Genomic DNA, 72,089 nt, shown 5'->3' with positions numbered 1-72,089 from the left:
AATTTGATCCTATTCTCTGCATTATTTGGTCACAGATTTCTCCTGTAAAAAGTTAGAAGTCACTAGTTTCGTATTATAATCCTCATATGTCTTAATTGTATATGTATTGATCGGTATCCACAATTAAATAATTTTTATAATTTTATCTCCCTACATGAACTTCACAATACAGCAACAGACAGTAAGTATTCTACACCAATTAAATTTGTATCTATATTTTTCCACATCTATTCAAATATAATCCTTTAATTTTCAAATAATGTAAAAAGTAACATATAGTAACATATAGTCAGAGTTTCTTACAGGCATCTTTTCAGGGAACATAGCCCCCCCCCCCCCCCCCCCCCAAAAAAAAAAAACTTCTACAGTACCACTAAACAAAAAAGAATTTATATAGAAAATATATACTTTTCAATTTAGCTTCCCCCCCCCCCTGAAAATTTTGGGACCCCCCCCCCCAAAGAAATAATTCTGTAAGAAACTGCATATATATATATATATATATATATATATATATATATATATATATATATATATATATATATATATATATATATATATATATATATATATATATATATATATATATATATGTATAAATTAATATATATTTGTATACATATATATGTATGTATTCGTATATATTCAACAAAATAACAAAATTAAACTAAAAACCACAGTAATTGAATAGCTTATTTATATGTAAATATACACAAATAGCTGTTTACAGAACACTAATTTAGATTATAATTTGTGCCTACCTAGCATGCAAAACAGGAAAGAACAATTGCCTGTTTGCCTATGTGGACAAGTTGTTTGAAAGAAACAGGACATCAACCAATGCTACAGACCTACCTTCAGCCCTTTGTCAGTAAGTTAAACACCCAGTGTTTAATGCCATATTGAACTATGCTAACATCAGCCAAATTCTGTATTAACAGTATGCTGATATACGTTAACACAAGTCTTGTTTTGTATTAAAAATATTTATATATATGCTAACGCAAGTCATATTTTATATTAAAAGTATAATGATATATGCTAAAAAGATTCATATTCTACATATATAATATGTGTCAAAGGGATAGTAGCTTTTTAGTACATATTATTTCTGGTTGGTGTCTATTTAATTTTTTAAACAGGTGTTTTGTTACCATAGAAACACACAAATATCTCTTTACCTGGTGTGTTTAACAAAAAGCCTACCTAATTAATATGTTACTTTAGTCATCTGCTGAGACTGTATCTTGTTACATTAATTATTTTAATTTGATGTATTCACTTCACTGTGAAACATACTCAAAATACCAGTATAGGGTTACAAGGGTCAAGGAATTGTTACATTTAACTTTTTATTCAAATTATTCACTTAACTCTGATGAGGTCCAAAAGCCTATACCTAGAGTTCAAGGAATGATACCTCACCAAGGACATTCACTTACACTCAAACTTTCACTAATATGTATATGTAGGTAAAGAAGTAAATTTCCCTGTAACCTTAATGTGCCCAGGGTATGTGAAGTAGAGTTTGCCTGATTCTTTGCCCAGCCTCCTTTCCTTTCCTTATTGTGAGTCAGGTTCCCAGCATAGTCCCATGGAGTCAGGGTCATTTTATTGACTAAAACCTGGGATTTGAACTCGAGACTTTCAGGTTAGCAGCCCAATTGCATTACCATTTGAACATACCTTCCCATACTTAAGCCAATATATATTTTGTATTCCTGATTAGGGATCTATCTGACTACATCCAGTGTCGAGCTATAATAGCAAACTGTACCAACGTCGCTGATGTAAGTTGCTTTTAATTTTCTGTAAACATTAAAACACTAAATCTAGGGCTCTTAAAATCATTGTTTTCTCTTGACTAAAAATTTTAAACTCATAATAAATTATTTGTACTTTAAATTTATTTCTCAGTACCAAAAAGTATGTTAGAATATTATAAATTCATACTTTAATGGGGTTAAAATTTTCTACTTTATTAACTGTAGAAATCCTACAAATAAATTAATTTTTCAAGATGTTAGTTGTCATAGTTACCAAGTTTACCCACCAAAACATTTTAATGGAACACATTATGCTGATGTATCTTAAAACACTGTAGATAAATTATTGTCTCTTGTCAAAAATGTTTCCTGGCGTATGCCTATATTCTACTTAAAATTGAGTGGACATAGTGTCCATGTTTTCTATATCTTGTAGGATCATGATTTTGAAATCTTAGTGTGATAGTCCTAATAGATTTTAATCAATTTTTTATTTAATTCGAATATCAATGTATATATGGTTACTTTTTTTTTACAGGAATTTAACTATTAACTAAATTTTTTTCTTCATTAAATTTATTATATAATATGACTTCACACTACTAATATTCTGAGTAATAATATTTTCAATATAAAATTTGTTTAAATAAAATAAAATTTGAATGTCTTTTTACCATAGTCTTTGTATACAAAAGTGTCTTTTGAATCTGGTTTTATAACTTGTGTTTTAAATTAATTGTATTTTCATTTGTAAGCTTACAGCTATAAAATTAGCTGAAGAAGCACGAAGTACAAAGCGCACATGTAGTAAGTGCTAATTAAATTGAATCTTTAAAAATACATAGAGACAATTAAAACATTTTGACATCAGCTTTACATATATTGGTGCACTTTAAAATTTAATAACATTTTAACCTGCATGAAATGTGCATGCTTATTTCTAGGAAGTAAATAATTATAGGCCTGATAATTTCGCTTGTAAAATTTGTTTTTAATATACAGTTTTTACACATTTAAAGAATATAAGATAAATTATTGTCTGACATATTTTTTTCTCTCATACATTTAGCTGTACACGCCTTACAAGCAAATCTTCAATTGGAAGGTAAGTCGAGCATGTAATGTTTTTTCTTTTCTTTCCTCACATGCCCTCTGTCTAAGCTTTCCCACTCCCCACAGTCTCATGCCACTCTGGTCAGCTGTTCCCAATTCCTTCATATCCTTTCAGTCTCCTTCTGAAGGCTATGTTGCCTTGCTGCCTGGGTTGACCCCTGTGTCACCATGTCTGCCTGGGTTGACCCCTGTGTCACCATGTCTGCCTGGGTTGACCCCTGTGTCACCATGTCTGCCTGGGTTGACCCCTGTGTCACCATGTCTGCCTGGGTTGACCCCTGTGTCACCATGTCTGCCTGGGTTGACCCCTGTGTCACCATGTCTTCCTGGGTGGACCCCTGTGTCACCATGTCTTCCTGTGTTGACCCCTGTGTCACCATGTCTTCCTGGGTCGACCCCTGTGTCACCATGTCTTCCTGGGTCGACCCCTGTGTCACCATGTCTTCCTGTGTTGACCCCTGTGTCACCATGTCTTCCTGGGTCGACCCCTGTGTCACCATGTCTTCCTGTGTTGACCCCTGTGTCACCATGTCTTCCTGTGTTGACCCCTGTGTCACCATGTCTTCCTGTGTTGACCCCTGTGTCACCGTTTCTTCCTGCGTCGACCCCTGCATCACTTGCCCTAGGGGGGGTTCCACTCCAAAGCCTGTCTGGCTCTATTTCCAATTTCCATTAGCAGTGTGCCCAATTCATCACCATTTCCTCTCAACAATTAGCTTTTCTATTCTATGAAAAGTAGAAAAGTTGAGCATATATATATATATATATATATATATATATATATATATATATATATATATATATATATATATATTGCACACTGACATGTATAATTGCATGGTCTAATAAACAGACAGATAAAGACATATCACTGTGTACAATATAAAAATTATTTTAAAAAAAATTGTTTTTGAATTTAAAAATTGCAGTTCGGAAATTAAAGTTTAACTCATTAATCCAACAGACTGTTCAAGAGGCGTCAGCCAATGTGAGACCATAGATGACGGTGTGAGCGCCACTGATCTCTGCCCGTTAGTAACAGATTTCTATTCATTTTCTATTGTACTTTAAACACAACTTGTTTTCACCTGAAGAAATCAACTGAATTCTTGCATTGCTGTTCAGAAAAAGTATTCATGATTTGTTGTGTATCTTCTGACCCAGTAAAACCCAGACAGCTGTTAAGTGCATCCATGACCTCCACTGTGTCTCAGATGTGATCCTGCGCTTAACCCAGCTGCAGAAGTTGAAGCTTCTGGCAGGCAAAACTTGTGGTATGTGCTCTGTTGGCTAGGCTGTATTCTCTTGTCTATATTATCTGTAAATAACAAGCTGTTTCTATTTTATTAGACGTTTTGTATTAGATCTATGTATAAGTAGACATCTTAATTTTTTTGTTTTTTTTTTAATGAGAAGAATTTGTTTCTATATTAGACAGTTTGTTTAAAATTTCTTTTATTTTATCTAAGATTTACAAAATATTTTAATTAAATACAGAAGACAGTAGTGTCTGTCTAGAAGGTTTGTCAGCTGTAAATTATTATGTTTATTAAATATAAAATACTGAGTAATTTACCTACTTTTAATATTTGTTTAAACCTATTAATATCTGCCAATTATAAAGTTGCTTTAGTTAAAAATGTCAACATTTACTTCCCCTATTTACCAAATACCCACATTTACTTCCCTAGTTACCTAATGTCCCATTTACTTCCCCTGATTTTCTAATTTCATCTTGTAGCCTACTTCTTAGTATCCAAAATTGCAAAGGGGAAGTAAATAATTGTTGAACAGCGTGAAAACAATGAATTCACTTCACCTTACCTGAAAACTAATTTAACATATTTCTTTTATTATTACCATATCCTTTTTTTTCTAGTTAAAGCAAAATTTATATTGAAATAATTGTGAACTAATTGTTTCATTTCCTTGTGCAGATATAAACAGTTCATTCCCCTTGGGTATGTTTTAACTTATCTTATAGAAATACAACTGAGTATAAATACAAATATTATTTTATAGTGTTGTGTATTTGTAATTATAATTTTAAATCATGTGTATGTTAAATAACAAATTGTAACAATGAGAAAAATATTGTTCAGTGTAACATCAGTGGTATATCAACCTGTGATTCAAAGTATAAGAAAAATATTGAACATACAAAATTTGCTTTGTTTAATATTACACCTCAGTTTTGTCCTAAAAAATTGTTTCCATTAATTTTATAACTCAGTTCTATTCTAAAATACTAATCAATTAACTGAATTTTATCATTTAATTCTCAAAACAATGTTACATATTTATTATAATTTTAAATTTAATTTTCTTTTTTTTCAATGCTGTAGAAAAAAGTACAAGTGGTAAGTTCATTTATCTAAATTTATTATTTTTTATCTCTGGATATATGTTTGCATATTTAAAATCATACACATGTTTCAATTAATTAAATACAAATTTAGGTACTTTCTTTAGATTTAAAATCAAGCATTGTAATGCTCTATAAAATTCTAATCTGTAACTCTTTAAAATAAATCTGTATATATATACAAAAGTTAAGTAAAGAATCCTCTTCAGACCTAGCAATCCATTGGACAGATGAAGTAGAGTTTCATATATTTCTTGACCTTTAGGAAGGGAAGGTGTGGTCGGCACTTTCCCCAGCCACCTATACTCTCCCTAACGAATTAGATACCCATCAGGGACATTTTTCTGATTGGGAACTGGATTCAAACTCAAGGCTTTTTGGTTAGCAGGCTAGCGCGTCTACTGCAAGGCTATGCCATCCATATATATATATCTATATATATATATCTATATATATATATTTATATATCTATATATCTATATATCTATATATATATATATATATATATATATATATATATATATATATATATATATATATATATATATATATATATATATATATATATATATATATGTATATATATATATATATATATATATATATATATATATATATATATATATATATGTATATGTATATATATATATATATATATATATATAAATGTTTTGTGTTGTTTCATCAGCTTGTGATGTAGGAGTCAAGGGATGCTTGTATCCCTATGTGACCAATATTGTTAGCACTAATGTAAGCTCAACGCTCTGCAGGTAATTAAGTAATTAAATGGTTGTATTCTACTGTGAGTTTTATTTAACACTTGCTTTTTTAATGTGACATTTTAAAAAATAAATCAAAATGCAATTTTAAATAAGAAATAAAAATTGTTTGTTTCTATATTTCTATCTTTCACAAGTAAGTTAAGTTTTTTTTAATTTAATTTTTTCTGTAGTTGAAAAATCTGAATAAAATCTTTTTTTTTAGGAAGGTAAGAAAGAATAAAATTGTGTCTGTGAGAAAGTTTTGAAGGTCTAATATATTATTATTGTTGAAGGAGATTTCAATGTTTTTTACAGTGAGTTGAACAAGTTTGTTGGCTGTAAGCGAGCCATCAGCGACACTTGCAAGTATACTTCTAGCCAGGTGAGAGATAATTATCAACAAGTATTTTAGATTCACTCTCTACAAAATATTTTTTTAAATTTTGTTTTAGTCAATTACATTATATTTTGGAATATCTTCTTTTAATATACATGATATTTATAAAAGTACTCACCAACATTTGAGGTTATTTTTTTCTTTAATTGATGAGTTTTTAATTATTCAGATAATTATTTTGAGATAATTTGACAATTACAAAAAATTAGCAATTCTAATAAAATATATTGTAGCTTGTTAAAATATAGCCTACTTATTATAACAAGGTAGTATATTGTAAAACGTTTTTAATTATATAAAGAAACCTCTTTAGATCTGTATGTTAGGGATAGTTTTTATTATTTTATTATACACAGTTTCATTTCATGTAACCGTATAATATTTTATGTTCTCACCAATATCTATTGATAAATTCAAGCTGACCACCATGGGGGATAATGAGAAAACAAGGATGAGACTTGGAACAACATGTTGTAAGTTGGCTTAAATATTTTATTTGTATTAAATTTGTGTTTTATATTTGATTTACAATTTTAAATTTGTGTTTTAAATTTTTTTTACAATTTATTAAATTTGTGTTTTGTATTTATCTTTTTATAATTTAATAAATTTGTGTTTTATATATTTTTTTTAATTTATTAAATGTGTGTTTTCTATTTGTTTTACAATTATTTTATTAATTTTTTTTTAAAATAGGTTTTAAATTTTATTAAGTTTGTATCTTATATTTATCTAACAATTTATTAAATTTTTGTTTTATATTTGTTTTAAAACTGTTAAATTAATATCTTTGTACCATTTGTTAAAGCTCTCAACAAAGGAAGTTTTATGTCTGGAATGAGTGCCACCCTCTTGATCACAACACTCCTTACCACCATTACCATGTTCATCAAGATTTAAGTGTAGCCACTGCTACTTAGGTGTAGCCACTGCTGCTAAAGTGTAGCCACTGCTACTGGACTCTCATTTCATCCGCTCTATGGATAACTTTGGTGAATGAACCATGTAGAATAATGATAAATGTTTTTAGCTGCTTTTCTTATACTTTGATATCTATATGTATTTTCTAATTGTCATAACCCTATATTTTATTTCAATTGGAGCGAAATGTGTTCGAAAAATGCAAAATATTTTATTTGGTAATATGAAACTTTGTTTGGAAAATACTGCCTTGTGCAGTTTTTTCCAAACATGAAGTAAAAGCAAAAATAGACTACAATTTTATATTTTTAATGCTTTTTATTTTTGAAAGCTCTATAGGATTAGAATTTAGTATAAATGTGATATTTGTTTTAAAAATACAATTCTATTATTGTATATTAAACAGAATTGCACTTTTAAAAAAAATTAACTATATGTTTTGAAAGTGGCATAATCGTTAGAGATACAGTTACAAATCATTTAATCATAATTCCTCTTTCTTTTTAATAATTACTTTTGGTGCATAACTTCCATTTCTAAAGTCTTTAACTTTGTTTACCTTTAACTCTAATGGGTAATTGACTCACTTTAGGGAAACAAATTGGCTAGGCATAATGCTGACCACACTATCTTCTCTAAGCCGAGGTCATTGAAACAAATGAACTCTACTTCATCTGCCTTATGTATCTTGGGTACAAACGAGAAAAGATGATGAATAAAGGGACTAGTCTATTTTGCAACACCCCTTTTGTCTTTAATTGCCAGCTCAAGATGTGCTCAGTGGCTAAGAATAGGAGCTTTATATTCACTCAAATCCACAGCTAGACCTGTGTGTTTTTATATTGCCTCTGTCCAACTGCCCCCCTCCACCATCCCAGTGCGTCCCTACGCCTAGTTTCAACATGAGGGACAGTACAGTCATTGGATAACCTATTGTCTTGAGCCATGATATCGAACTCTTGCCTTGTGTGGTAGAAGCGAGAGTTCTATCACTAGACCATACCGACACCTTATAATCCTTAAAGAACTAGTCTTCAACTTGTTATACCAAAACTAGACTTGTATCGTCTTTATCTTTATCATCTTAAATAGTCTAGTCTTAACTTTTTATACTCAGACTTGAATAATCGATAACTGACTATAACCTCATCTTAATTAATGGACTAGTCTTAAATTGTTATACACCATATACTATATAGACTTGTATCGTCTTTACTTTTATCATCTTAAATAGTCTAGACATAACTTTTTAGACTTGAATCATCTTTAACTTTATCTTAATGGACTAGTCTTTAACTGTTTATATTAGTTTATAACGAAACCAGACTTGAACTGACTTTACATTTAGCATAGAGTAAGCATAGACTATTCTTACCTTTTTATTGTCTTTAGACCCTTTTAGTAAAAAGTGCACTCTTGTCTTTAAACACCCAAGTGATCTAGAATACACCTGTTCCTCCTTCTTTTATCTCCATTACCTCTTTATTTTCCTCCAGAAATACACAACTTCTTTCATAGTATCACAATGTATTTCCCAGTTTAATAAACAATTTTTTGTTACCTCGCAATTGACACCCTAACAGAGTTTCTTCCAGTTCGCCCCCCCCCCCCCCCGACAAATTTTTACCGCCCCCCCCCCCCCGAACGAAATGAAATTTATATAATTTATATAGAAAATATATACTTTTAACAGTGTCCGCCCCCCCCCCCCCCCGAAGAAAGTTTACCGCCCCCCCCCCCCCCCCCCGAAGATTTCAAGTGCCCCCCCCCCCGGAGAAAAAAGTCTGGAAGAAACACTGCACCCTAATGACCGGACTCCAGACAGCTAAAAACCGATGTCATTATTGGGTAATTAAAGCCCCAAATGTGCTAAAACTCTTGTAAAAAGAATAGAGGGTAAGAGAAATAGAAGTTTTGTACATACTAGCAAAACTAATATTGTTTATTTTTTATCTGTTAATTTTTATTTGTTGTGAATCTGCAAAATTATATGCTTGTATTTAGTTATGTGTAGCGTCTAGATCACGGGTTCTCAATTATTTTCGATTTTTTTTAATTTGAAAAAAAGACATGTAATACTATTTTTAAAAAACATTTCATTATTATGCGTTTTTTTTTTTAAATTTCTTTTTCTGTACATGGAAACCGTGATCTATAAACTGTTAATATTTGTTAATTTTAAACGTTTTATGATTTTTGTAGCGCAAATTTAATGTTAGTAAAGAGGGCTTTAAAATAAATATTGGCTTTAAAAGTTGGTGTATTGTATTTTAGAAAACAATTTTTGTTATTTTCATTGTTTTACTTTCCATGGCCATTCCGTTAGACTTCAAGGAAGGATTGAGTGCTGTTTTATTTTAAAATATTTAAATTGATGAAATTGAAACGGCTTTTCAACTACTTTTATAAAATACAAAAATATGACAATAAATGTAGTCGATGGTTCCAAAACAACTTTAGTTTTTACAAATGTAACTATAATTTTATCATTTGCCGTATTTCTGTTTAAAGATTTAAAAAAAAAAAAAACTAGTTTGATTGCATAGAATTTTCAAGTCTATTGGTGTAAACATGTACAGTGTATTGTACAAATGCAATAAAATAAAAAGACTATCAAATGTGTTTTGTTTTACTGATATCCTCCAACAAGCACACATCCCACCACATCTTAACTCCAACGTGACATAATGTCTCCACTAAAATTCACATAAATTGTAAACGCTCATTTGACCTCTGGAAACAATTCACAAGACTCTGGGGTCAAACAATACAATACACTACCACTCAGCTCTATCGAACATTTAAAAATTAACAGCCAACAATGGTAAACAGTTCACTATCGACGGTTGGCTATAGGGCTGGTACGTAGGTCACCAACCAGTTCTACGGCTCAATAAAACCTGCATGAGCCATAGAACTGGTTGATGACCTACTTACCAGCCCTTTTAAGTGGTTGCTTGTATTTATTATTGTTATCTCCCCTTAGATTCTAAACCGTTTTTAAATATATTTTTTTAAATAGATATTAATTTTTTATGGCATTATCATCGAGGAAGAAGGAATATTTTAAGTTAGAAAAAAAATCGCTGCATTAGAAGTGGGTCAAAACAGAGTTACAAAACTTGCAACAAAACCTTAAACAAAGACACAATCACTTTGCGAACTAAGTAAATGCTTGTAACAAGAAGAAAGTATGAGGCTATATCGAGCAGGAATCTGACAAGGATTACGGAAAAATTTGTAATAAAAACGCCTATAGGTTGTAATGTATCAGATAGTTTTAACAACCATTAACGTCAGGACTAGGCTTAGGATTACGGTCGAAATCAAGAAAGCTCCTAGGGCTAGTCTTACTTTGTTGTGAAGCTAGGATTGGCTTAGATTACAATGATAATAAAATGGTATTTTGTAACGACAAAAAAAAGTACACAAGAAGACATTTTTTAGCGTTGCGCTAAAAAAAAGTTTCTTTATGCTAAGTTGTTTTTTACTTTCTCGTATAAGAATTATAGAGGAAGTAAAAAAAAAATCTAGATTTTCACAAATCCCACAAATCCCAAAACCCCAGTATTATCTTGATTCCCATTCTTACAGCGACAAGTGGATCGTGGTGACCAGTGTGTCCCAGCCAACAGATGAGCTCACGTTTGTAATAGATTGGAAACACTGACGACGGAAACCATGCTGTTTGTATATAGAACGTTTATTGGGCCTCAGCTAACATGATGGAAACCGGAACAGGAAGTAACGATAGATAAATACAAGGGACATCACTCAATAACAACATTATAAATATAATTAATACAAGAAGAGTGAGTTCCCTTGACTTCACAAATCTCAATATATTACATCCCTTTACCCTTAGTAAACAACAACACATCTCTCAATAGAACAATTGATAGTATCATAAAATCACCAAATATATTGTAACATGAACATTATGGTAGATTACACCCTTACAAACAATGCACAATATGCTACAACATAATTAAGATACAAAACAATGATGTCAAAGTCCTTTTGACCTTTAAAATCATAGGTCTAACTTATCTGGGACTTTGATTGTCCTGTTTGACCTTCTCAGTGGCTTTTGATTTGGTGACTCAAGATTCTGACCATCTGGATTCTCTATCTCAGGAAGTCTTGGATTTAAATCATTAATTCCAGAATTTACATTTTCTGAATCTAGACTACTTGGTTCACTCATATCAACAGAACTTGGTTGTGGAACAAACTGAGTTGGCGTGAACTGTTCAGATTTGGTGGGATTGACAGATTCACACTTATTATATGCACAAGTTATTTTTAACTGGTCTGCGTGTCTACGGACAATAAGTCCATCATTTGTTTTTACTTTATACGACACAGGTCCTGTACATTGAACAATTTGACCTGGTATCCATGTTTCCTCTCTCCCATAAGTTCTCAGATACACATTATCATTAACTGCAAATTCTCTTTCAATGGATGTTTTGTCATGATTTACTTTTTGTGTATGTTGATGTTGGGAAACAGACCTTTGAACAGTTGGATGTAGTAGGTCAAGATGAGTTTTAATTTTCCTACCACATAGCAATTCGCATGGTGCAACACCTGTTGTTATATGAGGAGTTGTGCGGTATTTGGCTAAGAACCTGTTTACTCTTTCTCTGAGAGAAAATTTGTTACCGGTAGTCATTTTTACCATAGCGGTTTTGAATATGCCTACCCCTCTTTCAGCCAAACTATTCCCAGCAGGGTGATAGGGTGATGTGGTTATATGCTCAATACCATTTGCTACACAAAACAGTTTAAACTCATGAGCAGTGAAACTAGACCCATTATCTGAAACAATTTGATCAGGTAATCCATGAGTTGAAAATATTTCCTTAAGTTCAATAATGGTATCACTTGCAGTGATTGTGTTCATGATTTTAACTTCTAACCACTTAGAATGTGAATCAATAACAATTAAGAACATTTTGTTCATGAAGGGTCCTGCGAAATCTATATGTATACGTTTCCATGGTTCGATTGGCCAGTCCCAGTTTTGCAAAGGTGCTGTAGCTGGTTGATTTGAATGTTGTGCACAGCTTGAACAAAGCTTTACATATTTTTCAATATCAGCATCCATATGTGGCCACCAGAACCACGATCGTGCAAGACTTTTCATTTTGGAAGAACCAAGATGAGTATCATGTAAAGTTCTTAAAACTTCTTTTTGTAACATTTTGGGGATAATAACTCTTGACCCCTATAGTATACATCCATCTTCTAGACTTAACTCTGCTTTTCTTACTTTATATGGCTTTAAGTCATCATTCACTGACTCTTCAGGCCAACCATTGTTACAGTACTCATATACTTGTATTAAGCACTCATCTTTTTGTGTTTCTCTCTTAACATCATTCACATTTATATTGGAGTTATCCATGATAGTGAAAGGAACAAATACATCTTCTGGTACATAACTAAGGCTTTGGTTTTTTAAAGGTAATCGACTAAGACCATCTGCACTATTCTCAGATCCAGGTTTGTATTTAAATTCATAATTGTATGCAGTTAGTGTGATAGCCCATCTTTGAATCCTTGGTGAGGCATGCTCAGGTAGGGGTTTGTTTTCTTTAATGGCTTTTGTTTTCTCTGGTTGAGGTCTGAGACCTTGCTTGCTTAAAATATAGCCAAGAAAACTAATTTCTGTCAGCATGAATTGACATTTATCTTTGTTTATCTTTAACCCTTTTTCACCAACTATTTTCAAGATTTTATCAAGTGTTTTAAGATGTTCAGTGTCATTCTTACCAGTTATGTACACATTGTCAAAGTAAACACAAACATTTGGAATATCCTTAAAAATACTGTCCATGACAGTTTGGAAAATTCCAGGGCTAGATAATATACCAAAACATAGTCGTTCATATTGGTAGAGTCCTTTATGTGTGTTTATTGTCGTATAGACTTTTGAATCTGGATGCAGTTCTAGTTGAGTGTAAGCATGACTAAAGTCTAATTCAGTGAATTTGTCTCCTCCTGCCAAATTCAAAGAAATGCCCTCAATGTTAGGAATAGGGTACCTATTTAGCTCTATTTGCTTATTCAGTGTGGCTTTATAGTCTCCACAAATTCTTACAGAACCATCCTTCTTTAACACTGGCACAATGGGCGTTGCCCAATCGGAATAGTTTACCTTCTTTATGATGCCATTAGATTCCAATCTACTTAGCTCATTTTCAGTTTTATCCCTCATTGCATAAGGTGGAACTCTAGCTTTGCAGTATCTTGGATTTGTGTCTTTAATGCTTAACTTCACTGTTCTATCATTTAGTAATCCTGAATTACCAAAAACACCTTTATTTTCAGATATAACTTTATCTATTGAAGTAAGACTAGATTCTCTTGCTTTGTTCACTGAAAATATACTCTCCCAATTTAACTTAAGATCAACTAACCAGTTCCTACCTAGTAATGGTGGTCCATTTCCTTCAACCACAAGAAGAGGAAGTTTAACACTTTGACCATTATAGCTGACATGAACCATACACTCTCCTATTACCGGAACATTGTCACCAGTGTATGTTGTTAGACACTTGTGACATGGTTGTAGAGGCACTGATCCTCCTGTGACAGCGTCAAAGTCCTTCTTTGTGATGACTGTTAGAGATGCTCCAGTGTCAAGTTGGAAGCTGATGCTCTTACCGTTGATATTAACTAGTACATTGATGGGAGCATGACTTATTGATTTCACAGAGAACAGGTTGAAATCCGGCTGCGAATCAGTTTGAGCATTTTCACAGGTAGAGTGGTTCATTGGTTGGGCTAGGTAGTCTTGGTGAGAGTTAACATATTGCTGCCTTTGGTTGCTGTACTGTCTTGACTGGCTAGATTTAGCAACAGAAGAAGACTTTGCAAAGCAGGCCTTGGCAATGTGACCTTGCTTACTGCACTTATAACAAGTTGCTGACTTGAACTTGCATCGATGAGATGCATGGGGACCTTTGCATCGATGACATTTTTGATCATTATTACTAGATTTAGATCTAGGATTTGAACGTGCAGGCTGTTTAGCATAAGTTGAAATGCTCTGATGGGGTTGGTGTTTGTTGACTAACCTGCTGTTTACTGCATGGATCCCTGAGAGTGCTAGAGATCTCGCCGCATCGGATGACTGCTGGAATGAAGTTGCAAGTTGTATTGCTTTTTCCAATGTTAGATCTGACTCGAGCAGCAACTTTCTTTGAACATCAGGGCTATTTACACCTGTCACAAACTTTTCACATAGTCTGTCAGACAGCGTGTCCCCGAATTCACAAAATTCACTTAAATGACGTAAAGCAGTGACATATTTTGATATTGACTCGTTTGGTTGACGAGTCCTACCGTCAAATCTGGCTCTACACAGGAACTTTGATGGTACAGGCGCATGGTGGTCTGTTAGCAGTTTGCTTAGCTCGTTAAAGCTCTTGGTAGTTAGACTAGCTGGTGCGCATAAGTCCTTTAATAGCCTAAATTGTTGAGGCCCTATGACTGTTAACAAAACAGCTCTCTTTTTGGCTTTTATCGTCACGTCGTTAGCTTCAAGGTAAAAGCTTAACCTATCTAGATAATCATGAATGGTTTCATCATTCGAATCAAATTCTTTTATTTGGCCATACAGCGCCATTATCCTAGAAATACTTAGCCAATATGCTCTAGCAAGCTCTTTTTAAAGTAAGCATGTGCTCTTTTAAGTCGATTGATTTATCCTCGTCGCCAGTTGTAATAGATTGGAAACACTGACGACGGAAACCATGCTGTTTGTATACAGAACGTTTATTGGGCCTCAGCTAACATGATGGAAACCGGAACAGGAAGTAACGATAGATAAATACAAGGGACATCACTCAATAACAACATTATAAATATAATTAATACAAGAAGAGTGAGTTCCCCTGACTTCACAAATCTCAATATATTACATTGTTCCTGGCCAATATCCGTGGCTGGAGGCTGGTCGTGGTAGGGGATAGGATCTCCCCCGCCAATTGGAGGTACTGGATCATATAATTAGGGTCGAGCAAACAAACAAACAAGCAAACAATCAAACAAACAAACAAATAAACAAACAAACAACCAAACAAACAACAGATTATAAAATGTCCAGAGACAACACTTAAAAACAAAGCAACCAGACTGAAGAGGAACTCGTGTTTAAATCCACTCAATGTTCCCTCTGATACCCAAAGCTATCCGAGTACAGCGATGATACCTCTTTTTGCATGCATATTTTTTCTGCAAATCAGAGTTGTTCCCCTCCGCCCCCTGACATGTTTTTCTCCGGGAGGCGGGGGGGGGGGGGTTCACTTGAAAACTACGAGGGTGATGGGGGAAGGATAACAGGTTAAAGTATACGTATTTTCTATATAAATTATATATACATTATTTAAATTTTATTTCGTCTGGTGAATGTGCTCCGGTGAAGGGGGGAGGGGGCTGTCCCTCAGGATAAATATCTGAAAGAAACACTGTATTTGATTTATTTTTTTGTCACACTATCATTCCCTCTCCCTGATTCTTCGCACCCCCCCCCCCTTCTGTATCACGAGCGAGCGTTCATACGCATCCACCTTTTTTCAGACTCCTAGAGTAGTTCTTCTTATACGCCAAAAATCTTATAGGCCTTTATTTATTAGTTTTTCCTTTAATTTGACGCATTAATCGAATATTACTCATAGTGTTTAGCCTACTAATTAAGTATATTTTCTAATTCATTGTATGCTAATGTAGATGTAATTCGTAAATAATATCTTACCTTTTGAACATTAACTACTGGACGATGGTCAGTTTGTCGTGCTGTGATTACCTAAGCATAGAGCATCAACGGCGTCTGGGATTTTCTTTGACTGATGGTCTACCCTACGGACACTACGCCAGGAAGAACCTTGGCTACCTGTACGCGATCAAGCACGGTGCCAGATTTATCTACGAGACTGATGACGACAACAGGTGGGTTCTAGATTGTGTTTATGGTTAAGATTAAACTTATAACAAATTTCTAATGAAGCAAGTTGAATATATACTTTAAGATGAATGATTTATTAGTCAATATATAGTGAAAAATGTTATCGCCGACGTCATTATAACATTTGGCTTGAGTCAGGATGTCTAGCAATTTGTTATCAAATCGAACTCACTTGGTTTCAATTCTGATGACAATAGAACAATATCTATTTTAATTTATTAAATATTAAAATATCAGTAACATTAATAGAAGATTTTGAGAAAGCAAGTTTATTTACTAGCGACCACACTATCAGTTGGATGAGATGACGTTGATGAAAGTTTTCAAACCCAAACGCATCCTCCATGACGTGAACTACACCGACATCATTTTTTTGCTCGTTGTCCTATTAAATTTTACTTTCTTTGCTCGGGGCTAAAACGCGGTTTTCAAAACGATAAAAAGGTTGTCGACCTTAAGCATTATCACATTAGCTTTGCAATAACGTGTGGTATTTTGAAGTAAAAATTTTCTACTCTTGTTTTACTTTTGTTATTGGTTTTGTAAACTCTGACGCTTTGCAATAACGTGTGGTATTTTGAAGTAAATATTTTCTACTCTTGTTTAACTTTTGTCATTGGTTTTGTAAACCTCGACGCCCAATTTTATGTTTTTCATTGATCAGACCCCTAGACGGACTGCAAGGATTTATTTTAACCCCCCAAACGCCGGGTCTCTTTTATGACGGTGGACAGGTTTTTAACCCTTACAGACATTTTGGGCAGTCGACAGTGTGGCCGAGAGGGTTTCCTTTATCCGCCATAGGAAAACAACAGGCACAGTTTTACAAGTAGGCAAAAATAAATCTCCCTTTTACATGCATAAAATATATCGGAGATTTTTGTTAAAATAATGCAAAATATTTACAATCTCATTTCAAATGGAGAAAAAAACATTTCGAAATTAACTCTTCGTTTGCAAATGGGTTTTATCAACCTGCAATGAAAGACAATATCTAAATGGCACAAAACTTTTTGTTTTATTTGCTGAGTCTTAGCAGGAGATGTTTTCAGTGGCGTCACTAGATCGGGTGTCATCCGGTGCGGTACGCACCCCACCACCCCCACCACCACCTGGCTACTCCTCTGATTATTTTATTTACTTAGACAACAAATATAATATGATTTTATTTTTTTTAATCTAGAAGTTTTAATACGTAGCTTATTAATATTTAGATTAAAACATACATTCTTTACTTTGAAAATTAACTTCAGATTAGGGAGTCGGTGGGACGCACCTCTAATCCAACAGGGCATTGTCAACGGAGATCCAGACGTCGATGATATTTTTAGATTATCCAGAAAACCCGACTCGACCAGGTTGAACGTGACCTTTGACCCCGCGGCCCCTCCCGTGATGTGGGGCGAGGGCGTGTTCAGCCCGTTCAACTCCCAGAACACCCTGTTCCACCGCGATGCATTCTGGGCGCTGTTCATCCCGACCACCACAACGTTCCGGGGTCTGCGACATCTGGCGGGGGTACTGGGCCCAGAGGCTGTGTGGGAGGTTGGGGGTAGGCTGGCGTTTTTCCCGGCCAACGCTTTCCAGCTGAGAAATTTTTATTCCTACTTAGACGACGCCAAGGACGAGAAGGATATGTATTTCCAAACGGAAAGACTCATACGGTTTTTAACCAACTGGTCTTGTGATAAAAAGTTTTCATTTTTTCAATGCGTGCGTCAACTTAGCTCTGATATGGCCAGTAATAACTTTTGGAAACACAAAGATGTTCAGCTAATACGTTTATGGTTAAACGACATAGTTTCTTTAGGTTACCAGGAACCTACGCGTCTTCCCTACCAAATAAACATAACACGTAACACAAACGAAAGCTTTCACGGATATACTAACCGTTCACAACTCACGAACATTTCTTTTGTTCCGTCTCAACAGCAGCGTCCCAATTTGAATTCCGAACCCACGGAAAACCTATTTAATCGCAAATTACTGAAGATCATGAACATGTGTCATAAAAATCGGATGCCTTTCCAAGAGTCGCAAGTTCGTATGAAAAACTCCAGCTTTTTCTCCGATATGTTGCTGGTTAATGTTTTTAATTTTCCTCATTACGGAAACGTTCCCTATCTTGACGCCATACACAGTCCGGTATTCCCTAATATAGTTTATTGTGGTGACAATATGACACTTTTCTTGCAGGCAACTGAAAAACTGGGTAAACATTTCACCTTCGTTGAAGCGAGTGTGAAAAGCGGCTATGTCGGATACCTATGGGCCATCAAGGCTATGGAAATGGGGTACAGGGTTAAAGGTTATTTGATCGCTGGCGATGACGTAATTTTCAAGCCGTGGTCACTCCTTAAGATGAACATAAGCAATGCCGGCGTGACGTATGAAGGCGTGAAAATGTTGATAAATATCTCCAATGTTAAAGACAACTGGTATTGGTGGGGTTTACCTAATGGAAGAATGGTAAAGGGTGGAAGCAGGCGTTGTAACTGAAATAGCACTGTAAACAGAAAGTGATATTTCAACGCCAAGGGTAGACAAAGGTACAGAATATAGTCCAAGTAAAGACAGAACACACGGTTTTTGATATTCAAAACACCACGTCTCGCCCTGACGGCGTAAGATCGTGGGATGAGTTCGAGAAAACTATTTTAACACACACAGTCGAATCCGGCTTTGTCCAGTACGATTACAGCGATTTCTACTACATCCCGTTAAAACTAAAAACGGAAGCCACGTGGTATCTGACCCAGTTCTACAACAACGATGTATTTTTAGAACTCGCGGTCTCCATGGTGCTGCGTGGACTCGAACCCAACACCAGCTTCAATTTATTCCACGGCACAAGTCTAGGAGGTACGGACAGACTGCTCTTGTTTAACTACTACCACCAACACGCGTATTTTCTCCACGCTGCCAAACTCACATACTAGAACATCGTCTACGGCTACTGTAACATCTACTTCCCCGAGCTCCTGGACAAACTGTTTAACATCACGCTGGTGTGGTAGAATAAAAGTCAACATGATTATACGCTCCACTGTATATCCCTTTTGATTGGTAGAATAAAAGTCAACATGATTATACGCTCCACTGTATATCCCTTTTGATTGGTAGAATAAAAGTCAACATGATTATACGCTCCACTGTATATCCCTTTTGATTGGTAGAATAAAAGTCTACATGATTATACGCTCCACTGTATATCCCTTTTGATTGGTAGAATAAAAGTCTACATGATTATACGCTCCACTGTATATCCCTTTTGATTGGTAGAATAAAAGTCAACATGATTATACGCTCCACTGTATATCCCTTTTGATTGGTAGAATAAAAGTCAACATGATTATACGCTCCACTGTATATCCCTTTTGATTGGTAGAATAAAAGTCAACATGATTATACGCTCCACTGTATATCCTTTTTGATTGGTAGAATAGAAGTCAACATACACACACCTTTTTCTAACCTTTTTGATTTATAGTCCCAGACTCCACCACACACCTTTTTTAAAAATCTATTTTTAGTTCCAGGAATACATTTTCATGATACTTTGCTAATTGTATTTTTTTTTCATTAGCGAATCTGTAACTTGCGTTACCAAATTAGATTCAGTGCCCTCTTCACATTGGTATTTTGGTATTTAGAGTAACAAGCTTTCACAAAGAGCGTTAGTTACATCTCGAGAGTGGTTAAAATAAACTACTGATTTCTAGCATGTTCACTCTAAACTCAGCATGCCCAAACTATATGTGGCACGACGCGTAGAACCCAACCCCTAATCTTAACACATAATTAAAAGTAGATAAATCATAGTGTAGGTTGGGGTTTTCAATTTGTGGGTTCACTCTCCGTTTTCAGATAGTAAAATGAGGTACTTTTAAATACATTTATAACATCAGTAATTGTGTACAACTTCATCTTAGGGTGATGCGACTCGAGAGAAAAAATACTCCCATTATAATGTTATTCGGGAGATTTTTTCATGCAACTATGGAAAATGAGTAAAATGCCTTGTAGTTTGTTATTGGATGGACAAAAGTTATGGAAAAATCTAGAAAGAAAAGCAGACTGAAATAAGAGTCAACGGGAATATGGTGAATATCATATTGACATGTAATAATGGTGTTGAAGAAAATCCGGTCCAACATTCCAATTAAGAAGGAAGAACATTTTGTATTCATAATCAATTAAAACACACAAATGCACTCACCTACATACAAAGAGATATTTATAAACGTGAGCAGATTTATAAGTTGAGCTACATGACCAGCTATTCAACTCAAAACAAGAGTATTGTGCGTCGATGAATGTGATACAAAGCGAGTTCACTCCTCTGTCATTCTACTGCAGAATTACTCGGAAAAGTCTTGCGGAGAAAATAAACTATCTCGAAAGCTATTATAAATTTCTCGTATACGTTGTATAGAGGAAGAATTGTAATAGTGCAAAGAAAAAAATCGAGATTTTTACAAAGCTCGACGTTTTATACACCTCCCTGAGTCGGAAAAACATACTTTTGCAATTTTGTCCATATGTCTGTGTGTGTGTGTGTATCTGTGTCTGTGAACACGATAACTTGAGTACCGTTACAGCTAGGTTGATGAAATTTCATATATAAGTATTATATCAAATTTGTAGTTTTGTTAAACTTTTCAGCGATTTTCGGTAACCGGAACTGGTACTTATTCTACTTTCAATTTTTCAAAATTTTATAACTTGAGATGGATAAATGAAATTTCACAAAGTAAAAGATTTTATTCTCTGCCTTCTGTCTTCTTCTTCTTCTTCTTCGTTCTTAATTTTTAGTATTGGGAGGGATCGAGCCTTATCTGCCAGAGGGTTTGAACTCGAGACTTTTTTTCGAATTTATCAACCATTACAATTAAGGATTACGTGTCAACTGGTTATGCGCCATTGATGCCATTGACTCCGATTTTAGCCTGCTTTTCTTTTTGAATTTGCTTACATAGCCTTTGTCCAATCAAGAACAAACTACAAGGCAGCAGTTGTTTGATTTTGGAGTTGTCTCTCCTAGAAGAGTGGCTGTCCCGAGCTAACGAGCCTCACCTGCCCGAGGGTTCAAACTCGAGACTTTTCGGTTTAACCATGAGCTTTACCGACTCGACCACGCCGACCTCTTGCCTTCTGTCAAATTTTGAGTAATTTCCGTTGACCGGAAGTAGTAATTTACGCTATTTCCGATTTCTCAAAAAACGCATGTGAATTTGTAAAGTACCAATAATATTCCGCACCTTTATACACATGTTGTTTGGCGTTCACTTGGTGCGCAATTCTTTATTTTCTACGAGATTTAAAAAGTTTAAGTAATTAATAAAAATCATGTCTATATCCCGAGTTGTCATCCCCCGTAGTGTTATATAAGATTATTCGAGAAAGTTTAGGGGAGATCACTCCTGTTTTATTTTTTATTTTTTCATGTCTCTATTGTCCACACAGTTGCTGTAAGCCGTCTTCAATCTTAAAACAAAAGGATGAAGGGGGATAACTGACGTTTAATAATAAAGTGTGTCTATGCAAAAAAAACAAGACGTAAAAATGTATTTTTAAACTTAACGTCATACATTGATGATCCATAAACAAATGAGTTTTTTTTTTAATTGCTTGATTTTAAATTACTTATTAAAACAATGATAATTAAAACTATGGTTTCTTTATAACAATGAACAAAAATCATTATTTTTGCCAAATTGATGCTGCTGTTCTTTATTCCAAATGCTCACGTCATGCAGCCTATTCAAACATTAGCTATGTTTAGAGTTCCTCTATGCTGCACAGTCATGGAAACTAAACAAGAAAGGAGAGAGCCGACTCAGAGGATTTGAAAGAAGATCCCTCCAACGCATTCTCAGAATAAAGTGGGACGACAAAGTCCCGAACAAGGAAATATGGCGAAGGACAGGATTAAACGACATTGTTTCAGAAGTTCGAACGAGGAGATGTAGATGGCTGGGCCATGTCCTACGCATAAGCAAAAGAAGACTCCCCAACATGGCGCTGAAGTGGACTCCGCCTGGAAAGCGAAACAGAGGAAGACCACTGGGAACATGGAGGAGAGAGATGGAAGAAGAAGTACAGGCTACTGGCAAGACCTGGCATGAACTAAAGTGGCTTGCCCAAGACAGAGTGGAATGGCGGAGATTTGTTGTTGCCCTATACTCCACAGGGAGTGATGAGGATTAAGTAAGTAAGAGTTCATAATAGTGGAAACAAAGTCACTTATTTTTTTTTAGAAAACAACCAAATTAACACACAACAGGACAAAGGAATGAAATATGAATGATAAAAACTAGTTATTAAAAAAATAAGTCAATTTTATTTTCTTTCCTAATTTATATTGAACACATAATCTTTTTTTATAATGATATACAAATCTTTTAAAAAAATTATATTGATATATACAACAGTTGACAACTTGAGTAATAAAAAAATCCTTGCAACAAATGTTAAAAAATAGTGTTATATTTGATAAGTAATTAAATTTCCCTTTCTGAACCAGACGGTTCATGGGGCAAGTAATGTAGAGTTCACCTGTATCTGAAACCTCAGCATATGGATAGATGGTGTGGTCAGCACTATGCCCAGCCGCCTTTACTTTCCCCAACATGAATTAGGTAATCATTGTATTAGATAACATTAACAATAATATCGTGTCCGTTTCTTTTCTTTTAAATTAATATTTAGTCCAATCAAACCTTATGTAACAAAACAATATTCGAAATACAAAAATATAATTCAACAACCAAAAAACTAATTCAATGAAATAATTTTAAAATAATCTATGGCATGTAATATAAATAAAAAATCAAACTGAAATATTTTAATATTTCTATGGCATATGTTTTTATAACAAAGTACGTAAAAATAGACAAACATAAAAGACTTGACTAGTTTTTTCAATGGCAACAACGCAATCTCCTGTACGTTAAAAAAAACTTGAATAATAATTTAAAGCTTTGATCATTTGATATAAATTTTAAAATATGAAATTAGATAAACAACCGCATCAGACATTTTTGTTACATGAAGTTACACTAAGTTTAGTAAATCAAAATTTACTACAGATTTTGAAACAAATTTTACGATACACGTCAGGAATACGGGTTTTATATCCCTTTTCTTTATCTTGCATAATAAATACTGGAATGTATATAAATGCATTTTCAAAGTTGTGTTTTTTTTTAAATTAAATAGGTTCCTTTGACTATATGATTCTTCTCTTCGTGCATATGGAAAAAAATGATAGCATCTGATGCATTTGTTAACACTGCTAAATGCTTTAGAAATAAAAATGCTGTGTTTAATTAAATCTTGTTAATGCTATTCATAAAGATCTGAAGTTAGGAAATTATAAATTGTGTACTAGAACTATGTTTGCTCCTGCCTCTATCTCAGTCCCTCCGGCCACACCCCTGAACCCCTCCCTCCTACACCTTAGCCCCTGCTACTACACCTAAATCACACATCCCACTTCCTACCCACACCCTCCCCACACCCTGCCTCCCACAGCAAAACCCCTCTTCCCTCCCCTCCCGCCTATGAATTTCCACGCTGACACAACAATCCCACAAGAGGTGGGAGGGCGAGATTGGGGGGGGGGGGGGGTGTTTAAAGATTAGACTACAAACTGTATTTAGCTAAAATGTATTCAACAAAGCTGTTCATAAATAAGTTAGACTGTGAGTTATAAATAAATTAGATTGTCTTCAGCTAAACGTTTTTTAAAGCGATACAGTAAGCTAGAGTTTCTTCCGGGCATCTCTTCGGGGGGGGGGGGGGGTCTGTGTACCCCTCACCCCCCCCCCCCCACCGAAAAGATTCTACCGCCCCCCCCCCCCCCCCAACGAAATGAAATTAGTATAATTTATATAGAAAATATATACTTTAAACAGTGACCGCCCCCCTCCCCCCCCCCCCCCCCGAAAATTTCAAGAGCCCCCCGGAGAAAAAAGTCTGGAAGAAACACTGCAGTAAGCTAAACTGTATTTACTTTCGTTGTGAATAATTAAGCTACGTTTTACTAAACTGTGTGTGGTGATTAGCAATTAATTTTATTGCTTTAAACAAATTTAAATTTACAAACATATTTACTCATTATAAAGCATGCACACTTCACTATGTTTTCAAGCAGTTGCTTCATAATTTTCATTATTACCTCCCCTGTCATATCATACTAGTAGGCTCTGAATTATTATCTTTTACAAGCATTTCGGAGCGAAATCCGCAAAATTAAGGACGATTTTTTAATAAGTAACAGATCTATTCGCGACAAGAAAAAAACTGGATAATGAATTGATTTAGTGTAATAAAAATCCAACATAATTAATTAAATGATAAAATATTTCACAAATCAATAATGTATCTAATTTTAAATTTTTTTTTTTATCTAAATATTCGGTAATAAATAGTTGAGTAATAAAACAAGGGGAGGGGGGTGCACCAGTTTTAAATTACATTTTTTAACACAGGCCCCATAATAAATAAAACCAATCGTACTCTCTGGCACCGTGCAGAGGCGTAGCGACCCCTCCCTGCGCCCGGGGACAAACTTTCGATTTGCACCCCCCCCCCTCGAACTTTACATTTGCACCCCCCCCCCCCCTCAAACTTTCTATTTGGCGCCCCCCACTAAGGTCGGCGCCCGGGGACATATGTCGTCCCCCCCCCGCCCCCCCCCCCCCCGCCCCCTCGCTACGCCTCTGGCACCGTGTATCCTACACACTGAAGCAAAAAAATATTCTACAGACAGATATGAACATGGCCAACTGTTTACATAAGAGGGATATCAAACACACGAAATGAGTATTGATTGTTACAGTGCTCATCATTAAACCTCTAGCTTGACTCTCGCGAGTCTCTAATATCCATAAACATTTTTTTACAGAAACAAAGCGGTGTAATATAAGTAAACTAAAGTTATTTTCCGGCTAATTAGAAATTTGAGTTTGAACCAATATCTCCAAAACAAGGTTATGCAAAACGTCCTTATAGTCATAAATCAGTCCTAAGTAGTGTTCTTTATCAGAGTTTCTTCCAGGCCTCTCTTCAGGGGCGCGGAGCCGCCGCCCCCCCCCCCCCCCCCCAACGAAATGGAAATGATATAGAAAACGTATACTTCTTACAGTGTCCGCCCCCTCCCACCTTTGAAATATTTAGTCAGCCCCCACCCCCTCCCCGAAAGGGTTTCAAGTGCCTTACCACCCCCCCCCCCCCTCCGAAGAAAAAAAGTCTGGAAGAAACACTGTTCTTTATCCGTATGGAGTTAAGGGTAAATTTTAGGATAAAAGTAAGTCAATAATAGGACTATAGCCAGAATTATAATCAGGACCAAAGTCTAAGTTAGGATGGTAAAAATTAACACGTAAAAATATCATCAATACAAACCAACTGGAAGAAATCGATATACCCTAAACAATAATACAAGATGAGATTCTCGAAAAAACAAGGCAACGCGCATGCCCGAAGCTCATCAGACGTCGTGTTCCTTCCGGTAGCTGAAGACGGGAATCTCGTAGGGTTCCACGGCGTAGTCCTTGAGCAGCCTGGGGCCTATCACAACCTTGTGCAGCTTGAGGTCTTCCCACACGCCAGACGGCACGAAGATGTCCCGTGTCGTCTGCTTCTCGCACAGGATTGGCGCCACAAGCAGGGAACTGCCGATCAGGTATTGGTCCTTGGCCTGCAAGGGAATGCCGGGAATATTTTGGTTATTGGAATTAGTATTACCTTGTTTCACACAGCAACTGCTTACTAGTGTGATTGTGATAAACATAAGAGATATGAAGATCGTATTTCTTTCTCTCTCTCTCTCTCTCTCTCTCTCTCTCTCTCTCTCTCTCTCTCTCTCTCTCTCTCTCTCTCTCTCTCATATATATATATATATATATATATATATATATATATATATATATATATATATATATATATATTATATATATATATCACAGTTTCTACACTCCTCGTTAATTGTCTCATATTTTCTTACTATATCGTTACGTTTTCTAGTGATGTACCATAGAGGCTGATGTAATAGGGTATGTTTTTTTCTATCTATAGTATGTATAGTCAGCTAAATGTAACGCTGCCTTGCATGTTCTCTACTTGAGTAAGGTACCCATTAAAGCTGCATTGACTCAAGTACGTCCAAAAAGACTGTATTACTGTTTAAGTTGGTGTTTATATGTTACGAGATGCATTCTGCCTTAAAACCTAGTCTTTTTGTGTATGTTCTGTTTCAAAGTGTCTTTTGGTGCCTTTTGTCATAAGGTGTAATCTGCCTTAAAGGTTCCAGTCAATTTAAGTAGAAGCTCAAGTCTCTTTGAGTAGAAGGTCTAATCTCTTTGAGAAGAAGGTCTAGTCTCTTTGGGTAGAAGGTCTAGTCTCTTTGGGTAGAAGTTCTAGTCTCTTTGGGTAGAAAGTCTAGCCTTTTGAGTAGAAGGTCTAGTCTTTTTGAGTAGAAGGTCAAGTCTCTTTGAGTAGAAAGTATAGGCCCTGTGAGTACATTCTAGTCCCGCTAGTCCCGTTGAGTAGGAAGTCTAATCTCTCTGCGTATCTTCTGTCATAGAGTGTGTTGTGTTTTGGTCTCTACCATGTGATGCAATCTAGTTTAGAACGTCTAATATCTGTGTACATCTTTTAGATACCCTGTCTTCCATCTAACAGTGTAATGCACATTTACATATTCCATCAAGCCGTAGCCTGATTTCTCCTAGCCTTAACTTGATGCTCTAGAGTCAAACAACCCTGACCTTCATAGCGTGGACATCCGGTGTTGGGTTAAGCCACCAGATTGGACGGATGATGGGCAGACCCGCCTCGACCTCCCGCCTCAGCTCCTCGCTGGCCAACGCCTTCTGCAGCAGAAGACGTTGAGTGGTCAGATTGGCCGCCATGATGGTGACATCCGGTCTGAAGCTCCAGGGCGGGATGTTGAACTGGTAGGCTGGGAACATGGCGGCCAGTTGGAGCCATCGGATGAACAGCTCTCTGGGGGGAAAGTTCAAGGTCAAGTACAAGTCGTAACGAAGAAAAACGCATTGTAATGTTTTGTTCTAAATTATTGTTAATGAAACTATATATCCTTTGACAACGATACTGTAGTTGATATTAAATATTTTTAATTATGAGATATTCTCAAGGAATTGTTTTTGAGTATAAATTATTTTTGCACGTAATTTTTGAGGAAGTTTTCTGACGTATTTGTCTAGCGTATCTTCTTCTTCTTCTTCGTTCTTAATTATTAGTGTTGAAGAGGATCGAGATTTATCTGCCAGTGGGTTTGAACTCGAGACTTAGTTCGAATGTATCAACCATGAGCTTTTTGCCGACTCGACCACGCCTCCAACACAATTAAGCGTTACGTGTCAACTGGTTATGCGCCATTGAGGCCATTGACTCCGATTTCAGCCTGCTTTTCTTTTTGGATTTGCTTCCATAGCCTTTGTCCAATCAAGAACAAACTACAAGGCAGCAGTTGTTTAATTTTGGAGTTGTCTCTCCTAGAAGAGTGGCTGTCCCCAGCTAACGAGCCTCATCTGCCCGAGGGTTCGAACTCGAGACTTTTCGGTTTAACAACCATGAGCTTTACCGACTCGACCACGCCGACCCCCCCAGTATTTTACTGACGTATTTTACTGACGTATTTTACTGACGTATTTTACTGACGTATTTTACTGACGTATTTTACTGACGTATTTTACTGACGTATTTTACCGACGTATTTTACTGACGTATTTTACTGACGTATTTTACTGACGTATTTTACTGACTTATTTTACTGACTTATTTTACTGACGTATTTTACTGACGTTTTATTCTGTCGTATATGTCTAACGTATTTTTGACGTATTTTTCTGTCGTATTTTTCTGATATTTTTACAGCTTTTTTTTTCAGAGCTACTTTTTTACCTTTTATTTATTTGCTATATTTTCTAGATAATTTTTCTTAAGATATCTTACTGTGGTAATTATAAGATAAGATATCATGAGATACATTATGTAATATATGCACCCTCCCCCTCCCGTCGCCCTTCTGTCGTCCTAAGTACACGGTTAGAATGTTAACCTACAACAATACAACCGTATACAATTACTCACTCCGAAGGCTTATTGCTGGAACTGAACTCAGGTTCCGTAGACTGCGCCCTAATACCATCCAACAGAATAAAAGGGTAGCCCATAAGGCCGAGGGTCAAGGCCGTATCTATGGCACCGGTCAGGCATTTGGTCTTGGAGTCCACTATAGCTGGGACTGGAACAAAGCCGGCCACGTGACGGGAATCCGACGTGTAGTCTACGGTCAGTAGTTCGGAGTTATTGCCCATTAGTTCTGTCATGAGTTTCCTATGGGGGGAAAAAGCGAAGTAAGTTGTATTAATCTCAAATCATAAATGAGCTATTTATTAAACTATAAGGCAACTCTAAGTATTATGGAAATATTTTTGATAATAGTATTTTAAAAACAATGGTTATAATACGTATGCATTATTTTTCACAGGACAATATTATACACTCTGGCAACATTAATGTTCGCATTTTTTGTGACAATACATCCAGAACCACTTAAATCCTCAATGATTATTTGATTAATTAATAACACGCAATTAGCAGCACTGTAAGCGGACGTGCTTCTCCTTTAATCCACAAAAACAGGACATCTTTTCCTTACCATGTACCCTACACACTTTATTTAAGGGGCAGTATTACCAAGACTAAGGGAGAGAAACAAATAAAATTCACCACAGAAAACTATTAGGGATACAGCTGTCAAACTTCCAAAGCAGTAATAATGATTCATTAACGTTAATGCAGCATATACCTGTAGGCGTATATACAAAGCAAAGTATTTCGAAATAAATTTAACACATATTTTTGATAAGTATTTGTTACTCTTTTGTAAACTAATTTTTCAACAGCTAGTCAATTCACTTCATTTCCGATATATAGAATCTAAAGAACAACAATATATAATTTAGTAACATGTATTTAAATTAACATAAAACATTTAGTACTTATGACAAAGAAATATTTCAAGCAAAGCTAAGACATAGACTGGGAACTCTCACTTAACTGAGAAAAAAAAAAGAAATATACAGGAAAGAAATAAATAAAGTATTAATTTTAATTTAGACAGTCTCAAGCCAAACATCACTCGATCAGCCCCCAAAGTAAATTAACATTAGAACAGTCTTCTGTTTCCCGGGTTTTAAAATGCACAACCTGAATGGTAGAAAGAGATACCCACCTCAACCCCCCCCCCCAACACACACACACACTCCCCCCCCCCCCCCCCACTCAACCGGACTGGCGGACATTTCAAGGTAGCGTGCCCTCATTGCCAAGGGTCAATTTTATGTCATGGAAAGTTTTGGAACGATAGATCAGTACGTGATTACAGAGACACTTCTCCCACGCTCGTTTCTATTTCTGTCCATGGGTGGCTACAGTGTGAACTTTTGACTCCACAGCACACTAAATTAAGCTGTGAAGAGAAACCTAGTTTGCACACCTTATTTTAATCTAGTTCTTATGCCATTTCATTTTTTCCCTTTGATTATTATATATGCAATTGATGTTCACTGTTCATGTCTTTGATGCTATGTAAAATCTATCAAATATATTATTATTACTGATTTAAATGTTTAAAACAATTGAATTAATAAAAAAAATAAAAAATAAAAATCTACCCCCTCCTCTCTCCCCCTCTATCCACTTTACCCCCAGACATGATAACCCCACAATCCCTTTAACTGTTCCAACGACCCCACCACCCACCGCAACATCAATATCCAGAACTTATTTAAAGTTCTAAATCTTGTCTCTTTCCCCTCATCTTTCACACTGCAACCTTTTGAAAACTAAATGCGACCACTACAACACCCTTTCAACTAGTCAACTTAAGTTGTTTCCCTACATAGAAAATGTTTCACTGTCCCATTGACCCTCTCTGAAAAATTTCCTTTCCTCTCCCCACCCAGACTTCTGACACTTTCATTTGACCTTCACCCCTTTTACTGTCATCCTTTGCAATTTTTTTTTTATAATCAAATACATGACATTATGTAAATATTCATTATGTACATTTGCAAAACCTTTCGTTTTCATTTGGTGTTCAAAATTATGTTTAAAAATTTGATGTTGATGTACTTGTTTTAATTGAAAATAAAAGTATTTAAAAAAAAAAAAAATGACAGAAAAAAATGTATTGTCATTTTAAATGTTTAAATAAAAAATTCTATAATTTCAATTTTCATCACAATGCAATTCCTTTAGGTCATGTTATAGATCATACTGTCAGTCAGCTTTGTGACTATTTAAAAAAAATATGTTAGTAATTTAGAAAACTGTACGTAAAACTAAAATAAGTAGCATATTTTTTAAAAAAATACATTCGATTTTTTTTTATTTCACAATTAATCGACACATTAACCAAGGTATTTGAACTTCGGTATTTCGCTTTCTAATAGTATTAGTATTATATATTTTACATAAACCGCACTAATACAATTGGAATTTTGTAGAGTTTGTTTTTTTAATTTAAAGTTTATTATCTTGTTCTGTTCAGATTTGAAAAATCGTAAAATTTTCACATTTTATCACAATGCAATTCGTTTTAGTTCCGGCAATAGATATCATTGTTAAACAGCTTGTCAACGATTTTCAGAAAAATCTATTTTATAGAAAATTGTAAGTTTAAAAACTTTTGGTTCAAATTATTAATATTATTATTATTATTTTTATTATTTGCACCATACAAAGGTCCACATTTATACGCTGTTTTATAGCTGATTCATCATAATCACTATGGTAAAAAATGTATGAGTGTATGTATAACATTTTTTTTTTGGCGGAAAATTTTTTTTTGTATATTTTCTATTGTCAGGGTGATACGTTCGCCTTAAAAATAAGATTTTCAAAGATAACCTTCTTCATTTGCACCAATAATTTCAACAAAGAACAAAACACACCAACCCCGACACCGTTTTCTCACCATAAAGCTGGGTAGATTTTTCAATTTAAAAGTGCGAAATTATGTTGTTGTTTTTTATTGTATGTGCAAGCTAGCAGTACGATCCAATTCGTCCGACCGTTTTTAATAGGAGATAATTGCTTTATACATTGTGGATAAACCATAACAATCGTCGTATTAAAACACTGCTATAGACCAAGCCAAGCCTAAATTAAATAATTAAAACATTGTAAACAACCACCCGAGAGGCGTAGCGATGGGGGTGGGGGCTGGCAGGGGGGGGGGGAAATATGTCCCCGGCACCGACCTTAAGGGGCGCCAAAATGGGTTTGAAAAAGTAATCGAAAGTTTGAGGGGGGTGCAAATCAAAAGTCTGAGGGTGGGGGGGTGCAAAAAAAGTTTGAGAGGGGGTGCAAATCGAAAGTTTGTCCCCGGGCGCCGGGAAGGGTCGCTACGCCTCTGAACCACCCCACACCCCTTCTCGTCACAATATATGCGCGACCTCATACGCCTCTGTATAATGTTTCAAACACTCAGTGATGTTAAAATTACAAAGTTCTTTGAAAAATGAAATATAATTGTCGTTACTCGCATCTGTAAAATTGAATTTTTAAAATTCAATTAATAGCTGCCTTTTTAATACAAAAAAAATGTGCGTGCTACTATAGTAGACCCAAGTATCCTGAACATATCGCATGTCATATCTAATGCTGATGCTGTCAAGTAATTGTTATGTGTAACAAGCTTGCACATACATTACGATTACTTAAAACTTGAAGACGACATATCGATTTTAATACCTCGAGAGCTTGGTGAATTTGGATATTTTAGAATCCTGAATCAAAATACTAAACAATCATTGACTGTAAAATAAACTCAATTATATTAGACATCTAGACCTAATTTGCAATATTGTAGTATGTGAAAATAAGTGAGGCGGTATTCGATCAGAGACAAAGACCAGTTGTCTAAGTACCTGAAAGTGCCAGGCATTGAGTCGTTCCTGTAGAACTGGGGCTTGTACGGCAGCCAGCCCTGTGACCCGTACGCCAGCCGGAAGGAATCGATGCCGCTTCCTTTCAACGCCTGTAAAAGCAAAATGCATACATTTATCATCAGGAAAAAAAATTGTATCCAATACAATTAAATTGTCGTACATGCTATATAAGTTATGTTTTGTAAACTTTTTTTTTTCAAAAAAGCACGGAAGCTAATATTATTAAGCACAGAAGTTAATATTGTATTACTATCCACTACAATAAATTACTATGCTTGTTTATCCTAAACAGTTTTTTAAAGCCCAAGAACATACTGTGCCGTTAAAATTAACCTAGCATTTAACGGTTTATTTTTTTTTTGGAAAAATATCACAGTCAGACTTCATTGGGATCCTGCTATATAACATTTTGACATTTTTATTTTGTAGCCCAAATGCGATATTTTGTAGTATGGAATAGAGATATGAAGCATAGTTCAAGAATATTATTTAAATGTTACACTCAGTCGAAGACAGAAAAGCCAATTATTTTGTTGAAAATACCATATAAGTTATGTGTTTGCTTTGCAATTAATATTAATACTCACTCCCACAAAAAGTCAATTGTTACCACCAAACGCTTGACTACTACCAAACCCTAGATCAACGAAAAACCCTAGATCACCAACAAACCCAAGACTATCTCAATACCCAAGAACATCACCAGACTCAAGTAACCCCTTACTTTAAAGGCAACACACTGCTGGAGTAACCACTTACTCCAAAGTTAACCACTTATCCCAAAGGTAACCACCTACTCCAAAGGTAACCCCAGAGGCGTAGCGAGGGGGGCAGGGGGGACATATGTACCCGGGCGCCGACCTTATGGGGGGCGCCAAATTGAAAGTGTGAAGGGGGGGGTGCAAATGAAAAGTTCGAGGGGGGGGGGGTGCAAATCGAAAATTTGAGGGGGGGTACAAATGAAAAGTTCGAGGGGGGGGGGGTGCAAATCGAACATTTGCTCCCGAAGGAGGCGCCAAATTGAAAGTATGTCCCCGGGCGCCGGGAAGGGTCGCTACGCCTCTGGGTAACCCCTTACTTCAAAGGTAATAAACTGCAAGAGTAACCGCTCACTCCAAAGTTAATCACATATTCCCAAAGGTAAATCTTTACTTCAAAGGTAACCCCTTACTTCAAAGGTAACCAACTACTACAAGAGTAATCGCTTACTCCAAAGATAACCACTTACACCAGAGTTAACAATGGTTCATGGTTTTCATCAAGCACCCCATTAAAATCTTGTACAAAAAAAAACTTACCTGCAGTTTCTTAGCGAACCAGGCAGTGGCTTGAGGGTTGGTGGCGTCCAGCACAGCAGCCAGACTACTCTGGTACCTGGTCAGTCCTGCGACCTCTCCCCCAGCGTCCTGAATAAAATATGACCCTGCCACGCCCTGGAGGAAAAAAAACTCTCGTAAAGCTGATTTACATTAGAAACAAAAAAAAAACATCTCGCCTAAAGCTTATTTACATTTGAAACAAAAAAAAACATATCGCCTAAAACTGATTTACATTAGAATCACACAAAAAAAATCTCTCCTAAAGATGATTTAATTTGAAAAGAAAAATAGTCTCTTCTAAAGCTGATTTACATTAGAAACACACAAAAAAGTCTCTCCTAAAGCTGATTAAATTCGAAACAAAAAAAATCGTCTCGCCAAAAGCTAATTTGCATTTGGAACAAACAAAAAATCTTCTCTCCTAAAGTTGATTTACATTTGAAACAAAAAAAAAACGTACTTTTAGAATCCATTTAATTAGCATTAATATCCGAACATTCGTTAACAAAAAAAAAAAACAAAGGATCTTCAATAGCTGCAGTCCAGTGGTTTAAACTTCAGATCAGAATTGGAGATGTTCTTTTTATCAGGTGAGGTTTGAGATTACACTTTCATAGTCTGATGTTAATGTTCTTGATTAAATCAGTTGGTGATTTTTATAAGACAAGTTGCATGAAATTGAGTAAGTACGCTGTGTTTTAGAATATTGTGTTGTTTAATTAAACAGCAAGTAATTAAGTAATTAAGTAACACGTGATGGTTTTGTTTCTAAAAATCAAGACGTGATGTATGGTATTAAGATAGGATAACTTTCATAAAACCGGAAGCTGTAGAATGAAAAATGGAAGCTAAGAATGGGACAGAACGCTGGTTAAAAAATACACTGAAGCTATTGAAAAAGACGGCGTAGCCGAAGCTATAGAGCCGAAAGTCTCGAGTTCAAATCCGGGTTCAACGTCTTATGAGTCCACCCAACTCTGATGGGTACCTAACTCACGTTAGGGAACGTAAAGGCGGCTTGGAAAAGTGCTGAGCACTCTTTCCTTTCATAGATCGAGGCCAATAAACATATGATCTCAAATTCATCTGCTCAATCGATCGCTAGGTATGAAAAAGATTCTGTACTCTTTTTTTATTGTGGAATATTGGAAACGGGTTGGTATTATGAAAATAAATATATAAATATATAAATATTATGAAAATAAATTGATTTAGCAATGAGATGTGATACACAAATATTTACCTCGTTAAAATTTTGAGTCGTGTACTTGAAGTAAGGGCTCACACTCAATACAATCTCGTTGCTTCTATTTTTAGCCGAGTCCATGAGCTCTGAAATATTCGGGAACCTCTGCGGGTCAAAGGTCAAATCCCCCGTCGTCCCCTCCCAGTCCACGTCCAGGGTCAACTTGTTATTGACGAACCCGTTCTCGGCCAAACTTTTCATCAGCGCCTCCACGTGACTCTGATTGACGGTGCCAGACTGGACAATGTCCGGCACCGACCACCACGCCCCACTGAACGCCACGTCGGGCGGGAACTTCAACGCGCCTTGCAAGGACATGTTCTGCATGTGAGTATGAGTCACAACGGCATCCACCCCTTTACACAGCGTGTAGTTGAGCCAGGCTAACTCCGTGGTGCTATCCTGGTGGTACAACGACCCGCTGTAGTTGGCCCGGATGCAGAGCATGTTGTCTCCGGTCCGGTTCCAAGACACCTGGACCGGATTGTCGGAGATGACGTAGAGGCCGGTGCCGGTGGAGGAGAGCCAGTAGAAGTTGACGGCCGCGCCGAAGACGCCGTCTCGTCTGGAGGAGGAGTGGGTGGGTTGGTAGACGAACTCCCCGCGGATGGGGTAGACGCTGTCCGAGTTGTTGGACGGTCCGTACCACTCGCCGTCTGCTACCTCGAAACAGTCGTACGGGGAATGCTGGGAAATGACAATGGAATTAAGGTTTTGCTTTGAACAGTTTACAGAATATCATAATCTGGGGTTTTTTTTTACGTCAATGTAGTAGTATGTGTATAATGCAAGTGTATGAAACCAGCTGGATAGAAGCAGGTTATGTAAGCAGGTTATGTAAACAGGTTATGTAAACAGGTGAATGTTGATGCTGTATGTAAGCAGGTTATTTAAGTAGGTGTATGTACGCGTGTGTATCTAAGAAGGTGTATGTAAGTAGTTGTATGTAAGTAGGAGTATGTAAGCAGGTGGTGTATGTAAGCTGGTGTATGTAAGCAGGTGTATGTAAGAAGGTGTGTGTAACCCGGTGGCGTATGTAAGCATGTGTATGTAAGCAAGTTTATGTAAGCAGATGTTTGTTGCTGCCTGTTGTTGCAGCTATATGTTAGATGTTATATGTATGCAGGTGTATGCTGTTCATACAATATTGCGTGTAAAATATTGGAATTAATTAATTAAGACAATCTGCAAAATGTGCACGTTTCTCTATATAAAACGATCGCATGTTAATCTTCAATGGGCTGATAACCAATTGAAGCATTTAAGCGTACAGAAATTGTTCTGAGTTAACTACAGACTATCGATTTTCTTATCAGCCCTCTACGCTACAAGGGTAAAAGGGAACGTTTGTGTATATGTCAGGTTTAGGGTCATACTCGGAATTAGCGTTAGCTTAGTGTAGAAACAAAACAAAGAAAAACACGATTTTATTAAAGATTTGGATGTCTTGTGCTCATCAAAAAAATTTGATATGAATAAATCAATTTAATTTTCTTGGTCATTTTTCTTCTACCCTAACCTCAAATTATTTATTTTCACTTCAGTCCTTAACGGCGATTGAAAAACCTCAGATTGAATACAAAATTGTTTTCCTTAACACATACTACATACTTAAATATAAATTCGTTTACTTAAGTTAAGGCCGTCTAGGTCCACACTAGAGTGGGCAGGACATTACAGTACCGTAGCTGTTACCTTTGATTTCAACACTGACCTCTAATGTTAACCGTCACCACAAAATATAGATCGTTACGGGTGGCTGCTGACAAGGTAACACACACACAGTGGTAGATTGGCGCCTTTTGTCACGGGGGAACATGCAGACATGCCTACCTGCATGTCAAATTCCAGGCACTGGATATATGCACTATTCGCTAGACTAAATTCTAGGCACTGAATATATGCACTATTCGCTAGACTAAATTCTAGGCACTGAATATATGCACTATTCGCTAGACTAAATTCTAGGCACTGAATATATGCACTATTCGCTAGTCTAAATTCAAGACACCAGATATATACACTACCTGCCTAGCAATGACAAGTGCATGTATTGGTAGTGTGTCCCCGTTCTACAAGCACTTACCTGTGCCTTGTCAACCCTCTAACAACCCTACATGCGGTGTCGACCCCCCTACCCACATGTACTATCCTACTTTTGGAGTCAACCCTCTACCAACCCTACCTTGATGTCAACCCTCAACACACCCTACACTACTCAAAATGCGGATTCAACCCTCTACCAACCCGCACTACCGTACTTATGGAGTCATCCCTCTACCAAACTTACCTCTGTGTTAACCATCTACCCTCCCTACCTGCATTGTCAACCCTCTAACCACCCTGCACTACCCTACCTCTACCAACCCTACACTACTCTACCTATGGCGCCAACCCTCTACCAACCCACACTACTCTACCTATGGCGCCAACACTCTACCAACAATACCTATCGTGTCAACCCTCTACCAACCCTACCTGCGGTGTCAACCCTCTACCAACCCTACCTATCGTATCAACCCTCTACCAACCCTACCTATGGCGCCAACCCTCTACCAACCCTAACAGCCGTGTCCACCCTCTACCAACCCTACCTATCGTATCAACCCTCTACCAACCCTACCTATGGCGCCAACCCTCTACCAACCCGTCCACCCTCTACCAACCCTACCTATCGTATCAACCCTCTACCAACCCTACCTATCGTGTCAACCCTCTACCAACCCTAACTGCCGTGTCAACCCTCTACCAACCCTACCAGCAGTGTCAACCCTCTACCAACCTTACCTATCGTGTCAACCCTCTACCAACCCTAACTGCCGTGTCAACCCTCTACCAACCCTACCAGCAGTGTCAACCTTCTACCAACCTTACCTGCCGTTTCAACCCTCTACCAACCCTACCTATCGTGTCAACCCTCTACCAACCCTAACTGCCGTGTCAACCCTCTACCAACCCTACCAGCAGTGTCAACCCTCTACCAACCTTACCTGCCGTATCAACCCTCTATCAACCCTACCATCCGTATCAACCCTCTACCAACCCTACCAGCAGTGTCAACCCTCTACCAACCTTACCTGCCGTATCAACCCTCTACCAACCCTACCAGCCGTATCAACCCTCTACCAACCCTACCAGCAGTGTCAACCCTCTACCAACCCTACCAGCAGTGTCAACCCTCTACCAACCTTACCTGCCGTATCAACCCTCTACCAACCCTACCAGCCGTATCAACCCTCTACCAACCCTACCAGCCGTGTCAACCCTCTACCAACCCTACCTACAGTGTCAACTACCCACCCTCCACAACCCTCCACCAACCCTGCTGTAACCTACCAGCGGCGTCAAGCTCTCCCACGAGACAGTATAACACTGAATGCCTGTGGCCCGTGTGTGGTCTATCCTTAGGATCGCGTGCTCCTTCCATATACACTCCTTGTTGTGTGGGTTCTTCATGACCATGGGGCAGTGGAGGGGCAGCTGCCATTGAGGTATGTCCTGACCCAACTTGCCCTGAATCTTGCTAGTGCTCAGCGGATCTGTGGAGTGCATACGTCAGTTGACATGGGAACTAACAACACGTCACATACATAAAACATGACACACGAAGAACTGGTTGTGGCATATGTTCACTATCATATTGCTGATGGTACTTTAGGACTTAAGGGGGAAGGCTCCGGTAAAAAAAACTTTTTTAATACTCGTTAGAAAACAGTTATTTCTATACAGCTTTATTAAGATACATCCGCAAATGCATTTCCACTAAAAAAAATTGGTGAAAAAATCTTGGTAACTATGACAACGGCGGCCATCTTGAAAAATTAACCCCTTCGTAGGTTTTCCACCATTCATAAAATATTACATTTTAAGCCCAATAAACAATCAATTCATAATCTTCTTCCATATTTTGGGGTAATCAGCTAAAAATTTTAAGTGCATATCTTTAAACTAATTTTTTATGAATTTTCAAAATTTGTGTCCGTTCAAAACACTAGTTTTAATGCCCCAAAATTCCCCAAAGTTAAGTCTAAATGGAAATGCATATGCGGATGTATCTTAATAAAGCTGTATAGAAATAACTGTTTTCTAACGAGTATTAAAAAAGTTTTTTTTTACCGGAGCCTTCCCCCTTAATACAGATAGAAAGGTTACATGAATCATTACAAGTTACTTGCGTGCAAAATGAAATGCAGTTTTTTGTAAGTAAGGGTTGATGAAGGTTTTAAAATGATCAACACGATTGAATTATAGTCTGCAAAACGACATGAACTAGTCATAATTTGTAATCTTAGGCTTTATATATTTGATGGCTGTTTCAAATTCCAATAAATTAAAATGTATACGAACTCTGAACGGTGAATAAGATAATCTGTCGTGATGATTTGTCATGTGAAATTTTGTCAAAGGATCTTTTTACTACAGATTTATATACATAGAACTTTTGTTTAATAGTAAATTAACGTGTCAGTAGTTCCAACTAAATTTAATACAAAGCTTCAACGATTGTACGAAGTGACTCATTTCATTTGCTTACCTGTTCTTACCTGTTAGTTATGTGTAAATTCCATGATCTTACCTGTGATCTTTTATCCTAAGTTTTATGTTTTTTCCTGTTCAAGTCTCATAAGTCTTATAAGCTTACCTGTTCGAGTTTTATGTGCTGTTAGCTTTATATCCTAAGTTTTATGTGCTGTTAGCTTTATATCCTAAGTTTTATGTGATGTTAGCTTTATACCCTAAGTTTTATGTGCTGTTAGCTATATATCCTAAGTTTTATGTGCTGTTAGCTTTATATCCTAAGTTTTATGTGCTGTTAGCTTTATATCCTAAGTTTTATGTGCTGTTAGCTTTATATCCTAAGTTTTATGTGCTGTTAGCTTTATATCCTAAGTTTTATGTGCTGTTAGCTTTATATCCTAAGTTTTATGTGCTACCTATCAGCTTAAATGCTAAGTTTTAGGTTCTTTCCTCTTTGGAGTTATATGCTAAATGTGTTCTTTTCTGCTAATGATTTATCATCTTACCTGCTAGAGTTTCATGAGTTTACCTGTATGTACTTACGTGTAAAAGTTGCATGTACTTACGTGTAAAAGTTGCATGTACTTACCTGTAAAAGTTGCATGTACTTACCTGTAAAAGTTGCATGTACTTACCTGTAAAAGTTGCATGTACTTACCTGTAAAAGTTGCATGTACTTACCTGTAAAAGTTGCATGTACTTACCTGTAAAAGTTGCATGTACTTACCTGTAAAAGTTGCATGTACTTACCTGTAAAAGTTGTATGTACTTACCTGTAAAAGTTGTATGTACTTACCTGTAAAAGTTGTATGTACTTACCTGTAAAAGTTGTATGTACTTACCTGTAAAAGTTGTATGTACTTACCTGTAAAAGTTGTATGTAGTTACCTATAAAAGTTGCATGTACTTACCTGTAAAAGTTGCATGTACTTACCTGTAAAAGTTGTATGTACTTACCTGTAAAAGTTGTATGTACTTACCTGTAAAAGTTGTATGTACTTACCTGTAAAAGTTGTATGTAGTTACCTATAAAAGTTGTATGTACTTACCTGTAAAAGTTGTATGTACTTACCTGTAAAAGTTGTATGTACTTACCTGTAAAAGTTGTATGTACTTACCTGTAAAAGTTGTATGTACTTACCTGTAAAAGTTGTATGTACTTACCTGTAAAAGTTGCATGTAGTTACCTGTAAAAGCTGTATGTTCTCACCTGTAAGTGAGAGCTTCCTGGTGCGTGGGTTGAAGAAGATGGCCTGGCTGGCGTAGAGCAGGTCGACTGCCATGTTCTTGTAGTACCAGGCCAGGCTGACCAGTATCACGGTTAGCAGGAAGAAGAACAGGACGAAGAAATGGATGCGGTACTTCTTGATCATCTCTTCTCGGGTCATCTCCATCTGTGGAGTGAGAGGTCAAGGTCATCGACTTAAGGATTGTTTTGTTGTCCACGGAGACAGTGGGTTTTTCATTTTAAGAAGAAAAAAAAATGTTTTAGAAAAAAGAATGTGTAGACAGTTTCACAAGTGGCGTTACGATAGATAAATGAAAAAAGTATTGTACAAAATTGGAATGTGAATTTGTAGAGCATACTTGTGAAGAAAGGATCCTTTGGATGTTGAGAACAATCTAAAACAATCTAATTATAACGTGTTGGTTTTTGTCAGTATACAGCAAAAGAAATATGGCGGAATGAAAAATTTTGAAAGGCAGGAAAATTAGGTATCATATATATATATATAAATATATATATATATATATATATATATATATATATATATATATATACATGTATACATACTTTAACCCTTATATATATCACAAGCATCCCACGAATCGACTTTATGCTGCAGGTTCAACAATACAACAGCCAGTGGGCGTGTCACTGTTGTGAGCTGGAGATTTCTACATACATCACTGACAGTAATTGTGTAATTAGCACTTGCATGTGTTAATTGCAACCTCGCTGGTCAAGCGCATATGTTTAAGTCCTGCCCCCCCCCCCCCCTCAACTCTCCCACATGAATTTCAAATTTGTTCTATATCCAGTAAGTTGATTAATCACATGTTTTTTTTGATACATTAAATTTATAAATAATTAACCGTGTGTGGATTGTGGTAGTGGAAAGATCCAGCTAATTACAGAATAAACACATGCAACGTCTGGTTTTTTTTAATTACATGAATGATTTAGTTTCTAAATAGTTAACCACACGTGAATTTTACTTGTGGATACATTCACCTTATTACTGATTCATCTCACAAGGCTATGGGTTATTTTTGGATCTTAAACCAGAGGCGTAGCGAAAGGGGGGGGGGGGGGGAAGGGGGTGCGGATCGCACTGGGTGACACCATTTAGGGGGTGACACCAAGGCAAAAAATAGTAAAATATATAGAGAAAAATGATAATTCCACTTAATTAAGTGATTAATTCGAGTGTTATATAGTGTTTTAAGAGGTGCAAATCGAAAGTTTGAGAGGGGGGGGGGGGGGGAGATTTAATTCGAAAGTGTGAGGAGGGTGCAAATTGAAAATTGAAAGTTTGTCCCCGGGAAGGGTCGCTACGACTCTGGGGGGGGGGGGGGGGGGGTGACACCATTAAGTGCCGCACCGGGTAACACCCGACCTCGCTACGCCACTGTCTAATACTTTATAACTGTAACATCATACACCTGATTCTTGAGGCTACATTAAGGTCACAACTGATTAACGGGACTACCCGTTATGACAGGCCTACAGACAATGTGCCATTATCTTGTAATAAAATGATTCCTCTACACGACACCTCGATCGGGAGCGTCTCCAATAAATCGATCAGCACAGGCACCAATAAATCGATCCAGACTTGACATGGGTTCTGTCCAGGTAAATTAGGCAGGTCAAACAACAGGGTCAAGTCATAAAGCATGAAACGTAAGCAGTGTAAAATGTACATAAAGCATGAAACGTAAGCAGTTTAAAATGTACATAAAGCATGAAACGTAAGCAGTCTAAAATGTACATACAGCATGAAACGTAAGCAGTCTAAAATGTACATACAGCATGAAACGTAAGCAGTCTAAAATGTACATAAAGCATGAAACGTAAGCAGTCTAAAATGTATTGTACGTCTGATAATGTAAACATGGAACTTCGAAGATTCCAGTAGTAAAGAAACTTAGTATGAATGCCTAATTATAGTCTAAATAGGTATACTAAAGCTACCTTAACAAATAGTTGTAATTATAGTTGATAATAGAAAAAAAATCATTAAAAACTTTGAGTCTAGCTTTCACTGACACTTGGAGATGTAAAACTACAGTTATTGTGGTATCATTAGAAAGTTCTGGATTGTTGTATTGTTGGTATGTGGTGTCTTAAGTGTTTTTCCCGTGCTGTTTAAAGTGGTGTCATCGGTGTTTTTTTTTTAACGTAGGAGGTGGTAAAGTTAACAAAAGTGTGATCGTAGCTTTTAACACTGGGGTGTTAATGGGTGACAGGTGTGGCGTCTTGAAACATTAGCACCTGGCGTTCGTTGATTACAATCGTGACATTAACCCAGATTTAAAGGCTAAAACATGTTACAAAGTTTGATATCGGATCTGGCAGTCAATAGAGCAAAGGAAGTAGAGTTCATCAGTTTCTTTGACCTCGGTTTATAAAACGATAACGTGATGATTTCTATGATCAGCCGTTTTTTACTTTCGTTAATTTGGGTCAGGTACCCATTATTGCTGAGTGAATTCAGGGGCGTTCCACAGACTCGAGCACGATTTGAGCTCGAGACTTTGTGGTTAGCATTCAAACGCTCTGCCGACTGACCATACCATCCCTAAAACTACTTTGTAAACAAAGACGATTGACAACGTCCCTTGCAATGCAAAAGCTGTTTTATATTTACAGTTACTCTACTCGTACACTACTACTGTAAAATGGAAAGATAAAGGTTTAAAATGTTTTACAGAAGAAGAAATTTTAAATATATTTTAAAAAATAACAATCAAAGATTATAAAACCAAATCAAATACAAAAAGTAGCTAAACAAACGCATGACCAGATTTTGACTGAACTCATTTTTTTTCTATTACTGTAAACACACAAAACCCATTCCATCAGAGGAGGGGACTTAAGGTGTGATAAAAACAAACAAAACCCAAATGTAACATCTATGTTGAGAACCACACATCAAGGAGTATTCGCATTGTTAAAGGGGATATAACTCCTTCAGAGAAACGGCATTCAAAACGTTATGTCATTCAAGGGAGACAATGAAATGTACCATCTAACACATTATGAAAAAAAATTATGTCTTTCATGTACGTTTGAAAAAAAAAATTGTTTTTCGAAATTTCTTTGAACTTTCAATGAATAAAAAAATTGAAATGGGAGATATAGTTTGAAAAGATATTCCAATGCAATATAATAGCAGTAATGTGATATGTATTCCACGCAGGGGCGTCATTTGGTGGGATGTCATCCGGTGCGGTAACTGAGAGGAGGGGGGGGTTACCCCAACCACTGCCCCCTTTTCCACTGCCCCCTTTACCACAACCCTTTTTGTTCTCTTCGCCAATTAGGCTAGACCCTTTTTACTATTTTTTTTCCTTCTTTGTATATTTTTTTTAACTAAGCCTGTTTTAGTTATACCTTAATCAAATGTCAAGGGACTGTCGTATTCAACGTCGTGTCAGCGGCTTCGATATTAATCTCTAGGGTTTAGTCTTCGATATTAATCTCTACCGTCTAGACTTCGATATTAATCTCTAGCGTCTAGACTTCGATATTAATCTCTAGGGTCTAGACTTCGATATTAATCTCTAGCGTCTAGACTTCGATATAAATCTCTAGAGTCTAGATTTCGATATTAATCTCTAGCGTCTAGACTTCGATATAAATCTCTAGCGTCTAGACTTCGATATTAATCTCTGGCGTCTAGACTTCGATATTAATCTCTACCGTCTAGACTTCGATATTAATCTCTAGAGTCTAGACTTCGATATTAATCTCTAGAGTCTAGACTTCGATATTAATCTCTAGAGTCTAGACTTCGATATTAATCTAGGGTCTAGACTTCGATATTAATCTCTAGGGTCTAGAGATTAATATCGAAGCTAATGGTAGTCTAGACCAGGTTAGGGTAGGGCGAAGTTGAGTTCAAGTCACCAGTTCTGTCACGTGTTGTTGGAGGTCGTCTAGTTCGATGCCAGAAAGTAAGACAAGCTGGTCTTTTTCACCCACACACAAATATATTATAATCATCCGTAAAACCTACTTCGCCTACAACGATGAACAGCCAGGTTTAAAATTGTATCCAATTATATTTGTATGTATACTTTATATATGTATATTCGGTGTACACTTTGCTCTTTAAAAAAAATGAACTTGAAATGGGGTCATGTAGTTGGAATAAAAATGAGATTTCCTTTCAGATATAGGTATCTTGCCTAAAGTATTGTTAAACGGTAAATATGTACACACAAAACTATCACATTTTTGTAACGCTGCGATAAACTGTTACATGTAATAACAAAGGTAGACATAGGTACTTAATAAAGTCCTAGCAAAGACAGAGTAAATTACAGCCAAAATCATCTTCTATTACATGAGTGTTCCTATTGTTCGCACTACAAAATAAACCATTCAACTTTTCTTATTAAGCCAACACGTTTCTTGTTGTAACTGGCTGTATCTTTTTGTTGTGGTACTGGTATTTTCGGGCTAAACACACTGGTGGAATAATAAACGGGGTGATATGATTTCATTAAGTGAGGGGTAGAAATGGATAGAGAATGGTCAAGTGATAGCTCTCAGCACTAGAGACATGTCTAGGATTAGAATGGTCAAGTGATAGCTATGGCATTAGAGACATGTCTAGGTTTATAATGGTTAAGTGATAGCATTAGAGACATGTCTAGGTTTAGAATGGTTAAGTGATAGCATTAGAGACATGTCTAGGTTTAGGGTCAGGATGATGTGGAGACAGACCTGAGACATCATGAAGTCCTAGCATGGAAGAAGAAGACAACAGACCAATCACAATGAGAGGGTGTGGTCAAGCCGACCAAAGCCCTCAATGAGGGGTATTAGCCGGATATAGTTTTTTTTATTACTAAATACTACCTATTGCAACGATGTGGTCGAGTGACGAGCGCTTTACTGCTAACCCGAAAGTTACGGGTTCGGATCTCGAATTCGAGTCTGTAGGGCGTCCCTGAGGCCACCCAGCTCTAATAGGTACCTGACTCACGATAGGGAAAATAAAGCCGGCAGGGAAAGGTGCTGACCACACCATCTCTTCAACAAACATAAACTCTACTACAACAACACTATAAAGCGTTAGTTTTAAAAGTGGAACGTACTTATAAATACTACCAGATAAATAGCGATGGAATGTTATATTTGGTGTTAGCATTGGTATCAAAGGTGTATAAAAGCATGAAAGTATAGTCGCTATACCAGAGTTTTCTTTTTGGGGATCCCGCTTTCTGCATCCTTCTGCGCAGCGGCGCCGTCTGTGACGTCTGCCGTCGGCTCTGGCTTCTTCCCAAACGTCGTTGACGTCAGCGTGGGCTCGCTGAACCTCCGCGGCAGGACAGGGACGGGGATGGACACGGCAATGGCACCGTCCTCGACCTTGGCAAGTTCCGGCTTCACCGGCAGCGGGACACGGCCGGGCACCGTCAACAGCTGCAGTTCATGTTCCGGCGTCAGGATGCCCTCTGTCGTCTGCGCGTCGTCCGTTTCGGCTTCATTCAGATCGGTGCCGTTGGTGGCACTTCCGCTGGAACTGTCACTTTCTGAATCCTCCTGGAAGAAAGCAACTGCAGCAGATATTTCGGTGTTGTTATCTGTACCTTCATGGTATCTTTCAGATAGTTTCCCGCAGTAAAAGTCAGAGATATCCACACACACATCTTTCGCCTGGCCATCTTTAGGCAGATAATCCACACTCAGATAATGCGCAGGGGTGGCTGAATGATTAGGAAGATTTAAAAACGACGAACCAGCAACATGAGAATTATTATTTTGAACATCGTCCTTCACGCTCAAAGAATTATGGGAAGGTTGGCGTGTGCCATGGAAACCATCGATACTCCCACTTTCACCGTCGGCAGAAAAACCATAATTATCCGCCATGATCCTCAAATGCTACATTCATGTCCTTAAGTAACAGTATAGATACGAACATCACATGTTTTGGCGTGTGAAATATAGATCCGAATATCACATGTTTTAGCGTGTGAAATATATATGAGATTTTAATCCACAGCATAAATCCTAATATCACACACTATGAGTGTGATTTATAATCAAACTTCAATTCAAAGTATTGAGTTACAGCAAAGATCCAAATGTCACATTTTACGAGTGTGATATAAAAAAACGTAATTCAGTAAGTTTTGAGTTAGCAAGATAGATCCAAATATCACATGTTGTGAGTGTGATATGGAATAAAATTTTATTTCCTGAGTTTGAAAATACAGTATACATCCAAATATCACATTTTATGAACTTGGTGTTGAATCAAACCAATTTTCAAAGAGATACATTACAGTATACATCCAAATATCACATTTTATGAACTTGACTGTAGAGTCAAACCAATTTCCAAAGTTTTACTTTACAGAATGGATCCAAATATCACATCTTTTCAGTGTAATGTAGAATCAACCTTAACTGCAAAGTCTGTACGTTATAGCTTCGATCCCAACTAGCATATTGTGCGAGCTTGCTGAAAAATCAAACTTAATCCCGAAGTTCGCACTTTACCTCTCAAAGAACACTATCAAGTAGATCCAAATTCCTTTCCGTCACTCCGCATTACCGAGATAGATCGACACAATACAAAACACTAGCCCTTCGCCTTATATCCTCGCTGAGTTAGATCGACACAATACAAAACTAGCCCTCGCCTTATATCCTCGCTCAGTGCACCACAGAGGTAAACAATACTTGTCCCATGCAATCTGGGCAGGCTAAATGCCAAAACATATCACACTCGCCTCAATACACGCTAGTGCTGTCTACATTTACCTTCCACGTCTAAACGTGACTCGAACGTGACTCCAACGTGACACGGGTCACACGGGTCACCCACACAGCAGACCCAACCCCGAATGATCCCCCCAGTCTGGATTTACGTAACTTATGTATTTTACTTTGAACTGATTATCGATTTTAGAATGTTATTGCTATCTGCTAAATGTTAATGTTTTAAATTTTATTTTAGTGTCATAATTCAAGCAAATTATTTATAAAAACTAGTTAAAACTTCAGAAAACGTTGCTAGAGCATTTTGTCCTCACTAATTAATTGTCAAAATTAAGTATATTTAGACTTTAATACAACACAAATATTATGTAAAATTCGGTATGATTTTTGTTCTTCGTTTTTTTTTTTTCGTTTTTTTTTTCTTGTTTTTTTTTTTTTTTTTTTTTTTAATTTAACTACCTATATACAATATTGATCTAGAAATGCATTCGGTGTATCCATAACGAGGAAAAAAAATGTGTTTTCTTAGTTTGTTATTGAACTTTTTATATGCTGTATTGGGCCAGAAATAGAACCGAATTCAAGCAACAGATTTCAACAGGACTGTAATTATAGAACACTATAGTAAACAAACCATGAATCATATTTGGAAAGCTCTATGTGGATCTACAACTCCTAAAGTCTAGAGTTGATCGATCCAATTCGATCTCCACTTCTCAGCTGTTTTTTTCTTCTCTTTATTTCGTGTTGTTTAACATTCAGTACTATAGATATGAAATCTACACCAACATGTTTTCGTATTCCTTATCATTGTCACCGAAAAAAAAACAACACACGGAATTATGCTTCATATGTAGATTAAGGTTAGTCTACGTTGAACATTAAAACATGTTTATATTTTGACTATCACAAGAAATCGAACACATTGATTTTACTTAATCTTAAATAAATCAAACACATAAGCACAGAATGTTGTAATAACGAAACTAGGAAACGAAAAAAATATATCCGTGGAAAAAAAAAGGAATGACTGTTTGAACGTTAAAATCCCTGAATGACACGACAAGCTAAGCTAGTTATGTGGGGGCGGATGGGAAGAGACATGGGAGACCTGGTTTAAGTGTTTCTACTTCCGGTCCAAAGGCTGTGATTTGTGGGTGAGGAAATAAAAATAGGAGGCGCGTCTCTGGCTGTGATGGGTCCCTGTCTTAAGTGGGGGGTCCCTGTCTTTGTTGTGGCTGGTGGGTTTCTGCCTTAAGTGGTGGGTCCCTGTCTTAAGTGGTGGGTCCTTGTTTTAAGTGTTGTGGGTCCCTGTCTTAAGTGGTGGGTCCCTGTCTTAAGTGGTGGGTCCCTGTCTTAAGTGGTGGGTCACTGTTTTAAGTGTGGGGTCCCTGTAGTACGTGGGGGGTGCCTGTCTTAAGTGGTGGGTCCTTGTTTTAAGTGGTGGGTCCCAGTCTTAAGTGTGGGGTTCAAGTCTTAAGTGTGGGGTTTCTGTTTTAAGTGGGGGTCTTGGTCTTAAGTGGCGGGCCCTAATCTTAAGTGGGGGGTCCCACTCTTAAGTAGTAGGTCTTTGTCTTAAGAGTTGGGTCCATTTTTAAGATATGGTGGGTCCCTGTCTTGTGTGAGTGGGTGCCTGTCTTAATTGTATAGCGCCTTGTCTTAAGCTGTGTATTCATTTTTAAGATGTAGTGAGTTCCTGTCTTAAGTCTGTGGGTGTCCCTGTCTTAGTCGATTGGGTCCCTGTCTTACATGAGGTTGGTTAAGGTAGTAGGTGTCGTGGGTACCTGACTTAGATTCAGTAGATCAATGTATCAATGTCTTAGTGTTTTGAATACGAAAAACTGGTGTCATGTTTATATACATATATATATATATATATATATATATATATATATATATATATATATATATATATATATATATATATCCGTCATTAACTGACAAAGCCGTAGCGACATAAATTATATATATATATATATATATATATATATATATATATATATATATATATATATATATATATATATATATATATATATATATATATATATATATATGTTTGTGTTTGAGAAAACAGCCGGGCTAATCCAGTTATCTCACCACTTGTCATTTATTAACTGCTACACTTTTGAAAAGTTTGAAATGAGTGAGATGGAAAGGTAAAACGTAATACCTTGATATAAAGCAGATATTTTATGCATGGCATTTTAGAAGCCTAGGTCCATTAAAAAAGCCAGTCTGTTGTTTGAAATAATTAGCCACATAACCGGTCTGTTTATATACCTGTCTGCTTATATACCGTCTTCTTATATACCGTCTGATTATGTACCGTCTGATTATGTACCGTCTGCTTATATAACTTCTGTTTATATAACCGTCTGTTATACACGTCTGCCTATATACCCGTCTGCTTATATACCAGTCTGTTTATACATCGGTCTGTGTACTGTATAAGGAAGTCTACCATATTATAAACCAGCCACGTTAAGCACTCCACTGGATCCGACTCTGCTATCAAGATTTAATGCTGACTTACATGCGTGATCAAAATATCTCGCTCTACTCTTAGACTACTTCAAAATATAGGTTTTTATGCAAATAAGTGTGTGTACATGTTCATGTTCATATATATATATATATATATATATATATATATATATATATATATATATATATATATATATATATATATATATATATATATATATATACATATATATATATATATATATATATACATATATATATATATATATATATATATATATATATATATATATATATATATATATATATATATATATATATAATATATATATATATATATATATATACGAGTAAGCGGTTCATTGGGATCATTCTATCGTTTTTGTCCCCCCCCCCCCCCAAAAAGGGAGACAACAGAGCTAGATCTAGAACTCTCGATACATAAATACCATAAGCTGAGCACAATAGTTTTGACACGTCTTGTTGTAGACACCCAACAACAAACAAACAGCGTGTTGGTTGACACTAGACACACACACACACACACAAACTTGTATCTATGACCTATTGGGGCTCTAGATCATAACAAAAGCTGCGAGAAGAAAAGACAGTAAAATTAAATGCGTCCTAGTTAAATTAGGCTTTTTTTTAGCGGTTCAGGGTGGGGAGGGTGGGGGAGGGGGGGGCAGGGGGTAATGGGAGAAAAGATCTAAGCCAGGGGTTCCCAACCTTTTTTTACTCTAGAGCACATTCTAAATTATCGGTAGGTTGGCGGGCACCACCTATTTTAAATCGACAAACTCCTTCCAGAGGCGTAGCGACCCTTCCCGTCACCCCGGGACAAAACTTTCGATTTGCATCCCCCCCTCCCTCAAATTTTCGATTTGCACCCCCCCCCCCTCTCGAACTTTCGATTTGCACCCCCCCCCCTCAAATTTTCGATTTGAACCCTCCCCCCCCCCTCAAACTTAAGTTTTCCATCCCCTTCAACCTTTCAATAATGTTTATGAAAAAAATTCTGTCTCTGTCAAATAGTGAGAGGCGGGCACATACTAATCGTTCGGCGGGCGCCATGGCGCCCGCGGGCACGGGGTTGGGAACCCCTGATCTAAGCGATCAAGCACATACGGCTAAATGTTGACGTGTTTATCTGTATGCGTTTCATTTTTTTAATGTTCTACCTATGTTAGCATGGAATTTTAAAAAGCATAAACACGTCTGATTGCAAAAGGTAGTGTCAAAATATTGAACGGACAATTTGCATGACAAAACATTGTTGTGAATATAGTGAATGTTTAGTAAAATAACAATCGCAGCCCTCGGAAAAATACACACATATATATATACATATATATATATATATATATATATATATATATATATATATATATATATATATATATATATATATATATATATATATATATATGTATGTATATATATGAATATATATGAATATATATATGAATATATATATGAATATATAAGTATATATATGTATATATATGAATATATATGTATGGCCTATATATGAATATATATGTATATATATGAATATATATGTATATATATATGAATATATATGTATATATATGCATATATAATGTATATATATATGTATATATAATGTATATATATATGTATATATATGAATATATATGTACATATATATATATATATATATACATATATATATATATATATATACATATATATATATATATATATACATATATATATATATATATATATATATATATATATATATATTCATTAATATCATACTAATTAATAGGGCCTATATACATGTGAAAGAGATGGTATGCCATTCGTTAAAGCTACTGTCCCAATAGTTTAATTGTTATACTTTTGCTAAACGAACTGTGATTTTAAAAATAGATTTACTCTATTTCCGGTGAGCTACTATAAATAGACCACTAACCTACAGATTACGAGACCGGATCTCACATGACGTCAGCGTTTGTTTAGTACCTGTGTGTGGACGGGCTGACGGCCGCCTACAAGCTCTAACTAATCCTAACCAAATATGTTTGTCGGTACTTGCATTACATTCGCAGTTTCATTTAATTTCTTTTTCCAATTAATAAGTAAATTGTTTTAGAAAGATTTAGACAATATACACGGGAGAGGAGTAGGCCTACATTTTATTACATTATAAAACAGAAGTTAAATTATTTTTAAAATGTCTTTAAAGGATATAAATATGTGGGATGTTTTTTAAACGTAAAATGTCCAGGGAGTGTCTTTGTATTCTGTATATTACTGTAGTAAAAACGGAAAGGTCTAAATTTAAAAGCTAGACGCAGGTATATGATCTAAATTTAGTTTCGATAAAAACTATATATAAACAGACCAGCACGCATTACACATGTTTAATGGCCAGTAGTTCTACTCTTTTAAAATTTAAAGATTTTTTTTTTTACAATGTTTGTTTAGTAATTGCAACACAGTTTGATTAGCCAGCTAAAGCCCCCCCCCCCCCCCCCAACCCACAAAACGATGATGAATTTTTCTATTTCCGGACTTAAGCAGAAATAGATACCGACCACCGAGAGGAATGTACGACATCCGGAAACCACAGTCTGAGAGTTAATTTATGGTTTAATCAGTGTAAAAATAAATCGTTTCGTGTGTGATTTTCGCAATAAAGAATAGTTATTTAGAACGAGTGTAGGTCTGAAAAAAAATTAAGACATTGAAACCCCCCATTCCCATTCTTACCCTCACCCTCACCCACCCTCACCCATCCCCCTCCTCAACCATCCCAGTCCTCACCCTCACCCACCCTCACCAATCCCCGTTATCACCCTCACCCACCCTCACCCATCCCCGTTCTCACCCATCCCCATCCTCAACCATCCCCATCCTCACCCATCCCCATCCTCACCCATTCCCGTCCTCACCCATTCCCGTCCTCACCCATTCCCGTCCTCACCCTCACCCATCCCCGTCCTCACCCTCACCCACCCATCCCCGCCCTCAACCATCCCCGCCCTCAACCATCCCCACCCTCAACCATCCCCACCCTCAACCATCCCCATCCTCAACCATCCCCACCCTCAACCATCCCCGTCCTCAACCATCCCCGTCCTCAACCATCCCCACCCTCAACCATCCCCACCCTCAACCATCCCCGTCCTCAACCATCCCCCATCCTCACCCAGTCCATCCCCATCCTCAACCATCCCCACCCTCAACCATCCCCACCCTCAACCATCCCCACCCTCAACCATCCCCACCCTCAACCATCCCCACCCTCAACCATCCCCACCCTCAACCATCCCCCATCCTCACCCAGTCCATCCCCACCCTCAACCATTCCCATCCTCAACCATCCCCCCTCAACCATCCCCACATTCAACCATCCCCACCCTCAACCATCCACACCCTTAACAATCCCCATCCTCAACCATCCCCACCCTCAACCATCCCCACCCTCAACCATCCCCATCCTCACCCAGTCCATCCTCAACCATCCCCACCCTCAACCATCCCCACCCTCAACCATCCCCACCCTCAACCATCCCCACCCTCACTCATCCCCATCCTCACCCATCACCATCACCACCCTCACCCGTACCCACACACAGTGAGCACACAAACCTATACACATACAACTCCATATGAACTTAGCTGCGTTCATAGGATGCGGCGTTGCTTCTGAACAATATGACGTTCGTAACTTGAAAACTATGTAGCCAGAAACGTTCGTAAACTGAAGCGTTCGTGGTCAGGGGCACTTACAATATTGTATTTTTCTGTTAATGTACGTATCTTGTAAATAATCCTTAAGCTTGACGTACTCCTCCCAAAATCCCACAGCGCACATCACCCCCCACCCCTAATCTCCCTATCCCATTCCCCTTTGTTCACATATTCCCACAACCCCCACCCACCCTCTCCTTTACCTTTTATTCACACCGAATCCTGACACCCCCCGCCATTCATAAACTAGTTCCGGTAAGGTATCACGTAACGCTGTCAACCTGTCACCCCTCCTCGGCGGATCGAACCAAGAATAACAATAGGAGCGTCGATTCACTCAAGGCTTATTTCACACGCCTATTTCCTTCAAGGCTTCCTTGTGTTCTACTTGTGTCTACTTGTGTTCTACTTGTGTCTACTGCATTGTGGCTAAAGCCATAATTAACCTAATTTCCTAAAAAAACTGTATTATGTATTAAAACATCCACAGTTAGCTTTAACTACCCCACAAAAGAAATCAAATAAATTATAGGTTTTTGGTGGTCTGAAAGAGAAATTTAAAAAAACAAAATAATGTAGTGTCGGATTTCTGAGGCCAACGCAGGTCAAGGTTAAGGTCGCATCTATCAGAGAGTTGTGAATAATAATTTACAGCAACACTCTATCCCTCACAGCTGAGACAACAAGTAAAACTTTTTGTCATGTTTTAGGCTTTCTATGAGGGTGCGTATGATGGTGTCTATGATGGTGTCTATGAGGGTGTCTATGAGGGTGTGTATGATTGTGTGTATGAGGATGTGCATGAGGGTGTGTATGAGGGTGTCTATGAGGGTGTCTATGAGGGTGTCTATGAGGGTGTGTATGATGGTGTGTATGATTGCGTGTATGAGAATGTGTGTATGAGGTAGTGTATGAGGGTGTGTAAGAGGGTGTGTATGATGGTGTGTATGATTGCGTGTATGAGGTAGTGTATGAGGTAGTGTATGAGGGTGTGTAAGAGGGTGTGTATGAGGTTGTGTATGAGGGTGTGTATGAGGGTGTGTATGAGGGTGTGTATGAGGGTGTGTATGATGGTGTGTATGATGGTGTGTAAGATGGTGTGTATGAGGGTGTGTATGATGGTGTGTATAAGGGTGTGTGTGAGGGTGTGTATGATGGTGTGTATAAAGGTGTGTGTGAGGTAGTGTATGAGGTAGTGTATGAGGTAGTGTATGATGGTGTGTATGAGGGTGTGTATGAGGGTGTGTAAGATGATGGTGTGTAAGATGATGGTGTATAAGATGGTGTATAAGATGGTGTGTATGAGGGTGTGTATGAGGGTGTGTATAAGGGTGTGTATGAGGGTGTGTATGAGGGTGTGTATGATGGTGTGTATGATGGTGTGTATGAGGGTGTGTATAAAGGTGTGTATTAGGATGTGTATGAGGGTGTGTATGAGGTAGTGTATGAGGTAGTGTATGAGGTAGTGTATGAGGTAGTGTATGAGGTAGTGTATGATGGTGTGTATGAGGGTGTGTATGAGGGTGTGTATGAGGTAGTGTATGAGGGTGTGTATAAAGGTGTGTATGAGGGTGTGTGAGAGGGTGTGTATGAGGGTGTGTATGATGGTGTGTATGATGGTGTCTATGAGGGTGTGTATGAGGGTGTGTGTGAGGGTGTGTTTGATGGTGTGTATGATGGTGTGTATGATGGTGTGTATGATGGTGTGTATGAGGGTGTGTATGATGGTTTCTATGAGGGTGTGTATGAGGGTGTGTGTGAGGGTGTGTATGGGGTGTGTATGATGGTGTGTATGAGGGTGTCTATGAGGTAGTGTATGATGGTGTGTATGAGGGTGTGTATAAAGGTGTGTATGAGGATGTGTATGAGGGTGTGTATGAGGTAGTGTATGAGGGTGTGTATAAAGGTGTGTATGACGATGTGTATGAGGGTGTGTATGAGGTAGTGTATTATGGTGTGTATGAGGGTGTGTATGAGGGTGTGTATGATGGTTTCTATGAGGGTGTGTATGAGGGTGTGTGTGAGGGTGTGTATGGGGTGTGTATGATGGTGTGTATGAGGGTGTCTATGAGGTAGTGTATGATGGTGTGTATGAGGGTGTGTATAAAGGTGTGTATGAGGATGTGTATGAGGGTGTGTATGAGGTAGTGTATGAGGGTGTGTATAAAGGTGTGTATGACGATGTGTATGAGGGTGTGTATGAGGTAGTGTATTATGGTGTGTATGAGGGTGTGTATGAGGGTGTGTATAAAGGTGTGTATGAGGATGTGTATGAGGGTGTGTATGAGGGTGTGTATGAGGGTGTGTATGAGGGTGTGTATGATGGTGTGTATGATGGTGTGTATGATGGTGTGTATGATGGTGTGTATGAGGTAGTGTATGAGGGTGTGTATAAAGGTGTGTATGACGATGTGTATGAGGGTGTGTATGAGGTAGTGTATTATGGTGTGTATGAGGGTGTGTATGAGGGTGTGTATAAAGGTGTGTATGAGGATGTGTATGAGGGTGTGTATGAGGGTGTGTATGAGGGTGTGTATGAGGGTGTGTATGATGGTGTGTATGAGGATATGTATGAGGATGTGTATGAGGTAGTGTATGAGGTAGTGTATGAGGTAGTGTATGAGGGTGTGTATGATGGTGTGTATGAGGGTGTGTATGATGGTGTGTATGATGGTGTGTATGATGGTGTGTATGATGGTGTGTATGATGGTGTGTATGATGGTGTGTATGATGGTGTGTATGAGGGTGTGTGTGAGGGTGTGTATGAGGGTGTGTATGATGGTGTGTATGATGGTGTCTATGATGGTGTCTATGAGGGTGTGTGTGAGGGTGTGTGTGATGGTGTCCATCCTCAACCATCCCCACCCTCAACCATCCCCACCCTCAACCATCCCCACCCTCACTCATCCCCATCCTCACCCATCACCATCACCACCCTCACCCGTACCCACACACAGTGAGCACACAAACCTATACACATACAACTCCATATGAACTTAGCTGCGTTCATAGGATGCGGCGTTGCTTCTGAACAATATGACGTTCGTAACTTGAAAACTATGTAGCCAGAAACGTTCGTAAACTGAAGCGTTCGTGGTCAGGGGCACTTACAATATTGTATTTTTCTGTTAATGTACGTATCTTGTAAATAATCCTTAAGCTTGACGTACTCCTCCCAAAATCCCACAGCGCACATCACCCCCCACCCCTAATCTCCCTATCCCATTCCCCTTTGTTCACATATTCCCACAACCCCCACCCACCCTCTCCTTTACCTTTTATTCACACCGAATCCTGACACCCCCCGCCATTCATAAACTAGTTCCGGTAAGGTATCACGTAACGCTGTCAACCTGTCACCCCTCCTCGGCGGATCGAACCAAGAATAACAATAGGAGCGTCGATTCACTCAAGGCTTATTTCACACGCCTATTTCCTTCAAGGCTTCCTTGTGTTCTACTTGTGTCTACTTGTGTTCTACTTGTGTCTACTGCATTGTGGCTAAAGCCATAATTAACCTAATTTCCTAAAAAAACTGTATTATGTATTAAAACATCCACAGTTAGCTTTAACTACCCCACAAAAGAAATCAAATAAATTATAGGTTTTTGGTGGTCTGAAAGAGAAATTTAAAAAAACAAAATAATGTAGTGTCGGATTTCTGAGGCCAACGCAGGTCAAGGTTAAGGTCGCATCTATCAGAGAGTTGTGAATAATAATTTACAGCAACACTCTATCCCTCACAGCTGAGACAACAAGTAAAACTTTTTGTCATGTTTTAGGCTTTCTATGAGGGTGCGTATGATGGTGTCTATGATGGTGTCTATGAGGGTGTCTATGAGGGTGTGTATGATTGTGTGTATGAGGATGTGCATGAGGGTGTGTATGAGGGTGTCTATGAGGGTGTCTATGAGGGTGTCTATGAGGGTGTGTATGATGGTGTGTATGATTGCGTGTATGAGAATGTGTGTATGAGGTAGTGTATGAGGGTGTGTAAGAGGGTGTGTATGATGGTGTGTATGATTGCGTGTATGAGGTAGTGTATGAGGTAGTGTATGAGGGTGTGTAAGAGGGTGTGTATGAGGTTGTGTATGAGGGTGTGTATGAGGGTGTGTATGAGGGTGTGTATGAGGGTGTGTATGATGGTGTGTATGATGGTGTGTAAGATGGTGTGTATGAGGGTGTGTATGATGGTGTGTATAAGGGTGTGTGTGAGGGTGTGTATGATGGTGTGTATAAAGGTGTGTGTGAGGTAGTGTATGAGGTAGTGTATGAGGTAGTGTATGATGGTGTGTATGAGGGTGTGTATGAGGGTGTGTAAGATGATGGTGTGTAAGATGATGGTGTATAAGATGGTGTATAAGATGGTGTGTATGAGGGTGTGTATGAGGGTGTGTATAAGGGTGTGTATGAGGGTGTGTATGAGGGTGTGTATGATGGTGTGTATGATGGTGTGTATGAGGGTGTGTATAAAGGTGTGTATTAGGATGTGTATGAGGGTGTGTATGAGGTAGTGTATGAGGTAGTGTATGAGGTAGTGTATGAGGTAGTGTATGAGGTAGTGTATGATGGTGTGTATGAGGGTGTGTATGAGGGTGTGTATGAGGTAGTGTATGAGGGTGTGTATAAAGGTGTGTATGAGGGTGTGTGAGAGGGTGTGTATGAGGGTGTGTATGATGGTGTGTATGATGGTGTCTATGAGGGTGTGTATGAGGGTGTGTGTGAGGGTGTGTTTGATGGTGTGTATGATGGTGTGTATGATGGTGTGTATGATGGTGTGTATGAGGGTGTGTATGATGGTTTCTATGAGGGTGTGTATGAGGGTGTGTGTGAGGGTGTGTATGGGGTGTGTATGATGGTGTGTATGAGGGTGTCTATGAGGTAGTGTATGATGGTGTGTATGAGGGTGTGTATAAAGGTGTGTATGAGGATGTGTATGAGGGTGTGTATGAGGTAGTGTATGAGGGTGTGTATAAAGGTGTGTATGACGATGTGTATGAGGGTGTGTATGAGGTAGTGTATTATGGTGTGTATGAGGGTGTGTATGAGGGTGTGTATGATGGTTTCTATGAGGGTGTGTATGAGGGTGTGTGTGAGGGTGTGTATGGGGTGTGTATGATGGTGTGTATGAGGGTGTCTATGAGGTAGTGTATGATGGTGTGTATGAGGGTGTGTATAAAGGTGTGTATGAGGATGTGTATGAGGGTGTGTATGAGGTAGTGTATGAGGGTGTGTATAAAGGTGTGTATGACGATGTGTATGAGGGTGTGTATGAGGTAGTGTATTATGGTGTGTATGAGTGTGTGTATGAGGGTGTGTATAAAGGTGTGTATGAGGATGTGTATGAGGGTGTGTATGAGGGTGTGTATGAGGGTGTGTATGAGGGTGTGTATGATGGTGTGTATGATGGTGTGTAAGATGGTGTGTATGATGGTGTGTATGAGGTAGTGTATGAGGGTGTGTATAAAGGTGTGTATGACGATGTGTATGAGGGTGTGTATGAGGTAGTGTATTATGGTGTGTATGAGGGTGTGTATGAGGGTGTGTATAAAGGTGTGTATGAGGATGTGTATGAGGGTGTGTATGAGGGTGTGTATGAGGGTGTGTATGAGGGTGTGTATGATGGTGTGTATGAGGATATGTATGAGGATGTGTATGAGGTAGTGTATGAGGTAGTGTATGAGGTAGTGTATGAGGGTGTGTATGATGGTGTGTATGAGGGTGTGTATGATGGTGTGTATGATGGTGTGTATGATGGTGTGTATGATGGTGTGTATGATGGTGTGTATGATGGTGTGTATGATGGTGTGTATGAGGGTGTGTGTGAGGGTGTGTATGAGGGTGTGTATGATGGTGTGTATGATGGTGTCTATGATGGTGTCTATGAGGGTGTGTGTGAGGGTGTGTGTGATGGTGTGTATGATGGTGTGTAAGATGGTGTGTATGAGGGTGTGTATGATGGTGTGTATGATAGTGTGTATGAGGGTGTGTATAAAGGTGTGTATGAGGGTGTGTATGAGGTAGTGTATGAGGGTGTGTATGATGGTGTGTATGAGGGTGTGTATGAGGGTGTGTATGAGGGTGTGTATGATGGTGTGTATGATGGTGTGTATGATGGTGTGTATGATGGTGTGTAAGATGGTGTGTATGATGGTGTGTACGATGGTGTGTATGATGGTGTGTATGATGGTGTGTATGATGGTGTGTATGATGGTGTGTATGAGGATGTGTATGATGGTGTGTATAATGGTGTGTATGAGGGTGTGTATAAAGGTGTGTATGAGGGTGTGTATGAGGGAGTGTATGAGGGTGTGTATAAAGGTGTGTATGAGGACGTGTATGAGGATGTGTATGAGGGTGTGTATGAGGGTGTGTATGAGGTAGTGTATGATGGTGTGTATGAGGGTGTGTATGAGGGTGTGTATAAAGTTGTGTATGAGGATGTGTATGAGGGTGCGTATGAGGTAGTGTATGAGGGTGTGTATGATGGTGTGTATGAGGGTGTGTATGAGGGTGTGTATGAGGGTGTGTATGATGGTGTGTATGATGGTGTGTATGATGGTGTGTATAAAGGTGTGTATAAAGGTGTGTATGATGGTGTGTATAAAGGTGTGTATGAGGATGTGTATGACGGTGTGTATGATGGTGTGTATGATGGTGTGTATGATGGTGTGTATGAGGGTGTGTATGATGGTGTGTATGAGGGTGTGTATAAAGGTGTGTATGAGGATGTGTATGAGGGTGTATATGAGGGTGTGTACAAAGGTGTGTATGATGATGTGTATGATGGTGTGTATGAGGGTGTGTATGAGGGTGTGTATAAAGGTGTGTATGAGGATGTGTATGAGGGTGTGTATGAGGATGTGTATGAGGGTGTTTATGAGGTAGTGTATGATGGTGTGTATGAGGGTGTGTATGAGGGTGTGTATGAGGGTGTGTATAAAGGTGTGTATGAGGATGTGTATGAGGGTGTGTATGAGGGTGTGTATGAGGGTGTGTATGATGGTGTGTATGATGGTGTGTATGATGGTGTGTATGATGGTGTGTATGATGGTGTAAATGAGGGTGTGTATAAAGGTGTGTATGAGGATGTGTATGAGGGTGTGTATGAGGGTGTGTATGAGGGTGTGTATGATGGTGTGTATGATGGTGTGTATGATGGTGTGTATGAGGGTGTGTATAAAGGTGTGTATGAGGATGTGTATGAGGATGTGTATGAGGTAGTGTATGAGGGTGTGTGTGATGATGTGTATGAGGGTGTGTATGAGGGTGTGTATGAGGGTGTGTATGAGGGTGTGTATCATGGTGTGTATGATGGTGTGTATGATGGTGTGTATGATGGTGTGTATGATGGTGTGTAAGATGGTGTGTATGATGGTGTGTATGATGGTGTGTATGATGGTGTGTATGATGGTGTGTATAAAGGTGTGTATGATGGAGTGTATGATGGTGTGTATGATCGTGTGTATGAGGACGAGTATAAAGGTTTGTATGAGGATGTGTATGAGGGTGTGTATAAAGGTGTGTATGATGGTGTGTATGATGGTGTGTATGATGGTGTGTATGAGGTAGTGTATGATGGTGTGTATGAGGGTGTGTATGAGGGTGTGTATGAGGGTTTGTATGAGGGTGTGTATGATGGTGTGTATGAGGGTGTGTATGAGGATGTGTATTAGGGTGTGTATGATGGTGTGTATGATGGTGTGTATGAGGTAGTGTATGAGGGTGTGTATGAGGGTGTGTATTAGGGTGTGTATGAGGGTGTGTATGATGGTGTGTATGAGGTAGTGTATGAGGGTGTGTATGAGGGTGTGTATGATGGTGTGTATGAGGTAGTGTATGAGGATGTGTATGAGGTAGTGTATGAGGTAGTGTATGAGGGTGTGTATAAAGGTGTGTATGAGGATGTGTATGAGGGTGTGTATGAGGTAGTGTATGAGGTAGTGTATGATGGTGTGTATGAGGGTGTGTATAAAGGTGTGTATGAGGGTGTGTATGAGGGTGTGTATGAGGTAGTGTATGAGAATGTGTATAAAGGTGTGTATGATGGTGTGTATGAGGGTGAGTAAGAGGTAGTGTATGATGGTGTGTATGAGGGTGTGTATAAAGGTGTGTATGAGGATGTGTATGAGGGTGTGTATGAGGTAGTGTATGAGGGTGTGTATAAAGGTGTGTATGATGGTGTGTATGAGGGTGTGTATGAGGGTGTGTACGAGGGTGTGTATGATGGTGTGTATGATGGTGTGTATGATGGTGTGTATGATGGTGTGTATGATGGTGTCTATGAGGGTGTGTATGATGGTGTGTATGATGGTGTGTATGATGGTGTGTATGAGGGTGTGTATAAAGGTGTGTATGAGGATGTGTATGAGGATGTGTATGAGGTAGTGTATGATGGTGTGTAAGATGGTGTGTATGAGGGTGTGTAAGATGGTGTCTATGAGGGTGTGTAAGATGGTGTGTATGATGGTGTGTATGATGGTGTCTATGAGGGTGTGTATGATTGTGAGTATGAGGATGTATATGAGGTGTGTATGATTGTGTGTATGAGGGTGTGTGTGAGGGGTTGTATGATTGTGTGTGTGAGGGTGTGTATGATTGTGTGTATGAGGGTGTGTATGAGGGTGTGCACGATGGTGTGTATGAGGTGTGTAATGAGGATGTGTATGAGGTAGTGTATGAGGTAGTGTAAAAGGGTGTGTATGATGGTGTGTATGAGGTAGTGTAAAAGGGTGTGTATGATGGTGTGTATGATGGTGTGTATGAGGGTGTGTATGAGGGTGTGTATCATGGTGTGTATGATGGTGTGTATGATGGTGTGTAAGATGGTGTGTATGATGGTGTCTATGAGGGTGTGTAAGATGGTGTGTATGATGGTGTGTATGATGGTGTCTATGAGGGTGTGTATGATTGTGTGTATGAGGATGTATATGAGGTGTGTATGATTGTGTGTATGAGGGTGTGTGTGAGGGGTTGTATGATTGTGTGTGTGAGGGTGTGTATGATTGTGTGTATGAGGGTGTGTATGAGGGTGTGCAGGATGGTGTGTATGAGGTGTGTAATGAGGATGTGTATGAGGTAGTGTATGAGGTAGTGTATGAGGGTGTGTATGATGGTGTGTATGATGGTGTGTATGAGGGTGTGTATGAGGGTGTGTATGAGGGTGTGTATCATGGTGTATATGATGGTGTGTATGATGGTGTGTAAGATGGTGTGTATGATGGTGTGTATGATGGTGTCTATGAGGGAGTGTAAGATGGTGTGTATGATGGTGTCTATGAGGGTGTGTATGATTGTGTGTATGAGGATGTATATGAGGTGTGTATGATTGTGTTTGAGGGTGTGTGTGAGGGTGTGTGTGATTGTGTGTATGAGGGTGTGTATGAGGGTGTGCATGATGGTGTGTATGAGGTGTGTAATAGGAAAGGGGGACACTAAAAATTTTGGAATTTCAGGAGTTGGGGTCGGACTAAATTTAATGGTGTAGGCCAGGGGTCGGCAACCTGCGGCTCGCGAGCCGCATGCGGCTCTTTTGATATCAAGATGCGGCTCTCAAGCTCCTTGAACAAATACTAATAATCTTAATAAAAAAATTAAATATTTGAAATAAAAAAAATGTTAGTGGCTCTTTAAAACCAGGGAAATTTTGAAAATTGTAACTTTTGGCTCTTCCGCTTCAAAAGGTTGCCGACCCCTGGTGTAGGCGGACACTGGTAACAAGTATTTAATTTCTATCTAAATTCTTTTGCGTTAGGGAATTGGGGGGGGGGGGGGTAGACGTGCTTCGTGAGATGAGGGGCATATCTCCCCTCCCCAAAGAATAGATGCATGAAAGAAATACTGAAGGTACCAGTGTAAATATAATGCCACAGTAATGGAATCTTCTTTAAGAAGAGTGTTAGGTTGCTATTAGTTAATTAAATATTATTGAACAGTTTCTTTCAGGCATCTCTTTTGTGGGCACATTCCCTCTCACTCTCCTCCATCCCCACCCTCACCCATCCCCACGTTCACCGCCCTACCCAACCACACCCCCATTCTCCCGCATAAGACGAAAAAATATATAATTTATAGAAAAAAAATATATACCTAAGCCAGTGTCTGTCCCCACTCCTACCCCACCCACGGAAATTTTAAGTGAGAACCTCAACCAATTAAAAGTAAATCTAGTCCTTTTTGTATACCATAATAGTAATAGGGATAACACAGTACCATGTTTAAAAAAAATTTAAAACTTATTCGCAATTCTTTGTAACTCTTTGTCTATGAACTGTATTATTTTAGTCCCTTTATTTTTAAATGAAAAAAATGGAATCAAGGGACGTAATTAGGAAAATACTACTTCCTTTAAAAAAAATGTTGCTTCCCTTGGTACTCTAGGTACTCAACAAAATCTTTGGCAAAAATGAATTAAATTTCCACCGACAATAAGTGTGTACAAAGATTATTGATAGGTGTAAACAAGCTATTGAAAAATGTATAGAAACAAATAGTGCTCATATAGAATAGGTGTGTACATGTAAATTAGTGTAGTAAAAACGACTCAACTAAAATATATCTAAAATCTAAGACCGCGTCTATCTTGCATCTTGAAAAGTTGAAATGTATTCGTTGAAATTGTGTTTTAAACAGCATAAATGATATTCGTGGGGTTATTTTTGCACTTAATAAAGCTGTGTATAAAAACCTTATGACTTACTAATCTTTCCAGATCAGATACACGAAAGAAGCATACAGAGAAATTAATCAGCTGCCAAGGTGTTTTATAAAGCAGCTATGTCAAGGGAAATAATCTATTTAATTCTTTTTAGCTCTGGCGAACGCAAGAGTTATTTTACATTTCGGGTGTGTTTTTATATTTGTTTCGCAGCAATGGCGGATGAAAAGGCCCGTCCACAACAGATTGTTAGTTTATTTAGTAGTGATTTTGTCCATAAAAAAAATAAGGGATTTTTAGAGTATTTATAAATCCGGATAACCTTCAAATAATTTGAAAGGTCTGTTAAAGAGTGGGTATGGTGCATTATGATGGTGTGTTTGAGGGTGTGTATAAGGGTGTTTAAGATGGTGTGTATGGGGTGTGTATAAGGGTGTGTGTGATGGTGTGTGTGATGGTGTGTATGACGGTGTGTATGGGGTGTGTATAAGGGTGTGTATGAGGGTGTGTATGATGGTGTGTATAAGGGTGTGTATAAGGGTGTGTATAAGGGTGTGTATAAGGGTGTGTATGATGATGTGTATAAGGGTGTGTATGATGATGTGTATAATGGTGTGTATGATGGTGTGTATAAGGGTGTGTATAAGGGTGTGTATGATGATGTGTATAAGGGTGTGTATGATGGTGTGTACGATGGTGTTTATAAGGGTGTGTGTGAGGGTGTGTAAGATGTTGTGTATAAGGGTGTGTATGAGGGTGTGTATAAGGGTGTGTATAAGGGTGTGTATGAGGGTGTGTATGAGGGTGTGTTTAAGGGTGTGTATGATTGTGTGTATGATGGTGTGCAAAACGGTGTATGATGGTGTGTATGAGGTTTTTATGAGGTATGTACGGGGGTGTCTGTAGGGATTATCTATAGGGTATGTTGTGTGTATGAGGGTGTGTATGAGGGTATATAAGAAAGTTTATAAGAATGTTTCTGAGGGTGTATGTAGCTATTATTGATAGTCTGTATGTAAATAGTGTTGTTAAAATATACCATTGGCGTAGATGAGACCAGCTAAACCACATAAAATGTTGAAAAAATTATCAATTTCAAAAGCAATTATTCATTTTCTTTTACTTCAAAAACTTATTATCCCTTCATGATTTTAACAAGTAGTATTTTTATTCTATCCAATTATTTTTACTTTCTCGTATATACGTAGTATAGAAAAAGTATTGTAATCGTGCAAAAAAAAAAAATCGAGATTTTTACAAATCTCGACGTTTTACACCTCACTGATACGGAAAAACATAATTTTGCAATCTTGTCCGTATGTCTGTGTGTGTGTGTGTCTGTGTGTCTGTCTGTCCGTGTGTAAACACGATAACTTGAGTACCGTTACAGCTAGGTTGATGAAATTTCATATATAAGTATTTTATCAAAATCGTAGATCCGTATCAACTTTTGAGCGATTTCCGATAACCGGAAGTGGTACTTTTCCTACTTTGAATTTTTCAAAAGCCTATAACTTGAGTACTATTTCAGATAGATAAATGAAATTTCACATGTAAGTAAAAGATCTAATTCTCTACCTTCTGTTAAATTTTGAGTAATTTCCGTTGACTGGAAGTAGTAATTTACGCTACTTCCGATTTCTCAAAAAACTAATGTAAATTTTTAAAGTACTAATAATATTGCGCACTATTATACGCGTTTTTATTCGGCGTTTGCTTGGTGCGCAATGTTTTTTTTATGAGATTCTATTCTATTTTTAAAAGTTTAAGTATTTAAAATGGATTAAAAATCATAACTATATCCCCAGTTACCATCCCCTGTTGTTTTATATAAGAATATTCGAGAAAGTTTAGGGGAGATCACTACCGGTTTATTTTATAATTGTTTTTCAGAAAAATACGCAAATATAATAATGGCTGTAATATTTATTGAGCTGTACTACAACATATCTGCTACTTCTGTATTACAAATTATAAAAATCACGTTCGTTTCATAATTTCAATACTGGCCAAATCAGCCCCAAAATTTTGACAGCACACTATTCATAGCTCTACCACAATCAATCATTCTGATCAAAGGGAGATAATAGAAAAAAATGCAAAAATAAGTCCAGCAAATTCACAAATGACGTAGTTTTCAAGTGGTCGACTAGATTCGTGTCCCTTTTGAATACACAGGCGGCCAAAGAATATAATACAGTTTTTTTTTTTTTTACAGACACTCGAGTGGTAAATTAATCTAATATACCGTGTTAACAAGTTTAGTTTAGATCAGTTAGTATATGGCTAGAGAAAGAAAAAATACAGGTAAACTTTGGCCTTCAAAGGTATAAAAACGCTTTGTTGTCTACGGGAGGTGGGAATTTGTTTTAAATTACCCTCACAAAACCTGCGGTGGTGGAAATTGATGGCCCGGGGCTTACGGATTTCAAAGTCTGGGTTTCGGGTCAGGATTAGGGCTTAAAGGATTGTCGTTCTTTAAGACGTTCAGCAGATTATGATGAATAGTCTATCTCTTACACACTAGAGATATCTGGGATAGTTGTAGTTTTGTAACTATATACAGGCGTGATGCAAAGCGATAGATTTTGACGTACATCTCACAACCTTTATATACATGTTTGAAATTCTTTCTTGTTCTCCTTTCTTAATTGGCGTAACAAGGTATGGGTGGTGTAGTGGGCCAGGGAATTAATAACAAATAAAGCACTGTTTCGTATTTAAATGGGTTTTTTTTTTAATTTCATTTTTAGTGGCTGTAGATGCAATGTAGAAAATGTATGAATACCCTCTTACTCTAGATTGTAACCATGATGATTATGTGTCTATCTTTTTTTTGTTTTGCTATGTGACGTAGACCATCGCTACAATCTAGATGTAACTGATGAATTTGTTGATCTGATTTGGGAATATCGTAAGCGTGAGTTTTAATCAAATGTGATCTGATTCTTGAAAGGGAACTTTTTATATCAGCATATTTTTTTTTCCGTTTATTTCAATGAACGAAATGGTTTTAAGTGAACCATTAAGTGGATCTTTTCAATGTTCTTAACTAACGTGTCACCATTAGCATATAACGTGTACTCACACAAAGCAGCTTCAAAAACAACGATAAATTTAATCGTAATCGCTACTCTCGTTATCGATACCTTTTTTTTATTCTTCACATCCAAGTATAATTTAAATCATATTTATCTTTTATGTGGATTTTAATATATTTTCTTCTTCATGCCCAAGACACATAAGTAGATTTCATCTGTTTCTGTGACCTCGGCGTGAGATGGCATGGTGTGGTCAGCCGTCTTTGTTTTCTCTAACGTTAATTAGACACCCATCAGAGCTATATGGACTGACTTGAACCCGGAGTCTAACTTCAGACTTTCGAGTTAGCAGTCTAGCTCTATACCAATAGGCCACCCAATCCGTAATTTTAATTTACAAACTTAAATTTAAATTTATCTTCTAGTATGGGGATTTTAATATACATAATTTAATTTCTTAGACTAGTAAGTTTAAAATATATTTTTTTTAAATATATAACACACCTTAAAACTATCTTAGGTAGTTAAGGGTTAAGTAATAAAAAATAATACCAATAAAAGGGGGGAAAAGAGACAAACCTTCGGCATCAGCTCTTTTAGTTTCTGTTTAGCTGCCAACCTGTCAAACCTCTTCCGTCCATGGAGATCTCTCAACCTGCGGTTCCACTGCACAGGAAGCTGAAACTCGAGGTCGGAATTCTTGCCTGGAGAACTTGGAGACAGCAGGTTCCGTAGTTCCTCGCTTTGTGTGGGGGTTGACTTCTCTACGGGAATGATTGTATCAACAGTATCGTCCATTTTGTTACCACCCACATCCCGGAAAACGGGTTGGCTTTTATCGTCTGGTAGTGGTTCCTCTATCTCGGATATGCTACAGTCACGTTTTCCAAGAACACTCTCCAGCGTCGGGACTTCGAGAAATTTCTTTTCCGGCAAGTCAAAACTGGTTCGATTTTCAACACGTTTAGTCAAATAATCTGGCAATGCGTTTGTGTAACTCTCCCGTGAATTTTGGATTGGGTTGGGTTTAAATTCCAACACCCGAACCGGAATTCTGCCAGTTTGTTGGTTGTCGTTTCCGGTTTTAGAAAACCCGTTATTGGTCGGAACTTTTTCATAACCGAGCCTGTTTTTTACCGGGTTCGCTGCGACTCGTGTGTCCCCTTGGGTGTTGTAGTTCTTCCCGGAGAAGGTGACAAATTGTTTCTTGGACGAGCTTCTGCCGTTCCCCAAGAGGGAGGTGGAAGAATCATCCAGAATATCAGGACTCGAAGTCACCGAATTATTACAGCTATCCAGTTTCGTGGTTTCAAGTCTGGCTTTGTCAAAGTTCCCTAATGTGGTGGGGCTTAACAGGTGTTCAGAGTAATCTTCTAAACGTTCTTGTTCCACTTCTTCGTCGATGTACTGAAGGCTACCCGGTCCGATGGTGAATAGTTTAGCCTCTCTTTTAGCCATGTTTACAGTTTTACAAGTCTAACACACTTCGTTTATACTTCAGGTTTAACAGTTTAACTCACATCGTATCAACAACAGTGTATTTAAATAGTTTAACTTATACCCTTAGTAACAGAAAGTTTTTTTTTTTTAAAAACGTAAGCAACACACGCAATTTTCAACTTGAAGTTCAGAATCCAAATAATAAACTTAGTGGGAATTCCCAAAAAAAACTGCCTTGATCACTACTCACAACACAATCTATGTAAACAAAAAAATTAAATCTTGAGCGAACTTCATGAAATATCACAAGAACTTGTGAATCACATCTCTTTAATTACACATGTATCACTTAGTTCGAGCTAATGTATGACGCATTATTCGACTAAAACTAAACCACAGTTTCGTAATATTTTTTATTTAATCCTTTTCCTCTAAAAAAAATTAACGCCGGCCTATCTATACAAGATCAAGTTTACTCTATTAATCTACTACGAGTAACTCGTATTGAAAGTCAAGAGTTACCCTTGCTGATTTGTTGCCCGCGTGATTGCATCCCTTTAATTTTTACAAAATCAGTTAACAGCATAACCACTGTATCTCCGTGTTAGATGCAAGCCGCGTTAAGGACTTTAAAATTACGTTATGATTAACGTTAAGTAGCAAGATAGAGACCTTGTTATTATGTGCCCCTCAATTTATGTCATTAACAGAGCTCTTTAGATTTTAAATGGGAACAGCGCCGCCTATCTATTTAATCCAGGGGCGTAGCGAGGGGGGGGGCGGGGTGTGCGGACCGCACCGGGTGACACCATTTAGGGGGGGGGACACCAAGGCAAAAAATAGCAAAATATATAGAGAAAAACTCGAGGGGGGGTGCAAATCGAAAGTTTGAGGGGGGGTGCAAATCGAAAACTCGAGGGGGGGGGTGCAAATCGAAAGTTTGAGGGGGGGGGGGGGTGCAAATCGAAAATTTGAAGGTTTGTCCCTGGGAAGGGTCTCTATGCCTCTGGGGGGGGGGGGTGACACCATTAAGTGCCGCACCGGGTGACACCCGACCTCGCTACGCCACTGATTTAATCCCTTCAGAGGCGTAGCGATAGGGGGGCAGGGGGGACATATGGGTTGTAAAAACAAATTAAAATGTCATTTTAGCTGCATTTTTCAGTTTGACGGTGGGGGGGGGTGCAAATCGAAAGTTTGAGGGGTGGGGGGGGGGGTGCAAATCAAAAAGTTGAGGGAGGGGGGTGCAAATCGGAAATTTTCTCCCAAGGGTGGCGCCAAATTGAAAGTTTGTCCCCGGGCGCCAGGAAGGGTCGCTACGCCTCTGAATCCCTTCCCATCTTTTGTCACAAGTCGTCCACTCGTTAGATGAATATCGCCGACTCGAAAGTTTTGGTGGGGAGGTGGTGGGTGAGGAGATTTGTGATGGATTTTTTTAGTTTCTCCAATAACATAACTAGTAAACTTGACGCAAGTGAAGTAACCGGAATGACGGTAAAGTACTCCAGAGGCAGGTAAAGTAGTATTAAAACATGTAAAGTAAACTGGACACAGGTGAAGTAACCTGACACAGGAGAAGTAATATAACACATATAAAGTAACGTGGATAGGTAAAGTTACCTAACACATGTGAAGTAAGCTGACACGAGTACAGTAACCTGTAAATAGGTTTTAGTAACCTTACACATGTCTAGTTACCTGACACCGTTCAAGTAACCAGGAGAAAGATAAAGTAACCTGACATAGTTGAAGTAACCTGGATACATGTTACGTAGCCTGGACATGTAATCTGTAAACAGGTAAGGTAATATGACAGGTAGAGTCATCTGCCACAGATAAAGTAATCTGTATACTCGTAAAGTAACCTCGACAAACAAGTACAGAAACCTATATTTGGACAACTGTACAGGAGATAGATAAAATAGCCTGCACTAAGGTAAAATAATTTGGTTACTCGAGAAATATCATGGACACAGGTAAAGAAATCTCTGAATACATGTAAAATATCATGGACACAGGTAGACAGGTAAAGTCACCTTACACAGGTTAAGTAACCAGACACAGTAACCTGCCCATATGTAAAGTAGCCTATACTCAAGATCTAGACCCGACTATAAAGCCCATGACGTGATAGGACATGAATACATCTGATTATCATACGGCTTTATTTTTATCCCGTTTGCATCTGGGCAATTTGTTCTTTCGTTGAAACTGCGCTAAAGTATACATTTTTTTTTATAAAATCGGCATTGTTTCTAGAGCTTTATTCCTACCTTGTTATATAAAGAACAATATAATTAAGGTTAATTACATAATTTAATGAGTTCGATAATTTAAGCGTAGTCTTCGATAAATCAATATAGATTTATAAATTAAATTTATAGGATTCTGTGAATGTCAGATATTGTAAACATAGATGTTTTAAAACTGTAACCATTAAAGTCGCCTAAAGACATATTATAGACCCCTCACATAAGATACAGCTGGGCTCACGATAAGTAGCCTACACACCATTGGTGTGGTTAATGGTGCGTAACAGTGCAGATGTCATCATGACACATACAGCTTCAGTGTGTTGGTCTAAGGCAGGGGTCTCCAAACTACGGCCCGCGGGCCGGATGCGGCCGTCGAAGTTCTCTCACCCGGCCCGCGGAGATCTTTTTGTCCAAGGAAAAATCGTTCGTTGGTGATGGCTGAGGAACTTTGCCCAGAAAAATCAAAGACATGCCTGGAAGAAACTGGCCCCCGAACTGAAATTTGATAGTTGGTGCGGCCCTCGGACTGAAAAGTTTGGAGACCCCTGGTCTAAGCGATATAATTAGAATTTATAAACAGCGATAGCCAAAGACTGTCGTACGCGCACTACATTTGAATTAGAAATGTTTTCGTTGAATTTCATTAAACTGTACACAAAAACTTAGTTTCCAACAACGTTTGAGAGAGTAGGCTACTTTTTAGATTGGGTACTACACAATGACGAATTGTATCCCAGTGAAAAGCACTGCATTGTATTTTAATTTCAAATAAATTAAAGTAATATTAGAGAACTGATGTATTTTTAGAAATGTTTGCAAAAACCTGGAATTGTTGTTACTTTATTTGATTAAGAAATATTTCAATTACTAAGTAATGTTTAACTTTTTACAACCGAAAAATCATATAAAACAAGTATTGCAACTATTGAATTAATGAAATCCAACCTTTCAGAAAACGATTTATCAATTATGAATCAAAGCCAAACTCTTAGAAAAAAGATAAAACCCTTATAACTAAAACTGAACTTCCGATAAACAAAGTAATACGATAGCCAAGTAGACGCGATAATCTTTCCACAAATTTAGAAAACAAGATCCAACTTTCAGTGCGCTGTATTTAACACCTCATGCTGAGTACAACA

The 72,089-nt window shown here is 37.8% G+C and overlaps 3 protein-coding genes across 3 annotated transcripts; 2 read left to right on the top strand and 1 right to left on the bottom strand.

Annotated features, from left to right (window-relative positions):
• Positions 1–2,128: 2,128 nt before the first annotated feature.
• Positions 2,129–7,302, top strand: LOC131941140 (uncharacterized). The gene is made up of 11 exons (XM_059300149.1): positions 2,129–2,140; positions 2,522–2,573; positions 2,836–2,871; positions 3,844–3,910; positions 4,044–4,153; positions 4,817–4,840; positions 5,225–5,239; positions 5,933–6,014; positions 6,321–6,387; positions 6,821–6,875; positions 7,211–7,302. Exons 1-11 carry the CDS (start codon positions 2,129–2,131, stop codon positions 7,300–7,302), a joined length of 612 nt encoding a protein of 203 aa, XP_059156132.1.
• Positions 7,303–16,114: 8,812 nt separating this feature from the next.
• On the top strand, positions 16,115–18,773 carry LOC131941139 (uncharacterized). Its single transcript, XM_059300148.1, has 5 exons — positions 16,115–16,284; positions 16,965–17,129; positions 17,554–18,013; positions 18,497–18,631; positions 18,732–18,773. Exons 1-5 carry the CDS (start codon positions 16,115–16,117, stop codon positions 18,771–18,773), a joined length of 972 nt encoding a protein of 323 aa, XP_059156131.1.
• A 6,779-nt stretch (positions 18,774–25,552) lies between these two features.
• Positions 25,553–68,710, bottom strand: LOC131941165 (myogenesis-regulating glycosidase-like). Its single transcript, XM_059300174.1, has 9 exons — positions 67,832–68,710; positions 40,586–40,769; positions 38,194–38,396; positions 34,855–35,544; positions 33,591–33,725; positions 32,272–32,381; positions 28,424–28,669; positions 27,076–27,313; positions 25,553–26,006 (listed from the first exon to the last, which is right to left on the bottom strand). Exons 1-9 carry the CDS (start codon positions 68,708–68,710, stop codon positions 25,797–25,799), a joined length of 2,895 nt encoding a protein of 964 aa, XP_059156157.1. The 3' UTR covers positions 25,553–25,796.
• Positions 68,711–72,089: the final 3,379 nt, after the last annotated feature.

Source organism: Physella acuta, unplaced genomic scaffold (assembly GCF_028476545.2).
Source record: "Physella acuta isolate Inbredline_101_S28 unplaced genomic scaffold, ASM2847654v3 ptg000350l, whole genome shotgun sequence".
Classification (NCBI taxonomy): Eukaryota; Metazoa; Mollusca; class Gastropoda; family Physidae; genus Physella; species Physella acuta.
This window is presented reverse-complemented; position numbering and strand designations above follow the sequence as displayed.

Excerpts from the sequence above, each read along its gene's own strand:
- LOC131941139 (XM_059300148.1), top strand. The coding sequence starts at position 16,115 with ATGGTCAGTTTGTCGTGCTGTGATTACCTAAGCATAGAGCATCAACGG. Across the intron at positions 16,285-16,964 it reads GAGACTGATGACGACAACAG|ACCCCTAGACGGACTGCAAG; the intron begins GTGGGTTCTAGA and ends TTCATTGATCAG. Across the intron at positions 18,014-18,496 it reads AGTTTTCATTTTTTCAATGC|GCAACTGAAAAACTGGGTAA; the intron begins GTGCGTCAACTT and ends CTTTTCTTGCAG.
- LOC131941165 (XM_059300174.1), bottom strand. The coding sequence starts at position 68,710 with ATGGCTAAAAGAGAGGCTAAACTATTCACCATCGGACCGGGTAGCCTT. Across the intron at positions 32,382-33,590 it reads GGTTCGCTAAGAAACTGCAG|GCGTTGAAAGGAAGCGGCAT; the intron begins GTAAGTTTTTTT and ends TTGCTTTTACAG. Across the intron at positions 26,007-27,075 it reads CGGATGTCCACGCTATGAAG|GCCAAGGACCAATACCTGAT; the intron begins GTCAGGGTTGTT and ends ATTCCCTTGCAG.
- LOC131941140 (XM_059300149.1), top strand. Across the intron at positions 2,574-2,835 it reads AAGTACAAAGCGCACATGTA|CTGTACACGCCTTACAAGCA; the intron begins GTAAGTGCTAAT and ends TCATACATTTAG. Across the intron at positions 2,872-3,843 it reads AGCAAATCTTCAATTGGAAG|ACTGTTCAAGAGGCGTCAGC; the intron begins GTAAGTCGAGCA and ends TTAATCCAACAG.